This window comes from Centroberyx gerrardi, chromosome 13, assembly GCF_048128805.1.
Source record: "Centroberyx gerrardi isolate f3 chromosome 13, fCenGer3.hap1.cur.20231027, whole genome shotgun sequence".
Taxonomy (NCBI): Eukaryota; Metazoa; Chordata; class Actinopteri; order Beryciformes; family Berycidae; genus Centroberyx; species Centroberyx gerrardi.
This window is the reverse complement of record NC_136009.1, coordinates 1,806,030-1,878,118: the sequence shown is the minus strand read 5'-3', so window position 1 is coordinate 1,878,118 and position 72,089 is coordinate 1,806,030. Positions and strand designations below refer to the sequence as shown.

Below are 72,089 nucleotides of genomic sequence, written 5' to 3'. Positions count from 1 at the left end.
ATAACTTTCAACAAACAAACTGCATTGGAACTGAAGCCGAACGGCTCTGGTCCCTCTTCCTACCTGCTCCATCAGGTTCTTCTGGAGAAGAACAGGAGCTCCCAGCACTCTGCTCTGCTCAGACTGGGGGCCTCGGTCTGGTCTGGGCTCCTCAGGCAGACAGAACAGCGAGGACAGATCCCCAGGAGGCTTCACTTCTAGCTCACTGCACGCACACACAGTGATGTTACGTCTGACACCAAAGCTCCGAGGCATGCGCCGTACTCGCTAGGCAATTGTATCTAAACCACTCTGCCGAGGCTTGTTTTGGTGCGGAAAAAATCACGTGACTTATGACGTATGAAGCAAACACTGCTTCGTTCAGTACCTGAATCACATGACTGGTTTGGTTTGACAGGTTGGCGCATTCAAAACTTTGGCGGGATCAAGCGGGATTCCCTATTTAAAGACCAGACATGATGCATTTGTTGTGGGTTGTAGTAGTAGGTGTTTTGGAGTGTCGTTGTTGTAAACAGGATCGGATTACGTATTTTCAAGTGTGATGGAGCACAACCTCTTCCCTGTCACCCAAGCACACCTATGTACCCCAAACCCCAAGTACATACTTTGCCAAAATACTTATACATTTGTATTTGTACCAGACCCATGTCAAAATGACATCAGTCAGTCAATCTTTATTTGTAGAGCACATTTCATAAACGTAATAGCAGCATAAAATGCTTCATAACAAAAATAGAAATATACATATAGAATCAGACGTGCCAAATAACATACATTCTCTTTAACATTAGTGCAGTCAAACAGAAACGAAATGTGCATGTGCATGGCACATCACATCCAAAACAATCCCAGCACCAATAACGGAACATCTCCGTCTTGGTTGCACTACATTTATTTGACCAGCAGATGTCACACACGCACGCTGTGTTATTTGAAGCTTCGAGTAGTGAACCCATTTTCGACACAATTGGTTGTAAAGCCTCAAAGCTTCAGAAATTGGTGGACAAGCAGATGAGTGGCAGGCAGGCGGACAGGCAGGGAAGCTGACAGACTGGCAGGAATGGCGTGGGCAGGCGGAGAAACACACAGGGAAATCCTGGACACAGAAGAAATACGATCAAACGTACAGGACTAGGAACACAAGAATTAACTCTGATATGAGAATGCAGCGCGACCGAGAGTGTGTCTACCACAGATTAGGTGGAACAATGTGGCGATGAATGGATGGCAAGCCGGGGTAGATATACTGGTGGTGATGAGTAATGAGGTTCAGGTGTGCAGGTAAATCCGGAGCCCAGGAGCTGGGGGGGAGAGGGAGCCTCGCCCACGCCACACACTCTAACAGACACAGACTAACACAGAGAGACAGACCAGGGAGGCGGAGACACAAGGGAGGCAGGGAACACAGAGAAACACAAGGAAAACTAGAGTCACGGCAAGAGCCGTGACAAGAAAGCCTCGTTTGGCCATCACTACACACACACTCACACACAGAAGAAACCAGGTCAACATTAGTGGGGTAGAGTCATACTATATGACATTAGAGCTACAGTAACAATACTAGAGTTGTAGCAGAATAGAACAGAATCGTAGTAGAAGACAGTAATGTCTGTCGTAGAAGATATTAATCAATGCAAGAATCAATGCACTCAATAGAGCCAGGAAGTAGCCTAATAATCTCCCCAGTTAACTGTCAACAATGAGGGTCGATGACAGGTGTTGAGCCAAGAAAAATAACCCACAATTGACATCATAGGAATCATAGGTAGGAATGCATGCTAAACATAGCTAGAGTGAGCAAACAATTTCCCTACAACATCAAGTAGGCTAACGTACGGAGCCCCTCTGGGGTCACATGGTAGAAAAAAAAACTTGATGTGTAAATCCGTGCGAACGGCTTTCTAAACTGTGCGAACGGATTTCTAAACCGTGCCCTCGGATTCACAATCCGTGCGAACGGATTTGTAAACTGTGCGAACGGATTTGTAAACTGTGCGAACGGTTTTTAAAGTTTAAGACTCAGAATCTGTATAGGCAATGAAAAAATTATTGCTTTTTTCCTAATTGTACCCATTTCTGTTGTTTTTTCAGATTGACTGCTATGCTGTCCATGGGATGACAGATGACCAGCTAATTAGATATGTACCCAAAATGGGAGACCGGATAGCAATTCGGCAGTACTGCAGAAGAGAAGTGGTGGCGCTGGAAGGAACCACCACAACTGTCTCCAAAGCTACTGAAAGCCTGATGGCAAAAATAACACAAAGGGCCTCCAAAAAGAGACTTCAAGATTGCCGTTCAGAAAAACTGTCTGGGAACTCAAATGCTTTAAAAATGGGTCGTACTTATCAAATGGGGTTGTTTGAAGAAGTTGAAGACTCTTTAATTCAAGTTAAAGAGAAAAGAGGAGGTGGCACCAGACACCTAAAAGCAGCAAAGACCGCCACAATGGCAGAGTTGCTGGAAATCGGAAAGGACTTATTTTTTCCCAATGGAAAATGTAAGATCGGTGATTTATTTATTTTATTTTATTTATTTATTTTTTTTTATAATTACAACCTTTATTCATGTGACTACAGTGTTTTTACATCATCAGTTTACATTTATACATGTTTCTTTTTTTTTTTATAATTTTATTTTTTTAAATCAGGGAAATCATACACAGTGAATATTCATGTCAGATTCAGTACATTCAGATATTACACACATCTACATACGCATACAGAATACACTGCACAAGTATCATTGAGTAGTCCAAGACATGTTTCAATAATACTGACCTTTCAGCTTCTGCTTTCCCTGTCATTTTTTAATTATGTTCTAAACAGATGTATACATTTCTGAACCAAAAAGCAACTGAACAAATGAACAAAGAAGCTGTCACTCTCGCCCATCCATTCATAAAGGTACACTCACAACCCGATCTATTTGGCAATCCTGTAGATTCAATATTTTATAGAAGGATAATTAAAGCAAGTCTGGTCTCCGTGGACCGATATACCCGACCCATTTTGTCCACCATCTCAGAAATTTCTCCGATTGCATCTTTATAGAAAATGTCAGTCTTTCCATGATGTAAATATCGTGTATAATTTTATACCAATCATCTAGTGTTGGAGCATCTGGTTGTAACCACTTTTTAGTCATGGCCTTCTTCCCTCCCACTAGTAAAATCCTCATTAAATATTTATCTGCTGCAGATTGAATATGCAGTTCTACCTCTCCCAAATACAATGTGAAAAAGTCAAATGGAATAATTATTTGAAATACAGTTTCCAAACATTTATGAACTTCTCGCCAAAAGGGTGTCAGTGTCGGGCAACCCCAGAATATGTGGTAATGATTGGCTACGGTTGAGCCACATAACCTCCAACAATTTGTACCAGCACCTTGATATCTCTTTTGAGCAGGAGTTATAAAGAATCTCATGGTACTTTTCCATCCAAATTCCCTCCAGCTATGTGAGTGAGTAGTTTTCCACTGTAGTTTACAAATATTCTCCCATTCTTCTTCAGATATTTGCACTCCTCCTTCTCTTTCCCATTTACTTTTAACATGCTGAGTGTTTGAGTTTGAGGAGTTCTGTAAATTTTTGTATAATTTTGATATCAGTCCACGTCCACTCCCAGATACATAGGCTGTCACAAAAACATTCAGCATGTCACTGCCCAATTTTCCTGATCCCTCAGCCATGATCTCATTCAACCGATGCCGTATCTGTAAGTATCTGAAGAAGTCTTTGTTCTCCAATTCATATTCCCTCTTACACATTTCAAAACTTTTTACCACTCCCTTTTGTATTAAACAACAGTATGCAGTTACCCCTGTACTCCTCCATGTTTTGAATCTAGAGTCTGTCCTATTTGGCTTAAAATCAGCATCATACGCACACCACCGCAGTATCTTCTCTGCACCCTTCAGGTTATGGTTTTTAACTATCTTCTGCCATATTCTTAGTGTTACTTTTATCCAAGGGTTGTCTTTATCATGGAATTTATTTATCAATTCACTATCTGCTATAATGGCTTGTAGTGGGGGTCCTGTAGAGTCTGTCTCCTCTATTTCCTTCCACCTTGCCCTAAATTGTGGATCACAAAGACACACCAGTGGTCTCAATTGTGCTGCATAGTAATAATCCCTTAGAATTGGCAACGCCATACCCCCTTTTTCTTTTGCTAATTGCATCGTTTTGTATCTTATCCTTGGTCTCTTACCCATCCAAATATAACGAGAAATCAATTTATCCCATTCCATGAATTGCTGATCATTTATTTCAATTGGTAGTGTCTGGAAAAGGTATAACAGGCGAGGAAGAATAACCATTTTAATTGAGTCAATCCTTGATGTTAGATTAAGGAAGGGTAGGAGATTCCATCTAGAAATGTCCGATTTTAGTTTCAAATTTAGAGGGACATAGTTGGCTTCAAATAATTGTGTAAGATCCTGAGTGAGATTAACTCCTAGGTACTTCATTGGCTTTGTGTCACATCTCAGACCATATTTATTTAGAAGCTGCTTTGGTGGATCAAAATTGAGGGTTAAAATCTGGGTTTTTTGAACATTTAGCCTGTAGCCTGATAATTGACCAAATTTTTCCAGAGATGACATCAATGCTGGTAGGGACGTTAAGGGCTGGGTCAAGAAAGTTAATACATCATCTGCAAATAGTGATAATTTGTGCTCCTCTCCTGCTATTTTTACTCCAGTAATCTCTGTATTTTGTCTAATAAATTGACTGAGTGGCTCAATAAAAAGAGCAAAGAGAAGTGGTGAACAAGGGCATCCCTGCCTGCATGAACGTTCTAATATAAAGGAATTTGAAAGACTACCATTAATTTTAATTCTTGCTGTAGGAGTATTATACACAGCTTGAAGAGCCTGAATAAGGTTTCTGTGAAAGCCAAACTTATCCAGTACCTTATACAGGAAGGTCCATCTAACTGAATCGAACGCTTTCTCTGCATCCAATCCCATAAGCATCGCTTGTGTCTTATTTTCATGTATATTCCACATGATATGCAATGTCCTTCTTAAGCTGTCTTGAGTCTGTCTCTGGTGGATAAAACCCGTCTGGTCCAGGTGGATGAGTGACGGCAAAATTTTCTCTATTCTTCTAGCTAAAATAGACATAAATATTTTATAATCTACATTTAACACTGAAATAGGTCTATATTGTTTACAGTCTAATTTGTCTTTACCTTCTTTTGGTATTACTGAGATTATAGCTGCTCTCCACGAAGGGGGGATCTCTCCCTTTTTAAGCACCCAATTACATATATGACGTAATTTTGGAGCTATCTGTTCTTTAAAACATTTATACCATTCGGCCGAAAAACCATCTGAACCTGGACTCTTATGTGGTTTAAGCCTTGCTATTGCGGCCTTCACTTCATCATCAGTTATTTCTGTCACTAAGGTTTTATTTTGCTCCTGTGTTACTATAGGTAAATCCAAAGATTCAAGAAAGTTTTCTATTTCATTTATGTTATCTAGTTTTGGTTGTGAGTATAAGTTCTTGTAGTATTCTTCAAAGCTATGTTGGATCTCCTCTAGTTTATACTGTATTTTCTTTGTTTGGGAACATCTTATTTTAGTGATGGTACTGTCTGCTTGTTGTTTCCTTAATTTATACGCTAGTAATTTCATTGCTTTGCTACCTGCCTCATAGTGTCCCTGTTTTAAAAAAAACATTTTCTTTTTAACTTCCTCTGAGTATATCTCATCTATCTCGTTTTGCAGTTTTTTAATCGCCACTCCATTATTTGGTTTCACTCCATCTTTATGCTGTTTTTGTAAGTCTTTCAGTTGGTGATTTAAATTATTAAGCCTCTCTTGTCTGCGCTTCTTTAGTAATGAGGAGTGTAAAATTATTTTCCCTCTCAATACTGCTTTGTATGCATCCCACACTATAGGAGGGGGGACCTCTCCATTATCATTCTCTTTAAAGTACATTTCTATCTCCTTTCCTAATTCTTCTTTTACCTGGGTATTATTTAATATGCTTGAGTTCAATTTCCACAACGTTGATTTTGGGTTACTATTTAAATTAATTATAATTTTTATTGGTGAGTGGTCAGATATATCAATTGTTCCTATATCACATGACTTGATTCTGGAGAGGTCTTTTTTGAACATGAAAAAGTAATCAATTCTAGAGTAGGTGGAATGAGGTGCAGAATAATAGGTGTAATCCCTACTAGTCGGATTTAGATCCCTCCAGACATCAGTAATACCAATTTCTCTTATAACAGAATTTATTTTCTTGATTAAGGGTTTATTGTGATATAAGCTGGGGCCAGATGAGTCCATATTTGTCAATTTTATGTTCATATCACCGCCACATATGAGCACCCCCTGAGATTCTGTTGATATAATGTGAAATATTTTGTTAAAAAATTGCCAATCACTTCCTGGAGGGGCGTATATACTACATAATGTTACCATCACCCCTTCTATCCTCCCTATGGTCATTATATATCGACCCTCCTTATCTTTAATCTCTGAAATATGTTCGTATTGGACTTGGTTTGATATAAGGATGGCAGATCCTCTTCTATGCCCTGACTGATAGGAGGAGTAAAATAGGTGTTTAAATCCTCCTCTTCTCAGTTTTACATGTTCAACGTCTGTTAAATGTGTTTCCTGTAGGAATACCACTTGCACCTGCTCTCTTCTCAGTTTTGAAAATATTTTACTTCTCTTAATTGGATTCAGGATACCATTTACATTATAGGAAATTATTTTTATATTATTATCCACCATTACTTTCGGTGTGGAGCATCTGGATATTTCTAGATAGGGTTTGTGTGACAGCTCCCATGCTGCTCTGAACTGCAGCAAACAAACAAACACAATAAGTAGTTAAGTTTAGAACCTTTTTCAAAAACCACAAATATTCATTGGAACTTCCAATGGTGGGGTTCACAAAGGAACCCTGTGCAAGTTGTTGTACAGCAGCCTTCCCGAGGGGAGACCTCTCTTTTAAGAAAGGGCCCTCAGTCACCATGGTAGCAGTCCTGCCCATGTGAGTGCAAATACAGTCCAAAAGTAAGTCCCCCGACTTATTTGTTGCCATCCTTTCGGCTTTATATAACTAAAAAATTAAAAATGATGAAAACCATTATCCAATTTTAAACTAAAGATATCTGACTCACCCCATAAATCAAAAAGATTAGGCAACAACCAGTTTCTGCCACACCTGAGGAAAAATAGCAGTCAAACATTTACCTAGAATGTCTAAGTATGACATATATTCCCCCAAACAGTACTAGTGTAGTCGTTGTCTACTCAGCCTTATTCTAGTCTTTCTGTGATGGGTCCCTGCTGAACTTCTGGAGCTTGTCCTTGTATGTTGGTCCTCTTTGGTTACGACTCTGGGTCTGTCTTCGTCCGCCCACGACCGACCATGACAGCCTCCTAATCTGCTCCAGAAGTGTCTCGGGTGGTTTAAGCACAGTAACCTGTAGACCCTTCTCTGCCATCTCCCTCGTCGCGTCTTCAGCTGAGTTGTAAATACGAGTTCCGTCTGGGTAGAAAATTCGAAATCTGGCCGGGAAGGGCGTCTGGAAGCGAATCCCATTTTCTTTCAGAACTTTCTTGGCCTCCGCGTACTCTCGTCTTTTCTGGAGCACACTCGGTGCATAGTCATTATCCAAATTTACTTGCGCATTTTTCCAGACGAACCCCTTCTTCTGCCACGCTGTTCGTAGGATCTCCTCTTTCATTCTATAACACTGAAATGCAACGACGATGGATCTCGGGGGAGCTCCTTCTCGTGGTGCCGGACCTAGCGCTCGATGTGCCCGTTCAATCTGGAGATCCTTATCACCCGCCAGGGATAGGTTATATTTTAGCAGCTCCTCGACAAAATGTATCATCGACGGGGACTCATTCTCTGACCCCTCCGCTATAGAATAGATCCTGATATTATTTCGTCTGGATCTTCCCTCCTGGTCAGATTGTTTGGCCTCTAGGTGAGATTGGAGTTTCACTAGCTCCTCCATCACTTCTTCCATCGACTGCATCCTCTCCTCAGCACTCAAAATCCGTTCCTCCGCCTCGTCAAGTCTCAACTTTGCCTTACTAATCTCCTCCTTAATTTCTCCGAGTTGTTGTCTGTTGTCTTGACGGAAGCTTTTTATTTCTGTCAGTATTGTGTTTAAACTGACCTCCTCGTCTGCCTCTTCTTCGTTAGCTTTAGCCGGTGGACTGCAGTTAGCGTTAGCTCGTGAGTCTTCCCGACTATCGCTGTCGTGTGAGTCGACGGTCTGTGTGTTTTTCTTTGGTTTCATTTTAGTCTGCCTGTCCCGCATCCCTATTTTGCCCTTATCCATCACTTCGATTTAGTTTAAATCGTGTTTGTTAAGTTTAGAGGGCAATTTATTTCCAAATGTCGGAGGAGAGAAACTTTTAAGCTGCCATCTTTGCGGCTGCGCAGTGGAAGTCCGTAAGATCGGTGATTTAAATGACTTTTATTGCACAATGAGGGACTTCACCGAAGAGTAGATTGATCCCATGGTGACACTGGGTCACCTTTATGAAATTCGTAAAGTAAAAATGTTGAGACTCTACCTATTTTGTAAAACAAGGACTGACACTGGAACACCCTCTGCATCAGCTTCTCCGCCTGGAGCTGCTTCCACAGCCGGTGGAAGTGAAACTTCAAATGAAGGAAGTTACTTTGCAACAGAGAACATGTATAGGTTCCCCATTATAGTCGATGAGGAAATTCAGATAGGGTACGCTTTCCTGGATGACGACACCCCTCTTGATGATACCCTACCACTAGACCAAGTTCATGTGGAAAGTGTAACATTTGAGGAACCTCCCAAGATCACAAAGCTAAGGCTTCACAGGGGAAATGTTTTCCAAGAACCAAATGCTGCCTGTAAGGATGGTTGTGTATCTGTAGATGACTCTCTCTTGGAGGTTGAGATGGTTCTACCCAATGGTACCACAGAAAAAGGAGAAGACAATGGTGGAGTTTTGCGGGATGCGTTAAGTGAGTACTGGGAGACCTTTGTTATGAAATGCACTGCCGGAAATACACTGAGAATACCGATGACAAGACATGACATGAAAGACGAGTGGGAAAACATAGCTAAAGTGATAGTCATAGGCTACAACATGGTGAATTACTTCCCCATAGTATTGGCCAAGCCCTTCCTCTCCCACTGTCTTGGACTTAAAATCATGGATGAAGACCTGTTTTCGGCATTCTTAGAAACTGTTCCCACTGAAGAAAAGGAAGTTGTCGAGCAAGCAATGAAAGACTTCCAACCTATATCTGGAACAGAGGAATGGTTGGATTTCCTAGATGCCCATGATGTAAAACTTCTTGTCACCGAAGACAATGTCAGGAAAACATTACTTGAAGTGGCACATAAAGAAATAGTGCAGGATCCAGCATATAGCAGAGTGTTGGAGCACTGTGTTGAAAAGGCTGAAACTGCCCCCAGGGAGATTGGATGAAGTGATGGCCAGCCTCACTCCTACAACCAGGAAGGTTGTAGCCAGGCTACATTATGAAACCCTAAACAAGAGAGAACATGAGATCCTGGATTATCTGAAGAAGTTTATCAGGAACTGTAGTGAAGCTCAGCTGAGGAAATTTCTCAGATTTTGCACTGGTAATTATTTTAAGATTATTTTAATTGCATACAGTTATCTGATGGTATGTTTTCTGTACTGTTGTTTATTTTAAGGAATCTATCGTTTGGTGCTGTAAAACTTTAATTTGAAAGACTACAGAAATAAGCTGCCTTGGTCGAAACTTTGTATCTCCACGAGACCACTTTAAAGACACAATCTGAGCCTCTCGGACCACCCACAAAATATCAGAATAGAGTGACCCATCAGTGAAGTTGCTTGCTGTTTGTACGCCCTGTAAAGAAGTTATCATTTCACTAATAGTCATAGAATTTCATTGACAAATTGATAGTGTATTTAATCAACAAAACCAAAATTGTGTTACCCATATTATTGTCCTTTTGTAAATGAATGGAATTATGAAGCAGGACCTCCTTAAATCTAATGGCAAGACATAACAGTTAAGACCAAAGCATACTGTTTAAGAGTTTATAACTAATAACTCTTTCAGTAACTGGGGAAAAAAACTATGTGTTGACTACATAAATCTTACTCGACTAAGACTCAAACTACCAATCAGTCAAAATAATTGACTAATGGGGGGCAGCCATACTATTTTTGTCCTGTCTTCTGTAGGTGCAGACCTCCTGGTTGCCACGGATATCCACGTCCGATTCGTTGAGCCTAAGAGTAGCTTTACAAGAAGCCCCCAGTCCCACACATGCGGGTGCGTGTTGGAAGTCCCAAACAACTATGGGTCATACCTTGAGTTGGCAGAAGATTTCAACAGTGTCCTTGATGCAAACATGTGGGTGATGGACATTATTTAGTGGTAAGTGTCAGGTGCGAGTTCAATTTAAATGTTTGCGTCTGTACACAGGGGTTGACAGTGAGCACAATTTTCCACTGGCTGTCCGGGCCAGTAACTTTCCAAATTCACTGGCCCTGCCATTAAAACCACTGGCCCTAAAATTATTTGTTATTTCAGTACTATTTTAACATAGAAAAAAATTCTCCTTATGTAAGGGTTCTTATCTACATATTTAACTACTTCCATCTACTACTTCCATCTACTTCCATATCTATATATTTCTTACTATTTTGGGGAGATGGCCATACCTCCAAAAAATGCACTCCAAAAATACAGAACACAGCAAGACTTGGTCTCAGTTTACCATTTTTTTTTTTCTGTCTTCATCAGGCTAACGTGTTTTGGCATAAAGCCTTCATCAGAGCACTATTATAATAATGGTACCAGCCTCTCTTTTTATACTGCAATAGTGATTGACCACAGGTTTGTGGGGGCGGTTCACAAGTGAATATACTGTATATAGACACACATACATATGGCAAGTTACAAACTTACAATTCATATCTGATCCTATCTGACACAACAACATGATTCATTTTAAATGGGCACAGTATTCTACAAAACATCATGGGGAAAAAAATGGCATTGTGTCTGCCACAACAATAACATAATTCAGTAAAAAACTTGCAGCCGATTCTATTGCTAAACCCTTATCAAGCATCTTTAACCTCACTCTCACTCAAAATGTCATCCCAAAAATGTGGAAATCTGCCCATGTTCTCCCTCTGTTAATCTACATCACTAAACAATTATAGGCCTATTTCCAATTTAGCCGTCTTGTCGAAGGTCCTTGAAGGATTGGTAAGTGATCAACTGAAGGAGTTCCTGAGCGCTAATAATATCCTTTCATTGTACCAGTCTGGCTTCAGGAAACAACACAGTACCATTACATCACGGCATCCTCAAAGGTTGTTAACGATATAATTGAGTCACTGGATCACAAAAAAACCTGTGCCGCTCTTTTTATCGATCTTTCAAAGGCCTTCGATACAGTTGACCACCTTATCCTGAAGCAACGGCTGCTCAATATTGGGTTGACTGAGCAGGCTGTTGGCTGGTTTGAAAATTACCTCTCTGAAAGGACACATTGGCCCTCATTTATCAATGTAACGTAGAAACCAGCGCAGATTCGAGCGCAGAAATCATCTTACGACAGGATTCATGAAACGTTCGTATCTCCCCAATCACAGTGTAAGAATGATCGGGCGTTGATAAATGTGGCGGCTGAAAACAATCGTAATTTAAATATCACGCCCATAAATATTCTCGGTTCAGAGGCCTCGCCCCTAGAGTTTACGACATGGAGAGGCATAATACGTCCAAGAAGAGAAACTTCTCTGACCTCGAAATAGAAACTCTAACGTTGCAAGTCCAATTGAACCAATTAGTTCTATTTGGCAGCCTGAAAAGTGGCATCAAAGGAAGTTGGAAAAATGCAGTATGGAAAGAAATCACTGCTGCGGTCAAGTGTTGCCGTTGACAACCGAACTCCAGCTGAGGTTTGAATATTTCATTTATACATCTGTGATATGTATAGCCTATATATATAATAGTAATATAATAGCTTGTATCGCAATTCTTTACATCTAGGTGAAGAAAAAATTGTCAGACCTCAAACTCGCCACCAAAAAGCGTGTTGCGCCCCTTAGGCACAGCACCACGCTGACTGGAGGAGGCCAGCTGGACCCCAGCCTTACATTGACGCAGACTGAGGAGCGCGTGGCCGCGCTTATCGGGTCTGCTTCAATTTCGGGCATAAGTTGCGGAGGAGACACAGACGCACCACCTGTGTCCGAGCCGGATAATAGTAAAAATTTAATAGCCTGCCCCACAGAGCCAGGCAACCGCGAGCTGTGAGAGAGAGCGCGTGTCCTCCGTCCCCCGTGGTGGCCCACCACGACCCTGGATTCTGACAGCAGAGGTCCTGGAAAAACAAACAGAAATGTGTCGGTCAATGGTGGAGATAAATTGTTCACTTCTAGCCATCAACGACACTTTAAAAGAGATAAACGAAAACCTGAAACGTGCATCACATACAGTGCCTGAATTGGACCAAAAAAGGTGCCAGTACCCTAATTCAGCAGTTGCATGAAAATGAGCATCGCATGTGTCTTGGACATATTTATATTTATACACATATCTTGGTAATATATCCCACTTCAAATGTATTTTTGTATGCATTTCATTACATACAAATATAATATTGCATATATGCTACAATAAACCCAACTGAAAATGAAAGAAGACTGCAGTCAGTTTAGCTGCAAAACAACCTAACCTAGTCCTAACCTACCTTGCCATTTAAAAAAAATCAACACAGAAAAATGTGCTGGGTTAGTGCTGTAATAATATCAGAGAAAGATTACATCAGAGAAAGATTACATACTTACAAGCATACAGAAGACTGATGCAAATAGACAGAGGCCAATATTGTCTTTATATAACTGACGGACAGAGCTGTCTGTGCTTTTTGGAGGTAGTGGCAACAAAGCAATATTGAGCTGCAGCTTTTGTTATGCAGCTTTGTTTTCGGTTGCAGTTTGACTCCCCGTGTGTGAGCGGAGCGCTGCCTTCAGTCTGTAGGATGCTGCCTGCTTAAATGAAGCCCTGTCAAGTCTACGGCGCACTTTTTTCATACGGAGATACTCTCTTCATTCAACTAAGGTGTGCCAGGAGGTGGCGGTACGGAATAAGAAGTAAGGGTACTCATGTGGACAAAAATCAGAAGTGCCGGTACTCAGTACCGGTGAGTACCGGCCCATTTCAGGCACTGATCACATAAATAAAAAAAATTGACTAAACATTGTGCATTGTCTGTTTCCCGTATTGAATAGCCTACTTGCCAAACATAAGTATTAACACTTTACATTTCAGAAGCGATGAATGAGGTCCTGTCTCCTTCGTATAGCCCCCAGTTGGGGCTGTGCTGGCCACGGCTCTCTGGGCACAGGTTCATCTGGCATCGGAACATCAAATGGCACCCTGTTATCCTGCGGAATATTGTGCAGAACCCCACAGGCCAAAATTATGTCGCAAACTTTCTCTGGCGTGTGCAGTAGAGTTCCCCCCGCTGATCCTAGACAGAGCTATCTGCCCTTAAGCAACCCGATGCAGCGCTCCACCGTGGCCCATGAGCGTATTTGCGCACTGTTGAATCTGCGCTCCTGCTCTGTTGCAGGGTTTGCCAGTGGGGTTACCAGGTATTCCGTGAGGTGATAACCTTTGTCACCTAGTACATGAATCACACCAAAATGTTAGTCATTGGAATACTTTTAGAATATTAATTTAACACAGTAGTTACTCACCGAGGAGATGACTCCGGCCCTGCAGTGCGCCCTCCTGTAGCCGTGTCCCTACGCTGCTATTTTGCAGAATGTAGGAGTCGTGCGTCCCCCCAGGCCACCGGGCTACCACATTTAGGAGAGATAGCCTGGCATCACAAATGACCTGAACGTTTATGGAGTGATAGTTTTCGATTGATGAATGCGTAATCATTCATGGATGGTGGCTTCAGACGCACATGGGTACAATCAATCGCACCAATCACATTAGGAAACCCAGCAGTCTCATAAAATTCTCTCTTAATCACAGTTTGCTGAGCATCATTGTATGGAAAGTTGATGTATTGACGAGAAAGGGACTTGATAGCCGCCAACACTGCTGGCATCGTTCTGCTAATGGTTGGCTGTGACATACCGGACCTATCCCCTGAAAGGTCCCGGTGGCCAAAAACCCCAACGTGGAGAGCACCTGCACTGGCACAGGTATGGCATTTGAGTGTCGGGTTTCTCTCCTTAACCGAGGTTCCAAATTGTGACATAATTCCAGAAGGAGATGCCTTGGGAGACGAAAGCGACTTAATAGCCACTCGTCACTCTCCATAAAAAGTTCCCTGCGGTCCCGAAAAACCCTCTCGCGTCTTACGCGCGCGTAGAGGTCTTCTAACAGAGCCAGATCTGCCATTGCCGAGATTTGATGACTGTCAAAGCTCTTGTTTAAATAGGTGACTGAATGAGCATCTAACCTATCACATTGCACATCGGTTAGCCTACCCATTGCTTTTAATTGCTTAACACCAGAAAACTGTTAACCCCGTTAATTGCAAACAATTTGGAAATACCTATTTATGTTAGGGATAGGCTGTATGACACAGTCGATGTAGGCCTTTACAAAATAGAATATTTTGCCATAGGCTACATATTTTTAAGTGATGAATATGTGGCTGCATATGCTTAGATGCAGTCAGAATATATGGTCTAATAACAATTCTCCGACTCAGCCAGATTTGCTATGCTGTACCGCAAGTCCACGCTGACTCGAAAACTTGCGTACACGAGTTGAGACTTGACGTGAGATTTGATTGTAGCCTCCGCTCACGTCCAAATTGATAAATGCCGAGCTTTACGTGGAAGTGACCGTACGCCCAGTTTTCTGACGTACGTTCGTTTCGTAAATGAGGGCCAATGTGTCAAATTTGATGGCACTTCCTCCAGTGTACTACATGTTGCGTCAGGGGTCCCCCAAGGTTGTCTTGGGTCCACTTTTGTTTACTGTCTATATTAACAACCTGGGTCAAAATGTTCCTAATGCACAGTTTCATTTTTATGCCAACGATACTGTCATTTACTGCTGTGGTGCCACCCTTGCACAATCACTTGAGTATTTGCAGTTCGCTTTTGGTATTGTAGAGTCACGGTTGTTTGATCTGAAACTTGTGTTGAATGCTGCAAAAACTAAATTGATGTTGTTTTCTAATGCCAGGAAGACATTAGCTTATCTTCCTAACATTGTAACCTTGCAGGGCAGTCAGATTGAATTAGTGTCACAATACAAGTATCTAGGTATTTTAATTGATGATTGTTTAACTTTTAAACTTCACATTGAAAACTTAGTAAAGAAACTAAAGCTTAAGCTAGGTTTTTATTTTAGAAGCAAATCCTGCTTTTCCTATGCTGCCAGGAAAAAATTGGTTGAGGCTACGTTCCTTCCCTTGCTTGACTCTGGTGATCTGTTGTACATGCACGCCTCTGCCCAATGCTTGCATTGGCTGGATACTGTGTACCACAGCGCTCTGAGGTTTGTCACAGGCTGCAAAGCTCTCACTCACCATTGCACCCTATATGCCAGAGTTCAGTGGCCTTCATTGGCCTTGCGCAGACTTACTCATTGGTACATATTTATTTATAAGTCCATCCTTGGTCTGCTCCCCTCTTACCTTTGTGGGTATATCTCACTCAAATCTAGTAATTATTGTTTGTGCTCAAATGACACCCTCTTACTGTCCGTCCCTAAGGTTCGCACTGAATTTGGCAAACAGGCCTTTATGTTCTCCGCCCCTGCAGCCTGGAACCACTTCCAGACAGATTTGCAGCTAGATGAGCTGATCCCGATTAGGGCATTCAAAAATGTAGTGAAGGGTTTGGAGGCAAATTCAATTGGAATTTGTAATTGCTTCCTTAGCTAGACCCGTTTCCTCCTGTCTGTCTTTTAGGCATATGATTCTGTGAGTTGCTACTGTATGTTTTGTTTTATGTGCTTTTAATGTTTGCTTGTATGTTGTTTGAAATTCTGTATTGCTGCTATCTTGGCCAGGGCTCCCTCGAAAAAGAGATCTTGTAATCTCAATGGGACTCACCTGGTTAAATAAAGGTTTAATAACAATAAAAAAAATCATGACATACTAGTCAGACTCAGATGTATAGTAGGATCTACACAATATGCAATTTGTGATACAGCCATACACCATCTCAGGAACACATGTTCCATAGAGCAAGCATGAAGCCTCATGTGAAGACAGAAAAAGTCACGTTTTCTTATAAAAATGCCTTATGAGAAGTCATCATTTAGCCCTTGTGGTTGCATTGTATTCAGTTTATATATCCAAAACATTTCCCACCAAGAAAAAGATGGTATTGGAAAGAAGATTGTTCAGAAGGTATTCTAGTTATCACTCTTCACTTGTGATGTCACTAAGAGTCAAGGAATTCACCCTCCAAAAGGCCTTTTTTTTTTCTTTGGCTCCATCTTGCTGTGGTGCATTTCCTAGAGATCACTTGTCAATCAAACCAGTATTGTGACACCTTTTTCCTTGGAAGTTTGAGTTTCTGTAGGTGCCGCTCTTTTCTCTGTCTGTTTCAGCCATGGTGGCTATCACTGCTCATGCTAACTACCCAGTTCGGCTATTCATTCCAAACAAACCGGAAATGTAAAATGTATCACTTCTTGTGCGCCAGAGGACTTTTCCCCACGGCGGATGCTTACAACAGTAAATGTAAAAGCTTTCACGGACTGGCTATAGGTTGAATCACTATCATTCCATGATATATTAGAAAAATTGACATTTATATAAAAAAAAGTCACAATTATTAATTTAAAGTACAGTACTGTGCAACAGTCTTAGGCACCCTAGAGTTTCTATATACATTTCATCTTAGATATTTGTTTTCTCTGCATTAGTGTGTCAGTAGACTGCTCAGTACATTTGACATTTAGAAAGTTTTCATTTCATCATTTTTGAAAGCCTCTTTGCATTTATGGATTTTTTAATTTTTTTTTTACATGTGCCTAAGACTTTTGCACAGTACTGTATGTATTGGGAAGATAACAGAGTGCAGATTTTAAAGCTCATAAAAAATTTATTTAAAGCCCATGAGCAGCTTCAACTTGAAAGAAAGCACTCACACTGGATAAAGCATTAGATAAAAGCCTAAAAATTGTAATTGTATGAACTCAGTAAATACAGTAGCTTACCCCAAATAAGTAGCTGTATAAGAAACCAAACAAAAGAACTAGTACTTCTTTAACACTAACCCTTTTAATATCAGAATATGAGTGACAAATAATGTCCCACACACTGTTCTTGCCAAGTAATCACCAATTTATTCACAAGTGTGTAATGGTGCAATGCAAGGACTTTAATAGCACACAACATTGTACAAGTCTTGACAAACCCATCATCCATCTTAACATGACAATGATGGTTTAAAATGTCTGCACAACTCTAAAATCAAGACGCATTCAAGGACTCAGCCTGGCGCTGGAAAGCCAGATCAAACCGACTGATTCTTTTACTGGGCTTGCAAATAATTCACATCACATGGATGAAGGGAAACATGAGGCGGGGTTGAGTTGCACAAGGCATCTCCACTTGGGGAGCTACTCAAAAGCCTGCGAAGACAAACGCACCTCACGTTTCATCAAAGTCGAACAGCATTTCCACCGTTTAAGGGCTCCTGTGTGGCTAAAAAAAAAATTGTGTTCAATACAGCTTCAATTCATTCAAATTCACTATGAAAGGACTGGAAAGTTAAATTACAATTGAAAACATAAAATCAATTCTTTTCCCCATTGTTTTTTTAGTTGAAACAGCTTAGAAATAGAGTTCATTCTTCAGCATTTTCCCCCCAGTAAGAATCCCACTGCCTGTTAAAGCTAAGAGTGTTCTGTTCAGATCAACTGGGTCTACACCTCCCAGACCCGGTCTAGTCTACAGACACTGGGAGAGGAGGCAGTGAGACACTGAAGGAAGCATCTCAATAACAAACTTGACATCCATCAAGGAATTTCATTGCTCTGCTTCAGGGTGAAAACGCAAACATTTTTTTTGTATACTACTGAGTATATATTAGCTGTATTATGCAGGAATCTTTTCATTTGTTGAGTTTGGGGAACAATGAAGATGGGAGCTATACAATTTAGACCATCTGTAGTAGAAAAGGACAAAATGTTAGGTTGCTGGCTATACATTTTAAAAACAATGAAGCTGTATCAGGAGTTCCATTTCCACTGTAACAGGCAGTTTTACGCCGATCTATTCATTTTGAAAAACTATTACTAGTTCTAGTTTGGCATCTCCAGTAAGGTCCCACTGCCAGTTAAAACCAGGAGAGCTCTGTTCAGATAAACTGGGTCTACACCTCCCGGACCTAGTCTAATCTACAGACACTGGGAGAGGAGGCAGTGAGACGCTGACTAAAGGAAGCATCTGGGAAGAATCTCAATACTGTTCTGTATAAGTGAGGCTGACCAAAAAGTTGTCGGATGGCTGGATTCTATAGGCAGTGGGGGATTTAATTAGCAATACTGAATCAATATGGAGAAGCAGATGGAGACAATATTTTGAATGACTGCTTCAGGCTGCCCATAAAACGCTACATTCTTAGATAATAAAAAAAAAACTATACTAATTTAGCACAAATCATTCATGACAATTAGATCACAATAGAATTAGGGAAAGGGATTTAAGTCATGTTGCATAGGATCCAGAGCTTATCTAAAGACACAGATCAAGTAAAATCAGTATGGAGAACATTTACCCAGAAATCTGATTCAACTTGGTGTCCAACACCTAAAACTAAGTGAAGACAGTCATTTAAGCCTGTTGGGATATGGGTTAAAATGGCCAACATGAAACAGTGGAAATGCAGCATCTATTCTTTTCACGGCAAGCCGTTCACTGGTGGCATACAATCTCCATTAACACCAATATCTTTCATCACTAGTGTCTGTCAAGTTATTAGAGTGTGCTTTGTGTGCATTACATAGTGCATAGTGAATTTATATTAGATCCAAGTTAAGTAATACATTTAGAATAAATATAGATATTGCAAATAGTCAATATCTTGTGTTTCTTCTCTTTGTGGACCCTGTTGGGTAGAAGAGACAGGTTAGTTTGGGCTGTGAAAATTTATATTCTGCAAAAATCAGACTAAACTAAAACAAATGTGGCGGTCCCAAATGGCAGCAAGAGGTAATGGTTTGGAATTTTGAGGACTTCATTACCCAGAAACCCTGTAACGGTGATGTCAGTAAATGTCTTCCTAGTGTGTTGTGGGGTGGAGGTGGTGAAAAGGTGTTTAGGAGACACTTTTAGATTTCACTCTTAAGTTGCAGACACCATTTAATTTGGGCAAATAGGGCAAATCTACGGCGTCTCAATTAGTGTGGATGGACGAATCTACAGTGTCAATTAGTGCGGATGGGATGTTCTTCTCTGTTGCATCCCCCATCCATAAAAATCTAATCTAGTGCAGCTCTAAACACCTAAATCAGTCAACCTTAATTGTGTATAACCAAGTCAATGATGTTCTCATTTTTATATGGTGCAGTATGCCTTTAAAATGTCACTGCTTAGTTTCAACACAGATTGTCTCGCTGTAGGCATTGAAGCTCTAATCATTGCATTCTGTATAATCAGACAATTTCTGCGTGCATTCTCCTTCGTCAAGTGTATGTAGACAAAATGTACCTGCTCACCATTCCCCCCCCCCCCCCCCATGTCAAATTTGTGAATTGCTTTTGTTCCATTACCTCTGCTCCTGTGACCATGAGAGACCTCGCTCTCCTTGTAATCATGGTCGGCCCTCCTCTGCGGGACAAGCGTTTTACAGGCGGGCCTTTTGCGTTGGGGGCACACTGGGGAGAGAAAGAGAGGGAAGGGATAGGTTCAGATGGAGACAGATGGGAACTGTTGGATTGCAACACAAATATTTGAGGTGGCCCCTGACCAAAAAGTCATTTGTTTAAAGCACAAGGCAAGATTTTTATGTAAAAATCCAGTTGTCTTATGAGCCTAAATCACAAAGTCGGGCTGCAACAGAGAAGAGCATCCCATCCCCACTAATTGAGACACTGCAGATTCACCCCATTTGCTCAAATTAAATTGTTTTCTGTATAGTGACTGGTGGGAAATAATTGGAGAAGAGTGTTTTTTTCTCTCTCTCCATTCACTGCTATTGTATGGTGGAACAGGTCTCAAAATCACACTTTTAACAAATAAATGTGAACAAAGCAGATTCTGACAATATATAAAAATATATATGTAGTCCTGCCACTGAATGGTGGATAAGGGAATCAGAATGAAGAAAAGAGTGTTTACCAATAACTGTAGATAGGCCAAAAAAAAAAAAAAAAAAGTGGATAACAGGACTTTGACAAAGCAGATTCTGCCAACATATAAAAAACAAGTATCTCACTTTTTTCCACCTATTTACAGTTACTGGTTTTCTTCATTCCATCGGCATAAGTTTCTTCCAACCAGATTTCAGTGTTACACTTGCTTTTTTTTTTTTAATCTGCTTTGTTTGCATTCTTCATTTGCTAGAAGTGTGATTTTGAAACCTGTTCCACCGTACAATGGCAGTGAATGGAGAGAGTGAAATCCAGAAGTGTCTTCTAAACAGTTGCTCGTGAGCACTCCAGCCAGAAAAAGCTGGACTCACCTGCTGCCAATAGACTTTTTTTCCCCACTATTTCCACCCCCACTAGCCAATAAGAAGAAATTTAAGTCAGGACTGGGCACACCACATTACATGATTTCTGGGTGATAAAGTCATTCAAACTATCAAAAGTTCAAAATTATCTCTCACTGCCACTTTGGGCCGCCAAAGTGGCCTAGTGCAGCTTTAAGTTTGCTTTGTTGCAACATGAAGTATTTCTGTGATTTTCTCCTCTTATGTTTAGTTTAGCTTTTGATTTGATTAACCAACACCTGCAAACACATCAGGCATGCATATGCTATCCCTGCTGCATAAGCTGATGGAAGATATGGCAATAACCAACAAACAATTTCCATACAGTTGTAATAAGTTGTGATAAGTTTCTCTTTAAGGCAACCAAAGTCTTACCTTCGTCTGTCCCATTATGTGGTCTCGATGACCTGGGCTTATATTTAGCTCCACAGCTTCCCCAGCTGTCTGGGGCTGTCGCTGCAGCTCGTTCCATCCAGGGTTGGTCTAGAGTAAAACCATAAACAATGAAATCATAATCAATTCCTGCTGCATTGGTAGACACAATAACAATAAAGGGATGTTTCTTTTCTGTGTCTTTTCGGGGCATGGTTTTAAGTGACCAGTTTGACAATGCAGGGGTCTGGCCAGTGTCTGTGGCAAGTTGGACCAATATATAGGAGTGAGAGGAAAAAGGAGCTGAACCATTTTACCACTTTGGGACAAATCTCTTACCACTGTATGTCCTGGCTGGGGGAATCCTTTGTCCTCTCCCTTTATATTTGTTAGCTTTGCTTGTTGCGGAGGCAGGGGGACAGTAGTCTCGGCCATAGCCATGTCCCTGCTGCTCATCATGTACTGCCATCTCCTCCACCCCCTCATGTTCCTCACAGTCGCACATCTTTCTGGACCTGTTCAGAGGACTTTTGTCTAGGTTAATCCTGTTTAACTTTGTACTCAAATGAAACATCTAAATGCTTACAAAGAGGGGATGCAAAATGGCACCACGTAATGGCTGTAGATAGGAGCTAGGGCATCAACTGAGAGCAAGGGAGGAGAAATACAGGCAAACAAAATGTATATTGCATTTGAAAACATCAGGGAAGCCACAAAAAAAAAACATTTATCGCACCATTTCATGTGTGATTACACAGCAACAATCAAGGGTTGATACAACTGTGACTAAAACCATATTGAAGTAATCCCTACTCCCACACTCTTCCCACCCCTACAGTCTACTTAAAAGGGGGCAATAAGTAAGATTTTTACCATCCCATAGCACAAAAAGATCATAATATCTGCGGGGGGTTGATAGGGTAGTTGATCAATACCAATGACTCAATGATTACTTGAACGGGTTCTGAGATTTCTGGCTTTCAAAACTAAAATAAATGTTAAAAAAGTACCTGCTTCTGGGGTATAGGTGGAGGGGAGGGAGATAGGGAGGAGGATAGGCATGTGGCAAGGATCTGGTACTCGAGTAGCAGTAATGATGCTGCTGTTGTCTTGGCATCGAACAACTCCCAGGCACTTCTGCTCCTTCAGTCACCTCCTCAGCTGCTGCCTCCTCCTCCCTATACTCTACTTCCACCTGCTCTGCTTCATCTGGTCTTTCTGGATATTCACACCGCATGCTCCTGCCTTCCTCTCCTCCGAAGGCCATCCTCCCATTGTTTTTCGCCAGGCTCGTACCACAGCACATGCAAGTTTGCAGACACATCTTGGAAAGTTTAGCTGCCAACGGAATGCAGGTCTCCTTCCCAGAATCCTGTGTCTGTCCTTCTGGTGCCATCTTCCCTCCGCCTATATAAACTGGCTCGCTGGACAAAAGGCCGTCACCTCTAACAATAAGGTCATTGTCGAGGTTGTCAATGTCTGTGGAGAAAAGCTCATCCCTGGAAGATCGCTCATCTAGTGATGGACTCAGAATGCTCTGGCGTTCTGTGGCTACCTGTGGACAAGAACTAGATTAACGTACCAAGAACTAGGAGGTCTTCCGAGACACTTAATATCATGACATCTTCATTGAGTACCATTGATAGAGCAGCCAACAATCCGAAAGCCAATTTATCTAAAGTGAAATGCCACTTGTCCTGACCTGGATTGTTGAATGGGGGTAGTAGCTGTAGTAGGCTGAACTACTGCTGGCCAGGGACAAGTAGTTCTGAGGGGGTAGAGTGGTGGAGGTAGAGGGGTCGATGAAACACAGGGACTCGTGTTGCAACATGCCTGTAGTCACCTTTAAGTAAAAGAATTTTGGATTATGAAAGTATGTATTTTAGGACAGGTAATTCTCAGAAAACTGATTTGTTGCAATCCTAATTGAATTAAAGGACCAGTCACTTGACCCACCACACTGGATTGGGCCAACAACAGAGGCACTTTTATAAGAAAGGCCGGAGTAGACCGATTGTCTTGAGGGCTCAAGTCATTCAATGTATGTAACAACTACTACAGTGCACTGGCCACTATGGAGTAGTGGCACTGTTCTTTGTGGTGGTGTATTGGGGAGGAAACATCAAAGCTGGGGTTGCAGGCAGGGTTAATACATGGGTTATAAGGCTGGCTCTGTTATAGGGCTAAGCCTGGACAGTTTGAGGGTAGTAGCAGATGAGGACTGACAACAATTTATGGTGCAAAAATTCAGCTATGGAAGACCTTCAGCCGCCAAGCATTTATTCATGATCCGGATGTACAATGCTGTCTGCCTCAACGGCCTCAGCCAAGTAGGAGGGTGCTGAAGCTCAAGAGTGGACTATTCTCTGGACTACTCTGTACATCTGCCCTGCTTGGCACAATCTGATCTGTCCATGCAAATTACCTATGCATATTTCTGTACATATCTTTGTATGGGCTGGTATATATATACACATTTCTGGACACACCAAGTGAGTGGGTGAAAGTGTGCCGAAGGGAGTTAGGTTGCAGACTCTCAATCGGGAGACCCATTTTCAATTCCCGGCAGGGACACTTCCACAAAATGCAATGTCACGGGGCTGTTAGACTCTTAGTCTCGTTGTACATACAGTATGCTCCTCCATCTGTGCACCTGATAATGCGAATATTGCACTGTAGGTGTACAGATGGAACAATCTCCCCCGTCAGTCGACTCACCTTGTCACAGGGTAATCTCAGGATGCGATAGGGCAGCTCTTCCTCAGCCTCCACCCCTGGATTCCTCTTGCCATTCATCAGTTCTAGTGCACCAGCATGGTGAACCTTCTGAGCCTAGAGAGTGTTTTACATACAAGTCCCTCACAGAAGCCATACAAAAAAAGCAGCCTTGGTACAATGAGAATCTTAACTTACAATATTGGGCTGAGGATATACACTCTAAGAATAAGATGTTCATTAGAACATAAATTTTGCACTGCAATTCATCCTCTTACCTTTTTGTCATTTTATGCTTTAAATCATTTTATGCCCCCCCCCCCCCCCCAGAGGCTAACCTCTTGCCAGGCCGAAGGTTAAAAAAAAAAATCCCTCTTCATGAAAGATGTACGCAATAAAGTTTCAGTTGATTGCACTGGAGAGAAAGCTAACATTTGGCTGGTACTTTGTGTGTCCAGCAGTGAGGAGGGTACCCAATTTTTTATTTTATTTTGTCGTTATGCATACTTTTCTGCATATAGGGAAAACAGTTGATATTGTATTAATAATGCATCAGTGATATGACACATTATCTGATATATGCAGTATATGACTTTGAAAGACTAGCTGTCACACTGTAATCAGCTAATGGGGATCCTAATTAACATTCAGTAGGATCTGAACCTGATTCGGGTAGAGCTCCTGACGCAGGCATTCAGCAGCATCCAGCAGCTCATGCTCAGTTGAAGCCCTGCTCAGATCCAAGTTGGGGTTCTTGACCCAACAGTGGTGCCCCTCTGTTAAAGATGCATCGGGCTTTGGGTGTAGAGCCTCTGATTTCTCACAATCTTCTGTGTTTTTGCTCACCAGACAAGGGGCCTCAAGGCAACACTCTACATCCTCATCTTCCCCATTGACTGAGGAGCTGTCGAGGGGTAAAATGTCAATTCCCGAGACCAGGGACTGGGTGTCACACTGGGCTTTGTCACACAGGTGAGCCCCAGGCTTCAAGGCCCAGGAAGCCTCAACCAAATCACTCAGGATGGACTCGGCGTTGCTCACTTCTTGAGTGGTGGAATCGCTGGGCATCGGCTGCAGCAGTGTATGAGGATGAGGCTGATGAAGAATGTGGCCATTAAGGTGGGCCTCTGTCTGTCTGGTTATAGGACGCTGTCTCTGGGCAAGAGGCTTCAACACTGGAAGACAACAGAAAGCTGAATTAGTTCATGTTTCTCCAAAATATGAACAGTTTCTGTATAAAAATGGTAGTTCCATCAATGCATTTCACTGAATACATAATATTTATGATAATTTATGACAACAGAGGGCTCTCAGCACATCCCCTTTAATTTTGTCCTTTGCTCCTCACCTGTCTCATTCATCTTTCCAATGTCGGAGGAAGACCGTGTTCTGATTTCTGGGAGAAGAACCTTCATATCAGATGTGACTGGCTCCTTGTCTTCTTTCCCTGCGATCTCACTGGTTTTAAGCCCATCCTGACTGCCAATCTGCTTGGTGAGAGCATCGCTATGGTCTGTTTGGACCTCTGAGCTTGCGGTCTCCCTTGTAATGTGGCACTATTGGTGGAGAAAGACCAGACAGCATGTATGAAAAGCTGTTGTACCTTCTGATCAGTACAATGAATTTAAAATATCCAAGTGGGAATTTTTTTCTCCAACATCAATGCAAGGATGTCGTACAGATTTCTGGGATTGATTGAGAAGACGCTGGAAAAATTGGAACAAACTAGTCACAATGCTGTCTGCCATGAATGATGATAAAAAAAATAAAATAAATAAAAACCCATATATGATTACAGAAAACAATGTAGCCTAATGCATCACATCAGAATTTGGGTTTCATCAAGGTTATTATGTAGTATGGCCGTGCATACCCTACCCACCCCCCCACAAATACCTTGTATTTACAATTCTTGAATTAAACTTTGGAGATGCATATGGCTGCATATGGCAGATGCCCCGTCCGAACTTCAGAACACTTCTGAAACCCTCTCAGAACTAAGCATAAAACAGGCTTTACTCCCAGGCCTGACTGTCACATACCGTCAGCCCGAGCAATATGTAAATGCAAAAAGATGTTGTACACTAGTTTTGACAAAAACATTGACAGGTGTAGGGAGCACAACAAATTTGTATTAGGGTAATTATCATGTCTAGTTTTATACATACGTATTGGTGCCTTAAGTGGACATCATATGCAGAGGATAAGGAGAGATGAGGGTTGAACATCTGTCTGTAGTCCACAGGGTAAATTGGGGCTTGGGGCATCACATATCCTGGATACCCGGACATATATGGGTATGGAGCCACGTACTGACGCATATATGACAAAGCTGGGTTTGGAGACACAAGGAGGTACAAGAACTGAATGGTCAGGATAAGAATACAGCTACAAGCTCATCTTGGTCCCATTGTTAAGTCAGTCACAGAGCAAAGGATGCAGGACTCACTTTGAAGGTTTTCTACCCAAATGTGAAGGCACTTGAATATGTTCCACTAGAGCTTCACCATTGTTTTTCTGGATGGGTTCCATTGTCTTACATTTGTTCAGTTGCATGCTCTTACATCTTAAACCCCCCTTATCTTTCTAAAAAATCTAGCACACTAGCAACTGTCAAACCATAGAGATATAGCACTAGAGGGGACATGTCAGAGAATTCCCATTCTGGAATGGGACCATATGGCAGCCATCTTACCTGGGTACACTTTTCAGCTGACTGTCATTGGAATCGATGGTGAAAGTGGCTTATGCTGCCATTATAATGCTAATATTCTTTTATTGAGACATCACTACTACTTTTTATTTAGCTCACTGTATGCAATTGCATTTATATAGATGCCATCATGTAAACAACTAGGCTACTACAGTAGGCTAAAAACAAACATCTCTACACTTGAATCAACTTAAAATCCACAGTAGCCTATACAGATATGCAAATGAATGTCCTCTCTGTCTGCCACCACACACCACGATGTGTCTCCATCATTTAGGTGCATCTTGGCAGAAATAGCCTGCAATTAATAAAAAAAAAATCTGCGCATTTTCAGCAGCGGTGCCGCTACCAAGTACCATACAAATATTATAGAAAACACTATAGAAAGTTTTTTTTAGCATGGCGGGTCGCGACTTTACGGTGGCGACCTGTAGAATATAAACACTGGTTGGACATAATGCTGAATGATGTGTGCCGATTGTTCTCAGAAACAATGTGTTTGTATGGCAGCAGAGAGCTAGCCAACTAACATACAGCTGAAATGTAAAGATTACATCTAACAGCTAACTAGCTAACACATACCGTTACAAACTGTTTCAAATAGAACTCCAGTCCGTTGGCTACTATTTATGGGGGTAAATCAATGTCAAAATCATTGTAAATGCACAGACTATGAGTCACAAATATATATTACAATTTGTAAACACAAAACATGATCTACAAATAGATTCGAAATCCACAAACAAACTCTTCATGATCCACAAATATAAAACATGATCCACAAATAGATTCGAAATCCACAAACAAACACATCATGATCCACAAATACAATTCAGTGACTTGTACTTGAAAACCAGAATTTGAATGAATGCAAAATGATTTGTCTGCGCGTGTGGGTCGTATTCTATTTGTAGATTGTTTCGCTTTTGTTTTCAGAATTTTGACACTACTGTTCCGCTGTTTTTGGGTGTAACCAATCTACAAATGCACTCTTCACAATTTGCAAACAAACACAGTCTAACTTGTATTTTCAAACCACTGTTTCAAGACACGCGTACAAATTCTGTGCAATGCTCAGCGTTCAAGTGTCAAATCTGTGTTTGCGGATCACAGTGTATTTGTGGATCGCTTCGCATTTGTCTACAAATAGTTTTGACACTCGCGGAGAGCGTGAATACAATCCACAAATGTAGTCAGCCAATCAGGGGTATTGCTTGCTATGTGATGTCACGATGCCTCAATAAGCCTTTCAAAATAAGAGCATGAGCTGAAACGTGTCAGAACACCGTGGTAACGGAGAAACGGTGTGTTAATATTACCGCATACCTCATGACTGCAATGTCTGCGGTTTGAATCTGGCAGTGGACTTTTGTTGCATGTGGCCCCCCCCCCCCCCCCCTGTTTTGAATGTCTTTTCACCGGTGACCATAGTCATTTTTTAAACGTCTTTTCAATGGAAAAATGCTCACTGGGGAGGGTCATGCATTTCCCCCCAGTCACTCTGGGAGGCTCAAGGAAAAATATTTGTAGCTCCGGGGAGGGTCAAGATAAAAAAGTCACACACACACACACACACACACACCCCCCCCCCCCCCCCCCCCCCAGCCTAGACCCAACTAGCTAGGACATTTCCATATGAACAGAACGATCCCACGCCATGAAATAAAAACAATGAATCTGTAATGAATACAGAATATTAACACATCGTTTCCCCGTTACCATGGTGTTACCACGGTGTTCTGACACGTTTCAGCTCATGCTCTTATTTTGAAAGGCTTATTGAGGCGTCGTGACATCACATAGCAAGCAATACCCCTGATTGGCTGACTACATTTGTGGATAGTATTCACACTCTCCGCTGTAAAACAGTGTCAAAACTATTTGTAGACAAATGCGAAGCGATCCACAAATACACTGTGATCCGCACACACAGATTTGACACTTGAACGCTGAGCATTGCACAGAATTTGTACACGTATCTTGAAACAGTGGTTTGAAAATACAAGTTAGACTGTGTTTGTTTGCAAATTGTGAAGAGTGCATTTGTAGATTGGTTACACCCAAAAACAGCGGAACAGTAGTGTAAAAATTCTGAAAACAAAAGCGAAACAATCTACAAATAGAATACGACCCACACGCGCAGAGAAATCATTTTGCATTCATTCAAATTCTGGTTTTCAAGTACAAGTCACTGAATTGTATTTGTGGATCATGATGTGTTTGTGGATTTCAAATCTATTTGTAGATCGTGTTTACAAATTGTAATATATATTTGTGACTCATAGTCTGTGCATTTACAATGATTTTGACATTGATTTACCCCCATAACTATTAGCCAGAAATGTTAGGTTTTACGTTGTGTCAGTTAAATTTAACATATAAAACAGCCTCTATCTTCTACTCTACTGACGTGTGGAAGTTGATGCAGCTTCTCTGGTCTCTTTGGTCCTTTTAGTGCAGCAGTTAGGTCCAAATCAGGACAACAGTGGTTGCTTCTCATAGACAGCTGTTGTAGTTGCTGGTAAACTGGACCCAGGTAAGATGGCGGACGGTTATCCCACAGTCTATGACGTAATGTCCCCTCTAGTGTTATATATCTCTATGTGTCAAACAGTCTTATTTCAGTGACACATGAGAATACTGAATATACAGAATACTGCATATACATTTGAAGGAACAACACTGTTTGGAACTCAAGGAAATTAGCAATCACTGCCCCTTCAGCAAATTGGGATATTACCCAATTTCCCCCTTGCGGATTCTTAAACTTTTCAACTCATCCAATTTTGTAAAATTAATATTCCGACTTATTCTTACCAGATGCAGGGTGGCCATACGGATTCATGTTCATATTCCATTGGTACATGTAGAAAGGTTGGCTGGGTGACTGAACATAGAAAAATGGTCTGGTGTGGTTAACTTGGTGGTGATGGGGGTGCCCTGATCCCAGAGAGTGAGTAGGATTGTTCATGTCTGTAACATGGAATGCCAGAAACCAAAAATGATTACTCTCCTACATACATTATTTGTCCAACTGTACCAGGTAAGAAAGCAAGAGAGGTGATGCAGTAAGTCACCTACATCTGTCAATTACCTTGACTGTACACTGATCAACATTTCAAATTACTGGTCATATCTACACCAGGGAAGTACAGAGTGCAAAAAGTTTGTGAAAACACACATTCACTCAGATACCCAAGACTATTTGACCACTGCAATACTGACACAGCTGGGTCCTATCTCATGAACAGTTTAGTGGGTTAGCGAAGTGGGTTTAACCCTGGCTTTTTGGGTATCGCCATGGTAACAGGTCATGTTCAGATTCAAGCGTATAAAATACCCATCTCCTCATCAGTCAGCTCTCTGGAAAAATATTCAGGGCTGTTCGCAGAGCAACAGTGTTAAGATACTGACAAAACCCCTTTGTCTTCCATGAGGGATTATTGTATCAGTGGTATAATGTCAGACATGCAATAAATGTTGTAGGAGGCTCAATCAAGCTAGCCGATTGGACTACTTCCTTGTACCATTCTCCTTGGTGCCGAAAGTTAAAAAAGTGACAATAGATGGTAGGATGCTATCTGACCATCACCTAATTGGCCTTTACATCACTCTGACTGTTTTTTCACGTGGGAGAGGCTACTGGAAGCTAAATCAAAGCCTGCTAAATGACGAATCCTATATAAAAAAGACAAGTGACTTCATAACAGATTTCTTTTGGCATAACGAAGGAACAGCTGACCCACATATTGTATGGGATACATTTAAGTGTGCCTTTAGAGGACACTCAATACAACAATCCTCTATAAAACAAAAACAGTTTAGGGCAAAAGAGAAGCAACTTGTAGCGGAAATAGAGGAACTAACATCTAGGCTAGATCAAAGTGGAAACGGTGGTATAGAAACCCAAATTCTAATGGAGAAAAAACAAAATGAATGGGAAGAATTGACAAAGGAATGCTCAAGTATCATGTACTATAAAAGCAAAGCAAACTGGATGAAAAATGGCGAAAAGTGTACAAAGTTCTTCCTAAACTTGCAAAAATAATGCTTCGAAAAAGAATATACAGAAATTGATCACAGAGGATGGGACAGTTCATGTCTCACCTGAGGATATTCTGAAAGAGGAGGCAAAATATTTTAAACACGTTTGCACCTGAATCACCTCCAATGCCAGTTAAGGAAAATCTCAATAATGACTACTTTCCAGAAAATAATGTCAAATTAACAAATGAACAAAAAGAATTATGTGAGGGGCTCATTACAGAGGACGAACTACATGATGCAATTACATCCTTTCCATAAGGTAAAACTCCAGGCTTGGACAGGTTACCAGTGGAGGTTTATCAAATATTTTTCAATGTCCTAAAAAAGAGCCCTTGCTTGCGAGCTTCAATTACTCATATAAAAAGGGTGAATTATCAGCCACACAACAAGAGGGTCTAATCTCCTTATTATTGAAACAGTCAGGTGGCTCATATAAAGACCCAGTTCTCCTGAAACCCTGGAGGCCCCTTACTTTACAGTGTTGTGATGCAAAAATCCTGGCCAAATGTATAGCACTTAGAATAAAAAAAGTACTACCAGATATAATCCATCATGACCAGACTGGTTTCTTACCAGGCAGATACATTTGAGGCAACATCTGCCAGTTACTAGACACAATAGAACATTATGACACCTCACAGAAACCAGGGTTTGTCTTTATTGCGGATTTTGAAAAAGCCTTTGACAAAGTTCGACTAGATTTCATATATGAATGTTTGGAGCACTATAACTTTGGAGATTCACTTATAAATTGGATAAAAGTGATGTATAGTAACCCACGATGCAAAATAATAAATAACGGATACTTCTGAGAGTATAATACAATCACAAGGGGTTAAACAAGGCTGTCCTCTATCTCCATACCTTTTTTTTATTAGCCATTGAAATCCTTGCTACCAAAGTTAGAGTAAATAAAAACATCAAGGGACTGGAAGTAATGGGTCTGGAAACAAAAGTCTCTATGTATGCAGATGACTCTAATTTTCTTTTAAGTCCGGAACACAAAATCTTTGCAAACCCTCATCGAGGATTTAAATACTTTTGCAAAGCTCTCGGGACTAAAGGCCAATTATGATAAGTGTACTATACTATGTATTGGAACACTGAAGGATACAACCTTTACACTTCCTTGTAATCTATCAATAAAATGGGCAGATGGAGAAGTAGATATATTAGGAATTCATATCCCAAAGGAAAAAAAGGATCTGGCTAAGATAAATTTCAATAGAAAAATTGAGAAAATTGATAAAGTGTTGCTACCATGGAGAGGACAACACCTGACCATTTATGGAAAAATCATAATGATTAATTAATTGGTAATCACTCACCTCACTCATTTATGGCATTACTGACTCCAGAAGAATTGTTCTTCAAAACTTTTGACAAATATACTTATTTCACCTAAGAACTAAATCCTTAACAGCGGCGCCATACAAGATACAGGACAGCTGGGAACAGATGATAGATATTCCTATTCCTTGGCACAGGGTTTATAAACTGATATACAAAACAACTGTTGACTCATCACTCCGAAGTATTCAACTAAAACAATTGTACAAAATTACTGCCACAAAGAAAATGCTTAGCATATGGGGCATAGAAGATTCAGCTCGATGTCGATTCTCATGTAAGGAGACAGAACCTATTGACCATCTTTATTGGTACTGCCCCCTGGTGGCAGTTTTCTGGACACAGATAGAGAAATGGTTAGCAAATCATAATATATTTATTGATCTTTCACTACAAATCGTGCTACTGGGAGATTTAAAAGGTGCAGAATAACTCCATAAATAATATAATAATACTCCTATGAAAAAAAAAAATAATAATTTTTGTAGCATTTCCAGGCCATTTGCCTACTCTGACTATAAAAAATGGCTTCTAACAAATAGCAGGTAGCTTTAGTTGACGGTAGTTACCAATAATGGATGAAATTTATTGTTACTGCATATTAAGGGCACTGAATTGTGTCATATGATTCCCGAGTGTAATACAACAGATTGCACCTATATTCCCAACACCGCTGCCCTGGGGAACATAGAAATAAGAATAGAAAATCTTTTCATAGCCTCAATGTGATGACACAAAATTGCATCAGTGAAAAGTATGCCCACTATGCCTTAATGACAGGACAGTGATGGGACTATTTATTTATGGATTTACACAATCTGCAATTTTCCTCCAGCAACCCTCTAGCCTTGGCAGCAGCGTACCTTTTCGCTGTTACAATGTCCTTGTATTGCTCATTTTTATTCATTATCATAGTTTGTTCTTGAGAACACAAATTTGTTCCGTTTCTTTCCCATAGCCACTTTTACACCAACGTGTTGAAATTGTCGGCAGTATGTTTATATAATCCCACAATTATTCATTGTTTATTTTCAACTATTTTTATTGCTTCTTTTTACATTCTAGTTGTGTGCTTATACTCCATTTCCCCGCTGAATTCCTTTACTTTTGCCACTCCCAAGAGGGATAATATACATTTGTCTGTCTTTGACCCTGTGTATTCATGCCTAAACACCCTTCTGCCTGAAATTGGCTTTTCAATGACATTGGGGATGTTTTGGGGCGTCATTTGCTGTGGGCGTCTCATATGGGTGTGGCCAGTGGTAAGTGGGTTGTGGCTATGAAACAACAATTGAGGACAGCATGCAGGGAAATGAAGAACAGAAAAGCTAAACATTAAAAAACAGGGTGAACATCAGTGTTGCTTGTTTTATTGCAGATTGGTTGTTTTCAACCAACCGTTTTCAACGCCTGTTGTGGCTTTACAGATGCCGGTTACCTCAACCTAGATGCTGTTTCAAGTGTTGGGGGTGAGAACTTAACCAACTGAGGGGAGGAGGGCAGGATGAACAATACACTTAAAGTTGATTAACTTGAGTAAAAATCGATTTTTTTTTTGTAAACTTGCATCCCTAGCTCCAACATTATAGCTGGGTCAGGCTTGAGCAGGTCAAGACCCAGGTCAAGCCCTGGAGCACATGATACTGTTATGTGGTCAGTCTCGACGCAACAATGGATTTCATGAAATGTGAATACAGCAATTTGATGACAAATGCAACTAACTTGTTGGTTACTCAGAATAAATCAAATTAGATGCCTTGAAAAAAGTTGGATTGCTCAGAAGCAATTGGTGCATTAGTCAGACTCACCTGCCATTGCTTGGTTAGGGGCAGAGAGAGACACTGCACAAGGTTTTACACACCGCAGTACTGAGGAAGAAAATGAAAAAGGAGTGAACCTCTGTATGTAAAGCATATCAGTGATGTCTCATGTAGTGTTTTTAACCGTTGTATAGCACTTGCAACCATGCCTTGATTTCGCACAAGTGTGACAAACATGTCAACAAAACTTTTAAACATGCTTTAAACAAGCTTATCTGCAGGTCCAGCAACTCATTCAGATAAGCTCTCGGAATTAGCAAGGTTTTGCGTGACATTTTTAAAAATCAAAAGTCTAACTAGCACCCAAAAGATTGTAATGTGCTGCCTTATTGTGTAATCGTATTCAAATACACTGGACTCTTCAGGCTCTTGCAAGACTTGCTCTTGATCAGTCTTTTCTAAACATGACCTGGGTACTCTGGCTGGCTTCTACTTGCCACTGTGGCCGGCTGATAAAAAGAAAAACATTTCACTGGCTCCACCACATGTTAAGAAAATCACATTTTAAACTACAGCTTCTATGAGACAGAGAGCTCACTAGAAGACTAGACTATTAAAACATTTAGAGCCACTGCCTCAGAACTTACTGGTAAAAATGGTGCTGAAAAAGAAGTGGGATTGATGAGTGCGGTTGAATGAGGGCAACCCAACTCCAGCTGGCCCTCTCTTATCATCTAGGCCAAGGTAATGTAATCAGTTTATTGCCTTCAGCTGTCAGTCTGCCTTCCTCTGCTTTCACCTAGCAAAGAAGAGACTGACCTGGCTCAAAAGGTGTTTGAGCCCTCAGCACTGGCTGATTATCAAAACCAAGAACACCGAGTGGATACTTGTGTCCTTGTGGAGAATGGTCTTCCCAAGTTGTCTTGGGGAGAACGATCAAACAAAGAAGCTTCCTTGCAATTTTGTGCTTACTTACATGAGAAGATATAGGTTAGGAGATATTCATTTTGTTTTTGTTAGGCTGCTATTTTGTCTGGGAGGACTAAACATCATTTGAGCGTTATCCTGGGGAACCAGAGAAAATTTTTTCCCTCAACCAGAGTTGAGGGATTAGTTAGGAGTTTGACTGATTGTCATATTTTTCATCGCTGTTGGTTGTCCGCCTTGTTTTTTTTAAGCGAAAAAAAAAAAAAAAAAAAAAAATCAATACCGGCTACCTTATAGGCTACCTTCAAAGGATTATACAATTAAATAGAATAGACTCTACAGTCTAGTGTCCTGATTGCTTAAATAAATGTACATCTGCAGTCCATGTAGAGTTGCAATATAATGTTAATTTCCTATTTTGAACTGTTAAATATTTGAATTATTTTTCGCCCATTTCAATTTATGAGTAGTAGCCTACTTTCCATACAAAATGAAAAGTTTCAGTTTGCACATTGCAAACTCAAAATCTAACCAAAATAATATTGTCAATATAGGCATTTAAAAAAAATCCATACAGTTTACGGTTTATTATGTTTCTGGTGAACAACTTTAAAGCAAACTTCTCTTATTGACACAATAACTTTTATTAAAATTCCAAACAGCCTTCCAGTCAGCCCGGATTAACGCTCTGTAGTGCGGGAGTCCATTATATCACTACTGAACAGACCTTTCTCTTGGAGTGAGATATAAACCTACTGTATGATATCAACCCAAGGTAGATAAAATCTCATTGAGATAAACGCCACTAGATGTCGTCCGAGGCTGCTTTACGTCACTTTACGACACCTCTCCCATGTAGTTAGGATCAGAAACCGGTAGTGGTGTATAGTACAGTATTGTTGACAATTGTCTGCTCAGCTGATCCCTTCTGCCAGCTCTGTCTGCTTTCTGCCTGTACACGGACACTGTGCAGTAGTGTTGTGTTGTCAATGTAAGGTATACGTTGCTGTAGGATTGACGTTACTGTAGAATACAGCTATGTTACGTTACTACAGAATATACGTTACTGTAGGGCATTGGTAGCTGTAGGATAGACGCTACGGCAGCTGTGTATTTCCAGAAAACGTTGGTATGAATTCAAATCAACGGCTCGAGGTGCTGAAGGATGAACGTCACAGAAGGAACTAACTCGTGATTTGACTGCTGTGTTCCTGCAAACAAGAGGTAGGCTACATCTACTGACACTACTGTCATCTACTGACATCTACTTATACCGATATCTACTGACACTGACACATGTAGACACCATTGGCATCTACTGACACTGCTGACACTATCATCTATTGAGAACACTGATATGACCACTACGTCTCTACGAACCAGTAATTTTTTTTAAAAGAATTTTAAGGGGATTTTGCATGAATTAAGGGGTAAATGTAAGGTCATTTACCACTTAATTCATACAAAACCCCCTTAAAATGAATTAAGGGAGTTATAATGGAGAAGACCCCATCAAAGCCCCCTTAAACACCCCTTAATATTTGACTCCTTACTTTCTAATTTAATGTAAAATTCAGGGAGACAGGAACTTTCCATTAATAACTCATGAATAACCCTGTAAACCATGCACAAAAGGCATGAAAAATTCCTTAATTTCTAGAGTCTATGTGAATCAACCATGATACTAGCCATACTTTATTAAAGCAGTTATTTTTAATGGATAATTAATGTTTATGTAATGGAGAAATTAAGGACATTTCAGGGATAAAATTAAGGGGTTTGGTTTCATAGTGTCAATGGCATCTGCTTACACCTCTGACACAGCTGATATCATCTACTGATATATTGAATTTAGCAGTGAATCCCTGAACTACATGATGGTTTTGATTTAGATTATTAATGAAAGAGGCTTTGCAGTTGTGCCACAAATCTATCAACCAGGTGTTGCTCCATCATGGAACTCCATTGGAGAATTGGCTGTGCGTAAATAATGTCAAGACACAACCAAGTTAGAAAAAGAGAGATGCCTGAAAAATATGGCTGTAGGTTCATTCAGTAAATTATCAATATCAAAATCCTAGGACAATAAGAAAATCGATTTTTTTAAAAGGCTCAAACAGAGACAGAACCTTAAAACTCTACAAGGTCAATCTTGGTTTGGTTCTATAAGGTTCTATCTGACTGTTTACAATGAGGTAAGCCCAGTTTCAAAGGGGAGCTGGATGAATATGATTTAATGATTAAATTTAAGCATCATGTCAGTTTTGACGCATGTTTAGACTAGATTGCATCAAATTAGGCTAAATACAAAAAAAATTTAAATACATTTTGTTGTGGTATTTTATATATGAAATATATTTACACTCCTTTAAACCCTAACCCTTAAGTTACATAATGAGCCCCGCAGTAATCTATAATGTCAGTTTCCAAACAAGACATCTGACGGATTTCACTTAAAACACTAATTTCATCATGACACACAACTTTTTGAATATTAAAATATCAAAATAATTAATGTCTAGGCTATATCAATTCAGTGATACTCCTCTATTCATCTGTTTCACTCCTCTCTGCTGTTCTCCTCAGTTCATGTTTCACTCCTCTCTGCTGTTCTCTGTTCACCTGTTTCACTCCTTTTCTGTTTTCCTCTGTTCATGTCACTCCTTTTCTCTGTTCTCCTCTGATCATCTCTCACCCCTTCTTTCTGCTGTTCTCTGTTAATCTGTTTCACTCCTCTGTTTTCCTCTGTTTATGTTTCACCCCTTCTCTCTGCTGTTCTCTGTTCATCTGTCTCACTCCTCTCTGCTGTTCTCTGTTCATCTGTGTCCCTCCTCTCTCTGCTGTTCTCTTCTGTCTATCTGTTTCACTCCTCTCTACTGTTCTCCTCAGTTCATGTTTCACCTCTTCTCTCTGCTGTTCTCTGTTCATCTGTCTCACTCCTCTCTGCTGTTCTCTGTTCATCTGTGTCCCTCCTCTCTCTGCTGTTCTCTTCTGTCTATCTGTTTCACTCCTCTCTACTGTTCTCCTCAGTTCATGTTTCACTCCTTTTCTCTACTGTTCCCCTATGACCCTAACCCTAACCCTGCTGTTCTGTGTTTCTGCTAATTTCAACCTGTCATTAAATAACACTAATTCTAGGGTTGCAAGGTTTTAGGAATTTGTATGCAAGTTTGGGAATTCTGAGGTAAATTTGGGAATCTGTGGAAACGTTGGGAATATACACGGTTGATTTAATCTCATCCCTAATTTAATTGAGTCCCTTCCACCAGGTTGATGTCACAGGCTGAGATTCTCTCTACATAGAACAGCCTATGTGCCTTTCCAGCACACCTTGGCTCAGCTGCATGAATTGGTTCTAGATGCAAAAGCCAAGGCATTTCTGACTGAAATCCATAGCTGCCTTCTGCTCTGCTGTAGATATGATGGAAATGCAGCACTGATCTTATCCTGTAAATCAGTGTAAAGTGTCAAGACATCAGACAAGAGTTTGTTTGACACCTACCCTGGTATCAAGTTACAGTTTAGTCATTTTTAGAGAAGCACATTTGATTTAACACACAAGGTGTTTTTTTGCATCTATTTGGAAATTTCCCAAATTCCCTTAAATTCCCAAGGAACGTTTCTGAAAATGAATGGGAATATGACCTCTAGGGCCGGGCGATATTGACAAAATCAACTATATTTTAGACCGAATACCTCGATATCGATAATGTGACGATATTTTGGGGATGAGTATTGGTGCTTTCATAAGATATTTACACACAAGAAAATGTTGAAAATTAGTAATGATCTTTAATAATCAGTAATATGTAATCAGTAAGAAGTAATGTGGATATGGTGAGCAGGTAAAGCCAATCATTGTTCATTTTACTCAGCCAGCTAATAAGTTCAGAAAATTGTAGCACTTTACTGTAACACAGCCTATAAGACCAGGAAGAAGTAACATTTAAGTTTTTTCACAATATTACGATAACCAAAATCCCAGACTATATCTAGTCTCATATCAAGATATCGATATGATACGATATATCGCCCAGCCCTAATGACCTCCTTTTACAACCCAAATACAACCCAAAGCTACACATTATGGTTAAGCCCGTCTTTGGAGCTACTCAGTGTTTCTGATAGGAATATTCATTCAACATCCAAAATGGCTAACTCACTGTGTCAGAGTTGAGGTACATTAATTAGGACTATAGGAAACAATCTTATTTATCTTTTTAAATATGATACAGTGACTGTGTGTGTGTATGTGTGTGTGTGTGTGTAGGATGGCGTCTTTATCAGAGCAGCTGCAGGAGGTTCGGAGTCAGGCTGAAGTGTGTCTCTACTCTGGCGGGACGGTGGTGGAGGTGCGGGCCGGGGTGATGGCCATGGCTAACCTCCCCTTGCCGCCCTGCTCCAAATACCGCCACATCTCTGCCGAGAACATGATCATAGAAAACAGCTTCGGCAGCAACAGGAAAGAGGTGAGAGAGAATAATTCCACCCCCCCATCCCCCACCCTCAAGGCCATGGCACCATGTGTTGCTTAGATCACAATGGTAAGCTTTTAAATGTATAAACCTATAATCTACTAGTGGTAGGATAGTAAAAAAACAAAAATAATCATACTTGAAGTGAAAAATGTGTCTCTTTAATTCAAGTGGGTTCCCTTTTCCACAATCAGCCTGTTTTTCTGGAAATACAATTGGCTATTTGTCTTCTAGCTAACATTAGCAGACAATGAGCTATTTCACTGAAGTGGAGGCCTTTCTAGTGGATGAAAGAGCATCTTAAAATATCTTCAGTGTCTAAATTCACTACTTCACTACTGTTAAATCCAGCCTTTTAAGTTTGAAACTCAGTTTTATTTGTCTAAAAAATGTTAATGATGATGATGAATGTTGAAATATTTTTTCGTTGAGAAATCAGCCCTGTCACACAGACCTAGTGTATATTCTGATGGGACTACCTTTTTTCATTTCAGTGGTGAAATTGGACTTGTGTTTCATTCTAACTGGCATTAAAAAAAATCTTAGATTTAATTTGATGAAACTTTCAGACAACCTGTTTTAACTTGCAGCCAGTCTAGACTCAGTTCTTGGTCCATGTGTCTTCATTCAGCAGGGCTGCGTCTGTTTGCTGACAATTTACTAATTTGCTATTCTCTCTTGCCATCTTCTCCTTCCCCTCTTCCTGTCCTCCTCCTTCTCTCCGCCTCTTCTCCTCCAGACCCTCGCATCTCTCCAGCGTTTGTCTACAGCGTTGAACATCCTAGAGAAGTATGGCTGTAACTTGACCAACCCCAACAGGCCAAAGTACTGGAGGACAGTCAAACACAACAACCCAGTATTCAGGGCAACTGTTGATGCTATTCAGGTACCATAATAATATAATAGTAAACTTTATTTATCTAAAAACAAAGTCCCTCCATAAAACAGAAGACATGGCTTGTAAAAATAAATGAAAAGGGATCAAAGGGAATAAAAAGGATAGGAACAAATGAGGACAGAATAAATAAGAATAAATCACCTTTAGTCTTTAGTCTAGACTGAAGACAATCAAAAACAATCACCTTCAGTCTTGAGTCCAGATTGAGGACAGCCAGAATCAATTACATTTAGTCTTGAGTCTAGACTGAAGACAGTCAAAATCAGTCACCTACAGTATTGAGGACAGTAAGAATAAATCACCTTTAGTCTTGAGCTAGACTGAGGACCATCAGAATCCATCACCTTTAGTCTTGAGTCTAGACTGAGGATAGTCAGAATCCATCATCTTTAGTCTTGAGTCCAAATTGAGGACAGTAAGAATAAATCACCCTTAGTCTTGAGCTAGACTGAGGACCATCAGAATCCATGCCACCCAGAATCAGTCACCTTGAGTTCAAAACCTAGCCTAGTCAAGTAAGAGTCTTTCCTCTTTCATTTGCTACCAAAGATAACATGTAAAAATGTTCAACTCATTTTGTCGCATGTTTTATGTTACTCATAAGATTCAGCAGGAGAAAAAAAATGTAAACAAGAAAATAGAATATAAACAGGAATAGAGCAAAAGGGGGATTATATGAATATTTGCAACCGACAATTCCAAACATGTTAAGTAGATTGTATGAGTGGGAAGTATTAGGCAAAGCTGTGGTTTAAAGCATTATCAGGGTGTGCAAAATAACAGCTATTGAGGCAAAGAAGAAATTAGTGCAGAATATTCATAATGTGAAAAATATACCAAAATATGAAAATAATATACATGTAAAATACATGTAAACATTATATGATAAAATATCAACATGTATGCAGTATCAGAACATATACTCATTCACTTTCCCACCCATGTTTTCTCAGCCAGTCCAGGGATTCAAACCAGCAACTTTCCAGTCACACGCCTGCTTCTAATAGAGAGAACAGTTTTCCTGCCTGCTTCCTGCTCACATCCAGACTTCCTCTTGTCTTCCTCTTCCTTCTTTCCGCTCCCAGGGAGGAAGGGCAGTTCTCTGTCTCTATGGCTACTCCAATCAGCAGCCAGATGGCCTCAGCTTCCCTGATGATGTCGTGGAGCCTAATGTGGGCCAGGTTGCCACGATAACACTGGAGGTGATGAGCCTGAGGATGGAGCTAGATATGCTCATCAAGGTGTGTGCGTGTGTAAATAATGTCTAAATAACAACCAGGCAAGAAAAACAGAGATACCTGAAAAAGAATGAATTGCTCAGGTATATATGGATTTTGCATCAAAAGACAGCTTCCCCACATCTTCTGTGAGAGAATTATTCCTACGTTTTTTTTCCCTATGTATACCATTTATATTTTGGGTGCTGTTATCCTGTTTGACTTGACAGTCAACATTACAATAAGCATTAATATTAACTTGTAGTTTGCTTTTTGTTCCAGGAGGCTCATCCCCACCCTGAGTTCTATGAGAGGATCATTCCTACACTGAGACACAAGGTAGGAATCTGTCATGCTACCATGATATCTTTCATCTCTTCAGTTCAACCTTTATTTTAAGGAATACGGAGACATTTTTGCTCTGTGACAAAGGATTGGCTGCTGATTGTATTAACAGAAGTGGCAATATTAAGTGTGCTATAGTGGTGGGTGGTTGTATATCAGTATATACCCACACACTGGTAGAAATGTGTGTACCGGAAGAGAATCATCACCCTGTCATCACAGTTTGGGAAAAGACAGAATTTGAAATATTTATGGGTTTTTCCTCTCCATTGACTTCCATAGTAAAAAAAAATGGATTGGAAAACCCCACTGAAACTTTTTAATTATAGTCACTGGAAAGGGATGATTTATATTTTCTCTGAAACTTCAGGAACTGGACATAAATGAACCATATATCCCAAACTGGGTTGTAGTATTCTGGTGGACAGTCCATCCTACACCCTAAATACCAAGGCAAATTCCTTGTATTGTGAACTTTACTTGGCAATAAACCTGATTCTGATTCTGATTCTGAAAATCCCATTGAGTCCCATTAAGGGAGCTGGTCTCAGCTTTGTTAGCTAGGAAGACAAATTACAAAAAAGTTTAAAAGGAAAACATACAATCTAAAACCACTAAATACAATCTAAACATGACATCTGAGTAACATGATAAGAAATGTTGAACAAATTTTTGCTAGTGTGGCAATTGAGCCCAAATGAAGCAAAGGGGGTGAATACTTATGCAAAATACATTTCTCTGTTATTTTAATTTTACGCTTTAACATACATTTCTACACATTTGCTTTCACTTTGATGGAACAGATTGCTTTGCATAGAACTCAGACAAAAAATCCCGAATAAATGTATTTTGAAATAACTTCATAGCACAACAAAATGTGTTTGTAACAGTGTGTGTAAAAAGTAACTGTACACTTTTTATCGGAGATGTGTCAAACTGCCCAACACTCAGAAAGTTAACATTAGTGCAGTGTAAAGACTGGCAGGTGACTTTTCAGACACCACTGGTTTGATTTTGAGGAAGCCTTGAGGGATGATGCATCTTGCTACCGATTGGCCCAAGTGGTACCTGCATGATTTGTGTGGAACGATACGTTTTTAAACAAGTCAGTCAAAAGTGAAAGTCTTGATGATGACTTTCAAGTTAAGTCTTATGACCATTTTTATTTCTTCAGTGCTACCCTGGTTCAAGATGCCAATTTGAGTCCCTTTCTCTCCTAAGAACACTGATTTCTTTACGGCAACCATCCAGAGAAATCGATGAAGGTTTAGGGATGGTTATACCATAGAGATAAAACTGTTTAATCTCTATGGGTTATACACATACACACACACATCCACACAGTTGGGTGCCTTGCTAAAGGGCACTTGATAATAGCTGTTGATGGAGTAGGGCGTATGTCTTGTTTATTCCTCCATCCACTTTTTCCCAGCTGGTACAGGGATTCAAACTAGCAGCCTTATAGTCACAAGCTTACTACTCTGTTAGTTGACTTTGTTGAGATTGTTATACCATATTCTGTCACTGTCGGTTGCCTCCGAAAGTATTCTTTTGAATATAATTTTGATAAAGAACCTGAATCTGACATGTGAATGTCTTAATTGATTTGTGAATGTTTTAATTGATGTTTGGCAAATGTTTTAATAGATGATTGCAAATGTTGTTGGCATTTTTCTCTTGTTTGTGTTTCTCTCCTTGTATGTAAATTTGTCTTATGATGCCTTGTTATGCCAACACTCCAAGTCAGGCCTTATCCACTTTTCTCTCCTTCTCGCTTTTAGGATGTCGGTCTCAACACCGACGCTGTGGTCTATCCCTCCTCATCTTCCTCCTCCTCCTCCTCTTCAGGCCATAGGGAGGGCCAGGCGAAGTCTCTAGCCTTCCCCCTCCACCAGCACTCTTCCAGAGAGAGCAGCCAAGGCCGCTCCCTGTCCTCAGCCCCTCGGTCCTTCCAGGCCTTCTCCACCTCTTCCTCCTCAACCAAACACCCAGGTGAGAGACAATCCATGCTTTGACTGTTTTGGTTACTTAGTTAGTCAGTGTATTAGTACAGTGTGTTGGTACAGTTTGGTACACTGTATTTTTATATCTGTTCCAGAGAGCTGCACTATCTGTGGAATATTCCATGTCTCCACCCACTGCCCCACCTGTGTCCAGTGGTTGTGCTTGGAATGTGACAGACTGTACCACTCCTACCTGGAGAGAGCCAGTCACCATCGAACCGCCGTGACATCATCATCCAAAAGCAGGAAGAGTCACAGGTCTGGATAAACGATGTTCTGACATTTGAAAATGGGGATACTCTGATACTACTGGTCCACAACCAGTATTGATTCTCATTACTAAAGCTAAATGTCAACCAATATTAGGTTCCAGTCTATTATTTACTGAACAATACTTTGACCATTGAGATATTATATATTGCATTATACACACATAGAGATCTAACATCTGACATATGTAGAAGCCTATAACGTAAAAACTGCTAATAATGTAGTAAAATTCATACAATCATAATAAAACAGAAACATTTAGTTAATTGAATATTGCTTTTACACACAAGACTGTTTGACTGCTTACTTGATGTGGAGAAGACTTTTAAAGAGATTTCAAAGTGTTAACATTATTGGTTTGTTATTTGATTGCTCAGCCAAAAATCGGTTACTGAGTCAGCAATGTAATAACCAGTCAATAACTTAATAAGGTATTGGTATTGGTACAGTGTGCTATTATGTAATTGTTTCAGGACTAAAACAAAAAGTAGCTGAACAATTTAAAGTTTGAATCACACTATTTGACATAACAGTGTAACCCCCCCCTCCCCTCCACTCTGTGTTAGTTCGTCCTCCTGGCGTTGCCTTCACTGCACTAAAGTCAACTCTATCCAGGATGTGCTGTGTGAAGTGTGTGAGCGTCCCCGCTTGGCATCAGCCAGCTCTACAGCAGACGAATCTCAGCCTGCCACCATCACTGGTCTGTATAATCCAAGTGTGTGTGTGTGTGTGTGTGTGTGTGTGTGTGTGTGCACGCACTGTTTCCTCTTGTATTTTTGGTGGCAGTGTAGTAGTAATTTCAGTGCTTTGTTCCCAGTCCTATTCCCAGTACCAGTTGTAGTATCTGTGGTGTTTTAAAAATAACTGTTATTTGGTCACATACAGTATATCAGGACATATGGATCAACTGATAAATCCCCCTTGTGCAATAATCCTAGATGATGAATTTTCCTTGTTTGTACATTTTCTAACCATAGGACTGGGTTCTATTTACTTTCAGTTTTTCTGGAAATCCACAATTTTATTCTCAGTAACAGTGTTGTCATATCCAACTTATAGTCCATTTGAAATGTACATAAATCATTCAGATTTGTGCAAAAGTACTTTTACGCAAATCTGAACAATTTGGCCTAATTGGCCTTAACTGTTAATACAGCATGAGTTTTCTGTGTTTTGTTTTGAGAAATGTGAATTGACACTCCTGGTGTGTGCATTTGTGTGTGTGCGTGTGTGTGTGTGTGTTTCAGAGTGGCAGTGTAAGAGCTGTACTGTGGTGAATGCAGCCAGCAGTATTCTTTGTGAGGTGTGTGAACGGCCTCGTTTGGCCACCCGACCTCCTGTGACCCCCACACACCCTCCCATCACCCCGCCCAGACCACCAGCACCTGTGCTGGGAATGCCCGGTGACCCCGACAGCCAGGTCAGTTAAGTGTGTGTGTGTGTGTGTGTGCATTTGTGTGCATGTCACAGCTGCAAACGTGTTGCCTTTTAGCAAAATTCTCTGTTCTGAATCTAAAATAGGTCATTCTTGAGATGTGTCAGGAAGGGAGAGCCGAAGTGAATGGGATGCAGTCAGATCAAAGTGTAACCAGTGCTTGATTTAGCGGTCACTGATTGGACCTCTCTTACCAAGTTCACCGTGTCTGTGTTCCATCTCTGTGATTGGTTAAGCCACACCACGCCGTAGATGAACTGTCCTCTTAACTTTTTCCCCTGCTGCCATTATTTTCTGTCGTCGTCTCGGCATTGATCGATTTTGGACTTGTTATTGTCTGCCGTTATACTCAAAATTGTAAGGTTTTGAGTTTGAGGTTTTTAGTGATAGGCCCAAACGCAAAATCAGTCAAGTCAATTTTTGTGACCCTTTGGGCTAGAAATGCAATTTAAAAGTTATGGCCAGGGAGATATGATGCATTACAAGAAATGGCGGTCAGTTTTGATTTTGATTCCTGGGGCAGTGGTCCTTTGCCTTGCTTAGAATTCTATCTATTATCATTTTGGTGCTGTATGAATTTAAAGTGATGTTGAACTTTGGTAGTACCTTGGGTTGTGTAGCTTCCTGGCCATGATATAACCCCAAAATAGGCGATTCTCTGCTTTCTGTTTCTCCGGTAGAGATGATTGGAGAATTGTTGGCAAAACATTGAAAATCACACTTCTAGCACATAAACAAATGCCAACAAAGCAGATTCTGACAATATATAAAAACTAGTCATTCTGCTGAAATTCGCCATACAATGGCGGTGAATAGAGAGAGAAAACGCAATTCTCCAATCGTCTCTATTGTTTGTTCGTATCGTTTTATTGTTATTGTTGTCAATTATTAATTGTTAATTATGATATGGTAAACCCCTTGTAGACAACAAACCAGAAAAAGCATTTACAGATACTGTTGGTGACTTTCTCTCTCTCTCTCTCTCTCTCTCTCTCTGTCTCTCTCTCTCTGTCTCTCTCCGCAGTGGGTATGTCAGTTCTGCACCTATCTAAACTACTCTCCAGCTACAGTGTGTGAGATGTGTGACCTGGCTCGCCCGGAGCCCGCACCTCTGCCCGCCAAGCTCCGCCCCCCCTCCCCCGTCAGACGGGTTCCGGCCCTGCCAATCAAACCCAAAGACCCTCCTCCAGAGGATCCTGAATCGCGGAGACAGAGGCTGATGAAGGAGGAGGGACTGAAGTTGATTCAGCTGATTAGGGCAAGTCACCTTCATCACCTTTCAACATCCTCTGGTTTAGACTGCATGTGTTCAGTATCTAAACAGTGAAGTGCACTGGTGGATCTATGTATTCATTAGCATTATTTTTGTCAATTTACATATATAATACTATATGAAAAAATAATATATGAAATACTACATGGGTTGTATTATACATATATATATATATCAGTAAAATCAGTCCACAACTGCAGTCATTTACAAGACACAGTTTTATGCAAATCCCCCATAGGGCCCCATTCTATCTGGTCTCTCTGCAAGAGAGAATACTACCATATTTGACCACTAGGGGCCAAAGGTGAATCTTTTTCAGTCAAATGTCTGCGCAACCCAGAAAAAGTCTGTTGCATTAGCACTGTCAATAGTAATTGACTTCAGTTCATATAATTTTGAACATTCTGACACCTGTAAATCATACAGTATTCATCTCAATATCTCCTTTAGTTGATTTTATATGTATATTATTGTGTATATATTTGTCCCTTTCTGTCTTTCAGGATGGGGAAACGAAAGGAGTTAGCCCGGAGGAGGTGTACACAGGCATGCGGGTAGCCGGGGACACCAGTATCCTGCCCTGTGAATGGCTGAAAGTAGAGCTGCCTCTCCTGTTAGACCAGATCTGTATGCTGGTGGCATCTTCCTCACTTCATTCTGTAATTGACAAGACCACAATAGAGCACACGGTCAGTACCATAAGCTTCATTCATGCTTGTATGCAGGCCCATTGCCTTTTTTCAGTACCCCTCACAGTGTTTTTCATCAATCAGTTCTATTTATTTAATCAATATTTTCTTTTTGCAACCACCTACCAACCATTCCATTCTGATATTGTGTATGATACTTCACTGCTACCCCCTGCAGGTCATACAAAGTATATTTTTAAATAAAGACATTCCTACAGATTTTCAATTTTAGCTGTTTTTGCTTCATCACTTCTCACATTTGGGGAAATCTTTTCTTCATTTGTCCTTCAGCGTGAGCTAGTTTAGCCCCTTGCCCATAAAATTCAAAATGTTACCGTATTCCTTTAAGCATTACCTGAACTGATGTCTTCCCTTTGACTTCGCCTCCTCTGTTTCAACTGTTGTACTGACCCTACGTCAGCTCCATGGCATGTTGACTAAGGGTGCGATCAGACCTACAGTTGGTTTTCTTTGGTCCAAACCATAGACTGTAAAAATAGATGGATGTAGTGAGTGTGACGTCACCCATAGGTTTCTGAAGTTTTGAAGCCTGGAGATTGGGTTTATGATTGCTGCCATGTTGACATTTTTTTGGAGCCAGAGCAGCCAGAGCGAAGCCAGGTGTCGTCCACAGAGCTGAATTCATTCATACACTGGAATTTTTGTGGCCCTCTCCAGCTGTGGGCCCCTAGAAGCGTCACCACCTTTCACCCCACTGGCGACGGTGCTGCAGAGACGTGAGGTGATGTGGAGGGGAGGAAAGAGGGAGGCGTGCCTGCGTGCTCAGCTGGCCGCCTGCCACACAGGAGTGGCAATTATGTTGAAAATGTTTTTGACGGGCCACCATGGTAGAATATAGATATAGAGGACAGAGAGACCATAGGGGAAAATGGATGGTCAAATCACATTATATCACTGTATATGGGTATATGATTTATTTTTTATTTTTTGCGACTGAGGGTGCCAGAATCACAAGCCATTCCGGATTGTTCCGGCCCAGTTTAACCACCACCCCACTCCTCCACTTGAGCACCTAGAAAACGCTTTTGTTGCCCCTTTAATCTGAGTCTAAATATGTATGTTGAGGCTGGAAAATGTACATTTACATTTGTAATTTTTGTAATGCAGACCTACATTTTGAGTTATAGGGTTAGGAGTGATAGGCTAAAAAAATCATGTTTTTGATCTACAAATCAAACTTTGCAACACCATAACTGAACATGTATCTTTACACTGGATGCCAAGGCGGATGTGCCGGCGAAGTGGCATTTTTGTCATGGCTTTACCAGGCGATGTGCGCATGAGCAGATCCTATTCAAAAGCTGACCAACCCTTTTTGCGGATGCTATGTTGACTTATGATATATTAATACAATTAGATACAACATATTTCAGTCTAATTACATACACATATGACTGTGGTGTGAATGACTGTTAGCCAACATAGAACTGTCAGTGTGTGCCATGATGCACGGAGTGAGAATTGTGGAGGCGGCTGCATCCTCTATAGATGTCAGGAACTGGCTGGTGGATGGGCCCCCTCTTGTAGCCAAACTGTGTCTGTGGTTCACCGCCAACTTCTGTTTGGCTCTTCGCCTATTTCATTGAGCTGTTTCTGACATTTGTCAACAGTTCTCCTTGGACCAGAGCAACACGTTAACCAAATGTGTTATCTCCTCCCAAGCTAATTTAACATCATCTGCCCTCAGCAGCTTGTTTAAAGTGCCGTATATTCACTCGTGCATTCTGCACCTTACACACAAGTACATCAGTTTGTGTTGTCGCGCAGAGCACACACACTCTTTTGATTGGTCATGATTGATGACACCACACCAACTGTTAATGTATTCCTCTTAATCCAACCCCTGTTTCCAACTGCACTGATGGTACGCCGCACGCCTCTGACCACAAATTTACCAACAGTCAGTTGCCAGGCCCAATGAGCTCACAACATGTGTCTTCGACTACACTTTGCTCCATTGACTCACAATAAATAGAGCCCTCGGTGTCTCTTTAACTGTCAATAATGTTGGTCCTCTTAGTGACTCACTGTCCTCTGTCGCAGAACGGGCTATGTGAATGTCCCGCTGAGGATGCTAGGAAAGAGGTCGACGCCAGAGAAAAAGGAGGCATGGTACAACTCTCCAGAGCAGAGGCCAAGCAGGCCTGGTTGACAGCAGGGGGCGACACTGAGAGAGCTGCAAGACAAGCTCTCCGAGACAGACACACCAAGGTATGATACATGAATTTATAGACATATGTTATATTCATGTTGTATCATTTTAGTTTTAAGGGTCTATTGTAGTATTATACTCAATGTGTGGCTAACAGCAGGGTGAGAAACACTATGCAAGCTGCTGGGTGAGATATTCCAGTCAGTGGCCAGTTTATTTGGGGTGTGCATGTGTCATTTTTGCCTAAAATTGCAAGGCTTTCCAATATTGACCATTTCCAGTGCATTTGTTGTGGCTAATCCTCACAGATAACCCCTCACATCTTTGGAAATAAATGCATGACACTTTTCATAAATCATAAACATATTGCAGTACATAGTTTAATCTAAGCACTTGTCAACAACTAAATCATTGCACTTTTGTCCATTGATGGACTTTTTAATTTTTTTTTATAAATCTTACTAGTTTACCTTTTTTTTTTTTTATTATTATTTTTTTTTTTAGACTTGTAGCCTACCAGTCCTCATTGTTTTATCCAGCTTACCTTATGTAACAGAAACTCAGGGATGAATTCACAAAAGGACTGCGACGCTTTTGCAACCATCGCAAAAAAACAGAAAAAAAAGTTATAATTTCTGTTCATGCATATTTAAACTAAGTTATCCATATGCATTTCAGTGCAAAAACTACCCTTTTCTGTACAAATGAGGCTCATTGCAGAGTGCGGTCCGGTTCACAAAGATCAACGCTTATTGCCACTTGCAATTGTGGTGAAATTATTGTACACTTTCCAATCACTATGGCAACTGGGATTGTAGCCAGGCGAAGGCATCGCCAACATCCCAGGCATGCTCGAGAGAGGATATTTCAAAGGAGAATATCATTGTTTCAGTTAACCGAGACCAAAATTATTGTTGTTATTGTTGTTGTTTTGCAATTTTGGTGGCTTGGTCCGAAGACATTATTTATACGTTTGTCTCATCACTAATTGCGATCAAAATGTATGGGCGTGTCTGCGCGATAACTTGATTTTTGCAATTTCTTTTGTGAATCAAATGTTAAGACAATTGAATTGAATTGAAGGCAACTGAAGTGCAAAAAATTCAAGCTTATCGGCAGTCGCTATTCATTCTTTGTGAATTCACCCCTAAGTCTTTTGGCAGCATTACATAGCTAACAGCTTTAATACAAATTGCTCCATAAATCTTTTAGAGGGGTGTAATATTTTCCTGCAGCCTTCCTTTAGATCTGGAGACAGTAACGCTTTCTATTGTAGTACTGGAAGTGTTTCTGCCTCCTACCCTCTCAGGTAAAGGAGTTGTGTTCGCTGGGGTTCGGCGATGAGCCTCGGTGTCATGAGGTTTTGAGGCAGAGCGGTGGTGAGGTGAGGGGGGCCCTGGCCTTGCTGCAGCGCCCACTCCTGGAGCCCTTCCACCAGCGTATGTGGAGTGACAAGCCCGAGCCTCCCATAGACATCCATCACCCTGACAAACAGGTGAGACCAGAAATGAAAAGTAGTCTTGGGTCCGATCTCTCTGAATACCCAGCAAGTCATATTAATGACTTACGAATTGAGAAGTAGGAACTTATGAAGAGCGCTTATCTCTCGGGTCCAAGACGTGGTTATTCATATTGGAACTAATGATGTTCTGAGATCAACAATAATAGCATGGTTATGGCGTGCAACCTAGCACTACTATTCACCTCCAGCAGAATCATCCTCTCAGGGCTTCTCCCAGTCAGAGGAAGCCACGAAATCTTCAGCAGACTCTTTTCTTTAAATTGTTGGCTGGCTGACCGGAACTCTAACTATGGCGATGACAGATATAAATTTGCTGCCTTTCATATTACTGGCGGTGAAATTTATACCTGTATATTAATCGACAGAGTCTACCTCGCAAATGAACATGGAGAAACAGTGGACCAAAAACGCAAAGGTGGAGCTAAAGAATTAAGAGAAAAAATAAAGTTCTTTGAAGAAGATGCCAGCAAATGCCACAACTTGATTCATTTATTTAGTAGCACGAGAACTAGCATCAAGTGTCAGTTCTGATAAAATCAGTGTGCAGAAGCATCATGTTGCCATAAAGTGCTGTCAGAAGCAGTTTTCTGTGATTCCTGTGAGATAGTGTGTTAGAAAGTAACTTCACTTTTTAGTTACCTAATGACTCCTTTTGTTACAAGGTATATTTTTAGTACTATTTCCGACCAAAATCACCTGAATGCCCAGCAAGTCATATTTATGACTTCCGAATTGAGAAGTAGTAGCTTATGAAAAATGCTTAAAGGCATTATACCAGCTCTGGTTTACCCCAGGCTCTTTGGATGATGGGAAACAGAATAATTCAGACAAATGTTGAATTTGAAAGAAAAAATGATCATCCCAGATGCAAAATGCCAAATAAATTTGAAAGATACTAAAAAAATAGGCCATATCTCTAGTAATCTCTCAATGTGTCCGTATTGTGAAGGGCGAGGCACGAGGTAAAGGCCAAATTGCACGTAGACCACCGAAACACTCGATGGCAGTGGTGTGCTTTGTTAACATGGAAGTAATAACAGAAGAAGTAGTAGTGTTTACATTCACCGTAGGTTCGACGCAGAAGCATAAATGACCCTTAACTGTAGGTTGGTTTTGGTGAACCAGACTGCGTCAGACATCCAGGGCTGTATTTTATCCCAGTCTGCCCCATTACTTAATGCTGTAAAAATAGTTTCTCTCCTCTGGTATTTCTCCTGATTCATTCAAAGTCTCAGTTATCAAGCCACTATTAAAGAATTCCAGCCTCAATCCTGAAGATCTGGAAAATTACAAGCCAATTTCCAATCTTCCATTCCTTATAAAAAACACCACAAGAACAGCTACTTCCCACATGCAATAAAGCTCCTAAATGGTTAATCACTACTACACTGCACCTTTCCCCCGCCCCCCACCCCCATCACTACCACACACCACACACCACACACCACACACCACTACCAATCACTGTTATCTATTTATTTATTTATTTATTTTATCCGACATATGTGCAATACTCAAACAGTGCAATTATTTCTAATTTTAAAAAGTTGTCACCCAGCAACCCACTCACTTAGTGTAAAATCTACGACCACCAATCCGACGTTAGCACAGCACTGGGAATTTAATCAAACAACCTGCTACTTGCTATGGATGAGGGCTCTGTGTTATCTCCAGGATTAGGCATTTCCTGTTCTTTACCACCTTAGAAAAACAGATGCATGCACTTCAAATTCCTTCAAAATTGATTACTGAAGTGCGTTACTTTCTGGCTGCCACATCTCCACACTTAGCCAACTTATTCAACACTTGGCAGCCCGCACACCTTATGCAAACTAGAAAATGTAAACATATTACACTGGTCCTAGTCATTCTTTGCTAGCTCTGTAAATGCACCTATTGATTTTAAAGCATAGCCATTTTTTACCTTGACCCTATTTTCTCATCATCAATCGATTCTGAGCTATATAGGTGCGGCTCTCCAATACACTCCTATAGGGCATGACTTTTTAACCATATTGATGCTCACCCTGCAATGAGACATATACAGTATATTTAGTTTTCTGTCTATCCATGACCTGACCACTTTCACTATTTATTTTTAACTACTCTCCTCTGAGATAGCTCCCCAGACTGAGGAAGCATAATATAAATTGCCTTTAACAGGTAGATCTAACTTTACTTAACCCTAGCCAACTAATTCTAAGTCCAACTTTACCTCTCCTCCTCCTCATCTCCCGCCTTTCTCTTCCTTGGCAAATACCTCAATAAACTCATCTGAAAGATTAAGTGGGGAAATGTCCTGTTTTATCTGACTTAGCTAAGAAGGTCTAATGTGAGGAAAATTCTTGACTTGAAGTAACGTGCCGCTAGATTTGTGGGGGCAGAGAGCTAACAATTTCTTCTGGCAATTTAAGTCTGTTTCCTTATTCTATATGTATTGCCATCGACCGCCATGGATCTCTTTGTCAATTACAAGGGAGATTTAACTATAACGTTACTGACTGAGGAGATAGCCTAGCCTACTTAGAGATATATAGTATAGGGGAAACACTGACATTACAGGGTGAAAAAATAAGGCCACTAATAAAGGGATTTAATACATTTTAATACTTTTCATGACCTTAAATTTCAATAATTTATTTGAAGACTTTTTCATACTTTTTAAGGACCTGCGGGTACCCTGTATCAGCCATCCATGCAAACAACAGCAACATGTTACATCTTTGTAATGTAATCTTTCATTCCAGCGTATATGTCGGAGGTTGCTGGCGGTGTATGACCTTCCTAGCTGGGGTCGCTGTGAGCTGGCGCTGTCCCTGCTGCTGGAGCGTAGCGCCCCCTACTCCCTGGAGGACGTAGTGCAGGCCGTACGCGAGTCCCACGACAGGGAGTTTATCAAGAGAGTCCTGGCCAAAGAATGTCCCATTTGCCTCTCTGTCTTCCCTCATAATAAGGTACTGGGACAGTGTCTGTTTATATCTGTCTACATGTGACTTTTTGCCTTTGAAGCACCTTTTTTTTTTAACCATTTTGCCTCCATTCCTTTCTTCCCCCTCCACTTTCTCTTGCTCCCTCTTCTCTCAGATGCAGTCTCTGACGTCTTGCCAGTGTTCGGTGTGCTGCGGTTGTTTCCAGCAGCACTTCACCATCGCTGTGAGGGACAAACACATCCGAGACATGGTGTGTCCAGTCTGCTGGGAGCCCGACATCAACGACCCCGAACACCTCAACAGCTACTTCTCCACCCTGGACATTCAGGTAGGGAGGCAGGGGAGGAAAGGAGGAAGGGATAAAGGAGAGAGCTATTGTAACAAGTCCAGACTCTCTACAGTCCCACAGTGTATTCATAGGGATTACATATAGACTAATGTTTGAGTGATATGGGTTTTGAAGGACTCCGATATTTTTGATTTGAACCTGCCAATAGTTGATATTTTGTGCAGATATTCAATATCTCAATTTTTTTTTTTTTATCCACATTCATTTGGGATTTATCAATTTAAACATTTTAGCAATTTAAACATTTATCAATAAAAACATGTAAAGCATTGTACGAGATGAAAAGAATTTTGAATTTAGAAATTGTGACTATTGTTCTACTGATTGATTTTCATTGTACTGTATGCAAGTACATTTTATATGTGAAAATGCATTTAATACACATTTCTTTCCCTCCGGTGCTCATTCCGTTTGTCTCATGATCCAAAGTTACCCTTAGAATGATTATGATTAAGTTATTTGGTATTTGTCTTTGTCTTTTTTTAATTTATGTTAGGTTGTTTTGTTTGTGATAAATGTATGAGATGTCATGCTTTGTGTCTATATAAAAAAGAATGATTATGTAGTGGCATTAACTTGACCTGCAGTATATTCTAATTTAAAAATGTATCTTCAAAAGTGTGTCTTTTAAACCCTATCTTTTTTTCAAAAGGTTCTCAGACCAGTAATGGATTTGATTAAGCTGCACCATGCAAGATTTTTATATAAAAATCCAGCCTTTCTATCAGCCTACATCATGAAGTAGGGCTGCAATAAAGAAGGGTGTCCCATCCCCACTAATTGAGACGCCATAGATTCGTCCTAGTTGCCCAATTTAAATTCTGGTGTCGGGTATGGTCAATGGTGAGAAATCTTCTTCACACATAGGATGTGAGGAAAGGAAAATGCACAATTTATAATCATCTTTGAAAGTAAAACAAAAATACAAGTTACAAGTTGGATTTCTGGGTATTGAAGTCCTCAAAATTCAAATATTTCCATCTCGCTGTTTTTTTGTGGTCCCCAGTATACGAAAATTTCATAGTGCAGCTTTAAAATGTAGTTTTCTGGTTTAGTATCAGTGGTGAAAAGCGGTCTTGCCGCATAAATATTCAATATATTATATTTGTGTTTCAGCTGCGAGAGTGCCTGGAGCCGGAGGTCTATGAGCTCTTCCATAAGAAGCTGACAGAACAAGCTCTCATCAAGGACCCCAAATTCCTCTGGTGCAGTCATGTGAGTAGACGAGCAGTCACTGTTAGTTTTGTCAACAAAAGCTATGGCAAAAAACATTCATCAACTATGATATTTTACATAACTAGGCCTTGAGAATAAACTAGACTGCAGAAGCTTCAAATAACAATGACTAGATCAAAGTGATTATGCATGTTTGTCAAACAAAATAGATTTTGTCACTAGTAGACAATCAATTTGATGGAGCTGGTGTTTTATATTACTTTATATTTAAAGTAAGTAAGTATTTAACCAAGTTCTGACATCCTGCAGCCTGTAGAGATGATCCAAGAAAGAAATAAGGAAAAAATCTGAATCAAATGTATATAAGAATAATTAACCTGTTAATTATGTCTGAGATGTCCCCATTTAAAATCAGGTGGATTACCAAACTATGACTTAGCATAAGCTTATAATTGCATTATTGTTGTTTTATTGATCTGTTTTACTATGATTGTACATTTATTTTATCTCCTGTGAAGCACCTTGAGATTTCATGGTATTTTAAAGTGTGCTATATAAATAAAATTAATTATTATTATTAGTAGTAGTATTATTTCAAAAAATCAAATTCAAAATAACTTTATTTATCCGTTAGGAACTTTTGTGTAAAAGCGTCAGTGCATAACACAACATATATCCAGACAAACGACAAACACAGAGTGGACAACATACAAGTGCAGCTTAAAACAGTTAAGATGTCCGCCATAGGGTTAAGTGTGCTTAATAATGTCCATAAATAAACAGTAATAAATAAGATCAAGCACCCAAGCTAGCTCAGGCTTTAATAAGTCTAATAGAAGTAGGCACGAAGCTTGACATGGCCCGCTTGGTCTTGAATGGGAGTGACCTGTATCTGCGGCCTGAGGGTAGGTGGCTGTATTGGTTGTGTAGTGTGTGTGTGATATCCGAGGCTATTTGTAGTCCTTTCATTTTACACCGTCTGCTGTAGATGCTGCTTAGTGGTTCTTGGTCCAGTCCAATGATTTTGTTGCTCATTCTGATGATTTTGTTGAGAGGATTACGGTGGATGTTACTCAAAGCACCAAACCAGGCTGTTATGTTGAAGGTGATGATGGATTCAATGAAGCACCTGTAGAAAGCTAGTAGAACTGATCGGTGGACCTGGAGTTTACAGAGTTTCCTCAGAAAGAAGAGGCGTTGCTGACATTTGGAGAAGATGAGTTCACTGTTAGGTTTGAAGGTGAGTTTGTGGTCAATTGTGGTGCCAAGGTATTTGTATGCCTCCACTCTCTCTATGGCCTGGCCATTGACCTCCAGTGTAGGGATGGTGGACTGTCCATGACGGAAATCAGTGACCAGCTCCTTGGTCTTGGAGGCATTGAGGTCAAGGCAATTCCCCTTACACCACTCTGAGAATGTGTCCATCTCAGCTTGGAGCTGCCCTTCAGAGTTAGTGGTATCCACAATGACTGTGTCATCAGAGTATTTGATGTAGATTATTTCTGGGTCTGAGCTCCTGCAGTTATCAGTGTACAGAGTGAAGAGCACAGGTGAAATTACAGAGCCCTGTGGGGCTCCAGTGGAGATGGTTCGAGTAGAGCTGAGCTGACCGTTGATTCTGACCACTTGGTGTCTCCCTGTCAGAAATGAAAGGACCCAGAGGATCAGATGTGAATTGACGTCCATTTGGAGCAGCTTTTGACCCATCAGGTGGGGTTGCACTGTGTTAAAGGCGCTTGAGAAGTCCACAAAGACCATTCTGACATATGCCTTGGGCTTCTCAAGGTGGGTATAAGCACGGTGCAGCAGTGTCAGAACAGCATCATCAACCCCCCTATGTTGTTTATATGCGAACTGGAGAGGGTCAGTGTGCACGCCTACTTCCTTCTGTAACTGGGAAAGAACAAGCCTCTCAAAGCTTTTCATTACCAGGGATGTTAAGGCTACGGGTCGTTAGTCGTTATCACAGGTGGGGTTGCTTTTCTTGGGTACTGGACAAATAATAGAGGATTTCCATATTGTAGGGATTGAGTGTTCTGCCAGGGAGCGGTTGAAGAGCTCGCAGAAAACACCGGACAGTTGACTGCTGCAGGCCTTCAGCAGGCGGCCACAGATCTGGTCAGGCCCAGGTGCTTTGTTTGGGTTTATCCTCTTCAGGGTGAGTTCTACCTCCCCAGGCTGCAGTTCCAGGTTTGCAGTGGTGAGTGACATGGTAGCCAGGTCAGATATTAGCTCCTCCCTCTCCAGTGTGAAGTTGTGCTGGTCAAACCTGCAGTAGTAGTTGTTCAAGTTCTCTGCCATGCTGACACAGTCTTTTGCCTCAGATCTGGGTATGGTTGGATTATTAGGGAGGCCAGCCAGTGTTTTAACACCTCGCCAGGCGTCCCTGGCTTTGCCTTCCCGGAAGAGCTTCTCAACTTTCTCCTTGTACACTCTCTTGGCCTCTTTTATTTGTTTGTTCAACTTGTTCTGAATGAGTTTGGACTCAGTTCTGTTTCCTGAGATAAATGCTATTTTCTTTTCGTTGAGTGTGACTTTCAGAGCTTTTGTGATCCAGGGCTTATTGTTAGAAAATACCTTGACAGATTTTGTGGGGACTATCATCTCCTCGCAAAAGGTGATGTAGTGAGTGACAACATCAGTAGCCTCCTCTAGACTGCCCCCCTGAGTTAGCACCTCCCACTCTGTACAGTCAAAACAGCCCTTTAATGTCTCACATGCATTATTGTCCCATACTTTCACCAGTTTCTTAACCACACCCTCCCTCTGTAACTTCGTGCGGTAGGCAGGGATGAGATGGATAGCATTGTGGTCCGCAGTACTAAGGGGTATTTTTTTGTGGGCTTTGTATGCGTTCTTAACATTGCCATAACAGAGGTCAATTGTTTTATCACCCCTGGTGGCGCATGTGATATACTGCTGATAAGTCGGGAGTGTTTTGTTCAGCCTACAGCTGTTGAAATCCCCAAGGATGAGGACAGGGGAGTCTGGAGATGCGCATTCAATACGATGGACGCACGTGGCTATAGCCTCTGACGCACGTGTGACGTTGCCAGATGGTGGGATGTAAACAAGCACTAAAGCAAGCTGACCGAACTCACGGGGGAGACACTTAGGTCGAAATGTCACGGCTAGCAGCTCTATATCGGGTGTACAGCAGGAATCCTTCACATTAGCGGTCTTACTCCATGCCCTGTTTATGTACACACATAACCCCCCCCCCCCCCCCCCCCCCCCCGTGTCTCTTCTGGCTGCTCACAGTGTCCCGGTCTAATCTGAGTGGGGTCCCGAAGCCATCTAGAGAGAGTTCTGAGTCGGCGATTGTGTTGTCAAGCCAAGTCTCTGTGAGGCAGATCAGACTGGCCTCCTTGTATGCCCACTGGCATGTTATATTTGCTTGTAATTCGTCCAGTTTGTTGCGTAAAGATCGGACATTAGCAAGCATGATGGAGGGGAGCGGTGGACATACCTGTGTGCCGGTGAGTCTCTTCAGTCTCTGCCTAACTCCCCCCCTTCTCCCCCGCCTCCTCTTGGGCACTTTGTCCCGCTGATCGCGGCCCTCTCCCCGCTGCTTTGTTATTAACTCCCAACAGTCGTCCAGTTTCGGGGCTGAGTAGTCCAGATTTCGTAGCAGCAGTATATTCTCCCGAGTGTACTGCATTATTCCGCCTCCAAGAGCATTTGTTCCCACGGGTGTTGCCAGTAACGACTCGATTGTCCAAAACAGGAACATCAGCAGTAGGGAAATCCATTTCCTCATGATTGTCACTTGATGCAAAATAAATAAGACAAAATAATCCAGTTGACTAATGTGTTGTACAGGGCTCTTGAGAAATTACTGCTGTAGTTGCCACTCGACAAACGCAAACACATGCAAAACCAGGTAATGCACGCTGATAGACGCCTCTCCACGTGTCGCCATTACAGCGCCACTTTCTAGAGATTTGTATTAAAAGCATCATTGTTACATCTAAGATCTAACTTGTTAGTATTTTATAGCCTAAAAATAGTTGGTAGCTGCAGTAATTAACTATACCTCAAATTGACCAAGAAGTAATAAACTACTAAAAACACTATCCACATTTGAATTAAGTTGAACTATCACAAAGCTACTGCAAAATGTAAAGGGGCTGCGTGTAATATTTTAACATCAATAAATCACCACATTAATTTTGAGACATAAGTATAATACCGTAAACAAACAAGACCATCGCTGAGAAGATTGGTAGCCTCTACACTGCATTTTACATTGTGTGCCACTAGGTGGGATTTGGTGGGAAATTTGCTGAATTGCTTTACGGCGCAACGGATGCTTTACAGCACAAAACCGGAAGAGTTTGTACTTTTCCAGTAGTACACAACTTTATTCCAGTTCCACTATTCTAACTCCTAACTAGATTCAACTTCCAATCAGCTTACCTGGTCAGAAAGCATATGGGCCATTATCAAGGGCTGTTATTTATACATTTTTTTATTTTACTGTGCAAAAAACAATAAAAGATGGACATTTGACAAAGTAACAGAGAGTTGGGGAGGTGAAGGTAATGGTGGGTGGGGTTGGGTGTGGGTGGATGGGTCACTCTAGATGTTGTGGCTGCCATCAAGGACTGTTATCAGCTCTTATCCTTCCTTTTGCTCTTCAAAACATATGGAGCGAAGCCATGGAGGGCGAGAGAGGACAAGTAGCAACATCTTCTTAGTGACAAGAAACAACAGGGTTTACAAGAAACGTGGTCTTAACACATAGCACCTTTAAACTACTAGCTTAATTACATGTAGTGAAACAACTAACCAACACTGATAACAAGATGTCCTGATGGCCAAACAACAATGTATGTATATCAGTTAAAATCACAATTACAACCGTTGTTAATACTTTTATTAATCCCTTTTACTTTTACCTCTCTTCTCCTCTCCTCCTCAGTGTTCATATGGATTCATCTATGATGGAGACCAGCTCAAGGTCACTTGCTTTCAGTGTCACAACAGTTTCTGCGCTCAATGCAAAAAACCTGTAAGTACTAGGTATGTGTGTGTGTGTGTGTGTGTGTGTTTAGACCATGGCCCTTCTTTCCTCTGTAAATATCTGTAAAAGCTATGTTTTGTCAATGTATTTCAGTGCTGTCCTTGGAAACAGGTGTTAGTGGTTTATAAATGTTGCATTGTAGGACACAACCTCTTTTCTTAATGCACAGAGTTCTGCTGGAAAGAACCGCTTTCTTTGCCTTTCTGACATATCTAGTTTGCGATCCATTGTGCTTGCACATGGGCGCAGATGATATGGGGGTGTTTAAATATGCAGCACTTCATTTACATGTTGATTTTCATTGGCTTTCATCGCAGACAATAACGCAATGAATCACCTCACCTGCACAATGGCGTTAACGCTAAGTTTTATGAATATGGATATAGATAGATACATGGGTGTATATCTATTTAATTTTGTTGTCTCTCTGTAGTGGGAGTCTCAGCATGCAGGTCTATCATGTGAACAGTACCAGTCATGGAAGAGGGAGAATGATCCGGAGTACCAGAGGCAGGGCCTGGCTGGATACCTCAGAGACAATGGCATCAGTGAGTACACAAACACACACACCAGTATTTCCACTGTCATTTTTTGTAGCAGCAACTGTTTCAGGTAATTTTCTTTATGGTTCAACTTGGAGGAGGGGAGGGGGGGGGATTTTCTGCTTCTTTCTACCTTAGATTGAAATCATTTTTCAGTAATGTGCTGACCCCTCTCTCTTTCTTTTTTTCTTTTCCTCTCTTATTCCCCCCCTCCCTCACCCTCACTGTTCTTACTTTTCTTTCCTTATCTCTGCCTGTCTCGCCTTCTCGTGACGACTCTTTCATTCATCCTTTCCTCCCTCCCTCCCCTCCAGCTTGTCCTAACTGTCGTTTTCAGTATGCGCTGTCTAAAGGAGGCTGCATGCATTTCTGCTGCTCTCAGTGTCGCTACCAGTTCTGCAGCGGCTGCAACAACCCTTTTCACACCGTAAGTCTGCTTTATCCTTTTGGTGTGCTGTAACTCATATGTAATCCATTTTTGTGGTATATTTATCTTGGTCAAAAATAGTAATGGCGCCATCCATTCACCACTTGTTAAACTTTGAACATGAGGGCCATGGTCATCTACCTACAGTAGAAAAATATTGACAATCACAATTTGGTTTATACACGTGTATTATTATTGAAATTAGCTAATTTAATATATTTGTATACAAAAAGTAACATATTTGATGGTATAATCAGTTGTAATTGTAAATACAGAGCAGTGAACATCAGGTGACTTTTTTCCTAAAAGGGATAGGCTTATAGCTGATGGTGTTTTAGAATTAAATCCTTTGCACATTGTGAAGCGATTGGCAGTTTGTTACAACCACTGGAACAAGTGATGGCTGCAACTTGACTAGTATCTATGTATAGAAATTGAGCGTTTTAAAACCTTATGCCTTAGCTAAGCATGAGGGACTTGTCTGTGCTCTTTGCTGTGATTGACCTTCTCTGGTTTTCGTACCAGTTAAGAACACATGAAGAAATAAATGAATATGTGCATCAGTCCAGACTGCAGTTTGCTCTCATTTCATTTTATTATGCTAGGCTTTCCAAGCATGAGTTACTGCCGGCTATCAGATGTCACCAACGTCTCCTTATATTGCCTCATACCCTTGTGTTTTAGATTATGTTCTCACTCCTAATGAACCACACCTCAGTTCTCTTGTAAGAGGACCGAGATCCGCACTTTCAGGTGTCTCAGTGCTGTTATTTGGTGCTACTCAAGTTCGCGTGGCTGAACTAAAGGAGTAAACACTCCAGAGTTCAATTAACCACTCCAAACATGCTTGCTGTGAATGCATCCTAAGTTTTCTATGGATGTCAATGAAGAAGTTGGACAGAAAAAAATACTGAAAAGTGCATCCTCTTCTCCTCTCCTCCTTTCCAGACCTGTGCAGTGGACCAGTGCAGTGTATCGGGATTACATGCCCATCATCCCAGAGACTGCCTCTTCTATCTGAGAGACTGGGAGCCTGGCAGACTGCAGGCTTTACTGCAGGTAAACAGACACACATATACACACACAAACACACACACACACAGACACACACACACAGTTGTGTTACCACCATCATCCTACAGACAACGCCTGCCTGGAAGCGTCTGCGCTAGACTTGACATAGTGTTCGTTCATTCATTTACGTGCTATAGAGGATATCACCACTTTGTTAGCTTTCTCTTTAGAATCATCATTGCGTAATGCATTATATAAAATTGGCACTAGAGAGTGGTTATTGTATGATCCATACTTATTAGGTTGTGACAGCAGATAACTAGTCATAATATAAATGCAGTGGTAGCAAGCAGCTTACTAAAAGAGCTTATCTGATCAAAATACATTTAAAGTGAAATGTTGCAGTGTGCATCATTTTGTGAGTTAAATTGATTATACATTGAAAACCACCCCTAAATGTTATATATTCCTTATTAAAGTCAAAGTCAATGTTACAAAGGTTTATAGAAATGTAAAATTCATAGAATAGATAGAATGTTACAATCTGGAGAGGTATTTATTACATATTACTGTAACACAGAATTGCCTGACTGCTAGAGTTGGGATAGCAAAAGGTCGGTAACACACACACACACACACACACACACACACACACACACACACACACATATAATGTAATATTAGACAATTTCCTTAGTATTACATTATTTCTTATTCATGATTGTAGCCTACATCATAATATGATTTGGCTATGAAAGTAAATACAACAACAATACAACAACTCAAAGAATAATTGTCATTAGATCTATTGGTCCATGAACAAAATAGTTAACGTTGACAACTTTTGATGCCTTATTTGATGCCTTATTTTGATTGACAGTGCCTGAGAAGATGGAAACTAAACAATAATCAGACAAAATCAGACAGAGATTACTGGGGAATAATCGTTGAAAGGGAGGAGACACTGAAAACTCAATATAGTGGTAATATACGCAAGAGGGAAAAGTGCGCATCAAAGCAAACGCTTCAGATCATTCACCCCATTACAGAATAAATTAAGAGATCAAGACATTTATTGTGAGGACAATCAATACACACGCTGTAGAAGATCATCAGACTCATATGGCATTGTGCAGTGAGAACCGGGACACATCATGAGCGCTCACTCTCCCCATTCTACTATGGCATGAATGAACACTTGAAATGTTCCTCGGTTCAGCTCACTGTATTTCAGCTGGCTATGCCGTGTGAGTCAGATTGTAGTTTCATATTTGCCATTTACACAAATTAGTCCCTTTCTTAATATCAGTGACAAATGGTAAAAAAACAAAGTAATGGTGTATGAAATGCCCAGGGGGGTTGGATGATTTCTCATTCAGGATCAAATCACTTTCATTGGTTTAATTATAAGTCCATGGACCGTGGCCTGGAGGTATGCTGGTGTAGAGCTGAACCAGTAGAGGGAGTCTAGGAGAGAGATGACATGGGAGAATTTGAGGAGGTTGGAGATGAGGTGGGCTGTTCTGCATGCTGGATGAGTTGTAGGGACTGGATTGTTTCAAGAGGCCAGCTAGGAGGGGACTGAAGTAGTCCAGATGGGAGATTACGAAAGCTTGAACAATTCGATGGATGTTGTTGAGTGCTAACCTGCAGGATCAGGTTGTGGCTGCAGTTTGGACCACCATGACAGTCTGATGTCACAGATTCTTGACCGTCTGTGCTAGAGAGGTCTTACAGAGGACAGGATTTTCCAGGGAATGGAAATGGAGGATGATCAAATCAATCTACTCCGACACTCTCCTCTTAAGGATATTTGCCTAGTTTTAAAAAAAAACATCTGTTGTAATGCACATGCACTACTGCTGTGTGACGTTTCTCCTTCGCTTCCAGGGCTGTGGTGCTCACTACTGTCACCAGTAAAATAAGACCGTTCATTCTCTTGGCCTGCAGACAGCAGCAGTGAGTGCTACAGCAAAGCAATTACCAGGAAAAGTCACAATGTACCCATACACCTGTGCTCAAGAAAGTTGTGATATGTCGCCTGTGCGTAGGTGTAACTTTTTTTGGGGGGAAAGCAAGTCAATTTGGAGGAATGATGAACAATTACAAGTGTTGAAAGTCAATTCTGTATGCTTTTCTTTGATTGACAACCTATCGGACTCTCCTGATGCTCCATCCATGTGGTGCACCAAGCAAATATGAATTATTATTCACCAACATATGACCCACTTCTGATGAAATCCCCTTTTAAGATGGATATGTTTTGCAGTGTACATTGAGTTCTTGGTTAACAGAGTGTGCAGCGTTATTCTTTTTTCTGTGCTTGTGCAGAACAATGGAGTGGCCTTCAACACTGACCCTCCACCTGGAACACAGACAGGTAGGGCCGGACTCACATACACACACACACACACACACACACACACGGACAGACAGACACACGCTTGTATTACTATACCTATACATGTGAGGACCTTCCATTTCCATTCCCTACCACAATAATAATAATAAGCTTTATTTGTATAGCAGTGTATAAGAAAACAGTATAAGAAAAGGAAGTACAAGTGAATAAATAAAATCGAGGTAGATAAATATGTAGACATAAAAGTAAAATAGAAGAAATACAAAACACAGGTGCTAGAAATGAAAAGAATACAAGACAAAACAATAAAATGAAAGAGGCAATTGTAAAATTACAAGATCACAGAAGTGCTTTTAAGAAGAGATTTAAAACATAAAACTGCCCCCTTTGGAACTCTAAAGAACCGGTCCCCACTGACTTCAGTTGATAATAAAGATGCATTCACACAGTCAAACAGGTATTCTGTTTTTCTTTCTTCTTTCTCCCCTGCTGTCTTTCTCTCTCTCCATCTCCCTCTCATTCTTTCTCTGTCTTTCTCCGTAACTCTTATTCCCAGGTCTGTGCGGCGTGATAGAGCAGAAGGATGAGGGAGGGCAGCAGTCAGATTCAGCCTGCGGAGCTCAAACACAACCTGGACATGCTGGCCTCTGCGAGTATGATGCCTTCTTTCAGTATTTCAGTACTTCAGTCAGTATTTGGTTACACCTAGGCTTTGGCCGATATTCAATATTATTGAATACCGTGTTATTTCTTGAATATCGCGACATTTCTCACGATATCGAATATCGGATATAAAGCATTCAAATAGAACCACTGTGGTAGTGACAGAGTTTCTGTACATTTTTATTATCAATACTTACTGTAACCTCACATCTTCAACTCTGCATTTACCCACTGTGTCACCATGGTAACCAGGAAGCACTACCGGGAGTACCTGGTCAGCCTGATCAATGGCCACTCCATCGACCCAGCACCCCTCTTCAATGCCAATGAGTTGGTACTGGCCTGCAGGAGATACCAAGTGGAAGACGCACGGGGGGACGGAGAGGATGATTTCACCTACTACAGCAGACTACTAGAGGTAAACCTGCAATGAAACCTGTGTCTAAGCCCGTCTCCCTGCCTTAAGGAGCTGCTAACACACCTAAACTATTTCATTAGTATGGCCTTCAATGGAGAGTTTTGGTGTCCCATGGTCTTAATATTGTTTCAGAGGCTTTTCCACCCTGACAAGAATACAATTCTTGGGTAAACTGAACTGAATACTTGGCATGAAAATAGTCAAATTTAAAGATAATGAATATTAGCTATTGCCAGCTTCAGTCCAAGATTTGATTCAAGCTCTCCAGGTGTGGGTTATGAGCTTATCTGTTCAACATATTTTTATTTTTGGTGACTTGCACCTTGGACACAAAAAATGGTACTGATTGGCCTATAGGGGGCGGTACAATAAGCCCTCAAAGTCTAAGGCTCAGCCCCACTGCGCCGTTAGTAGTAGAGATGTGAAACCTGGCACAGATATGTATCTGTACATGCTGGACATTTTTGCCTCTTGGACCCATAATGTCCGCCACCAATATTGGGCCGCCATTTTGGACCTTTTTAAAAACCTTTAAAAATCTTCTGAGAAATTGAGAAATTTAGCAAGGACATTAACTGGGTAAGCCTTTACTTGGTTTGTGAAGAGCCAAGGGATCAGTCCAAAAATGGCTAAGTTATCAACCTATAATGTTTTTTTTCTTTGCATCAAAAGTTCAACTGCCTGTAAAATCGTGACAGTAATTAGTCCACTTGAAATTCTACAAGTTTGTCAGAAACATCATTTTAAAGATCCACCAAGATGTTATGGATCTTTGCCCAAACAATAATTGCTTATCAATGGAAATATGCAACACCTGCACTTCTCAATCTCACCTAGAACATGTCGTACATGAAAAACAGATTATTAGTCAATTTAGTATGTCAACATTCATCTAACACTTCACCTGTGAGTTGGAGTAAAATTGCTCTGCACAACTGCATAACTGTAACTCCATATGCTCCTATGCTATTTTTGTTATATGGTTCATGTGTTATGTTTCCTGTTTTGGTCTCAAGATATTTTATATATAATATACAAAATGTGAAAACTAAATAATAATAATAAAGTAAATGTATATAAATTAAATGATTTAAAGTACATAAATATAATTGTATACAATATTTGAAAGCCCTTCACTGTCTTATGGTAGTAGTAACAACCCTCTCTCATCTCTCTCTCCTTTTTCCAGAAACTGATGGATGAAGTACCGCTTGGCGATAAAGTCCCACGCAAGAAATGATTAGAGAACACCTCAGTTACTCAATTTCACATAAATTATCAAAACACAGAAAAAGCAACCACAGAAAATGTTGATTTTTTTTTTGCCCATAGAGATAGAGCGGGGCAGATTACTGGTACCGCACTTTGTGGGCTTGGCTCATTTGAAATGTCACGCCATTCTTATCTACTATACAGTATATCAGCATAATTAGACAGTAACAAGTACAATATGTCATAAACAGTGAGTCGTCATATAGTAACTATGTCAGTTTCTCCCCTACTGTGTGAGAGAGAAAATGTTCTATTTTGTTACAATCTATTGACACTGTAAATACAGGAAGATTGAGATGTAAATCTCCAAAGTGTTGCGTGAGTGGTTTTTAATTTGTGTAATTTCGTCAGTTTATTTGACTGGGGACATTTCACATAGATCAGCATCACTAGACATGAAGAATGAGATATCTGTCGAGTGAAAACATGACCGCAGCTCTGACAAAATGATTAATGGCACTGAAGTCAAACTCATAATGAAATATTGTTTAATTTATTAAATGTATCAAGGTCTTTACTTGCAATACAATAACATTTTAGAGGTTACAATTGTTTATTATATTATTGTTGTAGCTATGAATATCTGGTAACTTTTCTTTTTTTGGCCCCTAACATTTTGGAATTTAAACCTTTAAATGTGCCATGGTTAGTCCAAATAAGGCCAGTCAGCCATTTATTGATTTCATTGGTGAAAATGAGTGTAAACACAATCACCCAATGGGTGAGTTAACCCACCAAAACCAGCCACCCTTCTTAAAAACAATCATCTGGACTAGTTTCATGGTCTAAATGCTGTTTCAGAGAATTTCCTTTGTATTGGTTTCAACAGAGAGGTTTAGAGGCCTTTACATTTGCTTGTGAAAAAAAAATCTGTGGGAAACGCTGCTCCACACCATCATGTTTTTAATTATATTGCCACACCTTAAAATCCTGTTTATTGTACATCTGTCATTGTGTTTTATTTATTTTGCTTCAGTAAAATGCCATATGCAATTTGTGCGTGTTTATGTGCCATATGTGATAGTATATAAATGTCAGTTTTCAGATATTATTGCTAGTGACATTCAAAAGCTTTACAACTTGTAGGTGCATGTTTTACTGTGCTGAATCATAGCTACTGTGGAATGACGTTTTCAATGTTAGTAAGAGACAATCGAGAATTATTTTATCAGATTTTTTTTATTTATTCACATATGGTGTTGAATAATTTGACTTGTGGATGGAAAATAAGCAGTTTTTACAGCCTTAAATCACATATAAAGCTATCATCAGCTATTATCAGTCCTTAAAGCAAAAGCGTAGACAAAGAGTTTCAGAGAAAAAAAAGAAAATGTCTTCACTCTAATAAACCACTGAATAAAAAAAAACTCAGTTGTGGGGCGACAATGTTTCACCAGAGCACACCAAACCGCAAATATGGATTGGACCTTCAATGAAGATACCCTGATATTTTATATTTGACTTTCCCTGTCAGAAACTTGACACCCTGGCAATTCAATTACTCAAAAAACCTCTTGGTGGCTCTCACTCAAATTAATGGATACTGTTAGCTTGTCATTTTGCATTGGTTTCAATAAGAAATGTTAGCAATACTAACAAGAAATTACTAACAGTTTAAAGACAAATGCAGAAACCTTACCTCATAATTTGTAACTCAAAATGTCAACATGACCTTCAGGTTACCTAGCGTTGTCTCTAGCTTTTAGCAAAGCTTTTGGGTGGGTTTTCATGGGTATAGAGGGCCGAAGAATCTCGAACAAGCATCTCCAGGAAGCAACACAAAGCTACTGCAGCCCATCTAGCACTACTGGCTAATATGCTACACCACTGCAACATACTGTATTTAGCTAATGCTACAGTCAATCAAAAAACAATAGATACAGTAGCTACACATTCCTTCACTCTCCTTGCCAAGCTAGCTAGTTAGCAAACTTTAGACTATTAATAATTTCAGTTACAAAGATGGATAATATGAAAATGACAATGGCATTTATGTCTGTTTACAAGTTAAATTCACATGAACAAATTGTTTTATCACTCACATTGGGTTAAAAATAAAACTGAATGTCTAGTTTCCAGTTGTTTAAGAGCTCAAGACATTGACCAGAAACACCAAGTGAATAGGCGCCATACTTTGTCCATTAAAACCACTACTGTTACAGAAGTTAACATATTTACAAAGTTCTCCATGAATTAAATGCCATGCTTTTAATGAACAAACTGGATGGATAGAGTGTTTTCTGTTTTTACCTCTGCACCTGCTTTTGGAGCGCAGTATTCGTACTACATAAAGCAGTGCACAGATCACCTGAATGTCTGAAGGTATTAGTTATTAGGTTGAACACTGACCACATCACTGCCCACCTCCAGCAGCCTAGAGCAGGGCCTAGACTGAGCCCTAGTGTTGATTCATTAATCAAATACATTTCAAGATTCTCAATAAAATGTGATGCAAAAATGAATACTGCATTGCAACAAATTCCAGAGGACAGCACTTGAAAGCTTTACTGATAACATTAGAACTCTCTCTTTGGAAAAAGAGTTCACATCTAGGGCCAGTAAAAAGCAAGGTCTGGTCAATGATGTCATGGTTAGTGTGTAGTATAGAGGCTTTGCAGTTGCGTCACAAATTTATGAACATTAGCTCCATTATAGAGGTCCATTGGAGAATTTGTTGTGCTCAAATAATGTCTACATATATATGAGCTAGGAAATAAGAGAGATACCTGACAAAGATGTTCTGTGGGTGTTTCCAAATGTAGGTTACTGTGACACAGTAAACTGTCTTGTCTTTAGTTCTGATCTCTACTCCAAAACACTCTGAAATCTAGCTGTACACCTTTACGCCTTCATCTGCAAAGATTCATTTATCTCCAACTCCCACCATCTGAGCAGCAAATTATTCAGTTAAGGTCAAGTGAATGATGGATCTCTTGGTAGTAACAGACCCAGATCAGAAAATTGTACTGTATTACATTTCGCTAATCTGTAATTGTGGGGTAGAAAAAGAGTTGTGTGATGCCAGAGTTTATTTCAGTCCAACAAAGTATTTTATTTTGACCTTGAGGGCAGAGAATGTTACACTCCATAGTTTTCCCTCAAGTTACTGATTTCTTCCTCATTGCTCTGTGTTAAATTGACTGAAATGACCCAGTCACACGATGAACAATAAACGGGAATATTTATGCTTGATTTGTGTTTGTGTAAGTGCTTGGAGGTCTTCTGCCCGGAGAGTTGGAAAGTTATGCTGCCTTCATGTGCTGCTTGTAAGCTCCTACTTCCATATTTGGAAGTCATAAATACAACTTGCGGTGCCTTCTAGTGCTTTGGTGGGAAATAACAAAATGGAGCCTGTAACAAAGTCATTTTTTGGTGGCTGTTTTATTTTAGAGGAGAAAATGTGCAGGCAGAAAATTAGCCTGAAAAATCTCACTTCTCACTCCTCCACCTCCTTCCTACACTTCTTCGCCCCTCCTCACCCATCTCCTTCCTAGTCCTACACCTCCTTTCTGACTCCTCCACTTCTCTTCCTTCCCCTCCACATGCTTCCTATTACTCCACCCCAATCCTTCCCCTCCGCCTCCCTTCGGACTCCTCCATCTCCTTTCCTACTCCACCTCTCTCCCACTCATCCACCTCCTTACTCCTCCACCTCCCTTCTTTTCCATCTCCTTCCTGCTAGCACATCTGTGTGTCTTCTTTGGGACGCACCGATGTGTTACAAATGACACGTCCTTTTTAAGAGTGCACCAACCTCTGTTCCCCCCTTTCTTTCAGACAGACCTGTCAGCCTTGCTGTTGTCTCTCTCTTCCTCCTGTCTTTGACAGCTTGTACGTTCCCTCTCTCCCCTCCCTCTTCTCTCCACCTCTTCTCAACAGGCTTGTCAGCTTTGTCCTCAGCCCTCCCTCATGTCGTCCCCTCCTCCCATCCACTGACGTCATGGTAAATAAAAATAGACTACGAACCCCTGTCAGTGATCATCCTGAGGTCGACCACCAGCACAATGCGTTTATTTGGTGAAATACAGCCTATTTTCAGCTTCTATCAGTCGGATAGTACATTTTCAATATGAATAGCCTACATCATGAAGATTTATATGAATTTAAAAAGTGGTTATTGAGGCTTTGCAGTTGTCACAAACGCTGGTGCCAGAAAGTTCATTGCAGAATTAGCTGCGTGCAAATGGCTAAATATGTATAACAACCAGGCTAGAAAAAGAGACATCTGAAAAATATAGCTGTGGGTGGTGTAGGTACATTCAGTAATGTTATAAGTAAAAGTGAATTGTCTGGTGAGTTTGATTTATTTCAAATGTATGTTACTGTGACACAGTAAAGTATATCCTGTCTTTAGCCCTAGTCTCTACTCCAAAGCTGACTCTTGAGAAGAGTCAGCTCAGTTAACCTGAACACAGTTGGTTTTTGGCTTTGTTAGCTAGCTAACTAGCCAGCAGGCTAATTTAGAAAAGCAACTGATGATAATGCTAACAAGGGCTGATTGGTAAGGAGGCAGGCATTTTATATGTTTGGATCTGAAAGCCTGTACATCCTAAACCTAAATTACCATGGTGATGTACCCTGCTCAATAGCGTGAGATCAAAAAGCCAGGGTTAAGCCCAAAATTGGCTCGCTAAACCACTAATCTCACTCCGTGAGACAAGCCCCAGATATTAGGGGTGGGTGATATGGGCTAAAGGTAATACCGTAATTCCTCTAATATTGGCCCAGGCCTTTATTTACCTCAACTGCAGAGGGTACCAGGCCTTTATTGGAAGCAGGCTTATATTAGAGACAGGCCTTTACTTCTAATTCCCTCTGTTTGATAAGTATATTTGCTCATATTTTAGTACGAAGCCTCCTTGTTTTCTGATCTGCTTCTGTTGGGGTACGTTAGGTAGATGTTTTTTTGTTACTGCAATGCATTACGATAATTACGGTAATCGACGACGGCATGCTCCAGAGACTTCCGCCGGCCGAGCCATCTTGTGGCACTTGTACGTTACTACAAACTACAGTT

General features: G+C 40.7%; 1 protein-coding gene across 1 annotated transcript; it reads left to right on the top strand.

Moving 5' to 3' along the window:
* Positions 1-35,557: 35,557 nt before the first annotated feature.
* rnf31 (ring finger protein 31) lies at positions 35,558-68,384 on the top strand. Its single transcript, XM_078287859.1, has 24 exons — positions 35,558-35,817; positions 38,864-39,062; positions 39,808-39,954; positions 41,052-41,207; positions 41,466-41,522; positions 43,310-43,520; positions 43,627-43,789; positions 44,368-44,501; positions 45,049-45,221; positions 46,261-46,494; positions 47,013-47,198; positions 49,263-49,430; positions 50,681-50,866; positions 53,641-53,847; positions 53,978-54,151; positions 55,289-55,387; positions 60,273-60,362; positions 60,808-60,922; positions 61,231-61,343; positions 62,292-62,402; positions 64,689-64,737; positions 65,276-65,372; positions 65,635-65,800; positions 66,990-68,384. Exons 2-24 carry the CDS (start codon positions 38,865-38,867, stop codon positions 67,038-67,040), a joined length of 3,285 nt encoding a protein of 1,094 aa, XP_078143985.1. The 5' UTR covers positions 35,558-35,817; position 38,864; the 3' UTR covers positions 67,041-68,384.
* The last annotated feature ends 3,705 nt before the right edge of the window (positions 68,385-72,089 follow it).

Bases quoted from the DNA above. Each gene is read 5' to 3' on its own strand.
- rnf31 (XM_078287859.1), top strand. From the start codon at position 38,865: ATGGCGTCTTTATCAGAGCAGCTGCAGGAGGTTCGGAGTCAGGCTGAA. The intron at 50,867-53,640 runs GTGAGACCAGAA...CTTTCATTCCAG, and splicing joins TCCATCACCCTGACAAACAG to CGTATATGTCGGAGGTTGCT. The intron at 65,801-66,989 runs GTAAACCTGCAA...TCCTTTTTCCAG, and splicing joins ACTACAGCAGACTACTAGAG to AAACTGATGGATGAAGTACC.